The sequence below is a fragment of the Triticum urartu genome, chromosome 7A (genome assembly GCF_056163025.1).
Source record: "Triticum urartu cultivar PI428250 chromosome 7A, HENAU_Tu73, whole genome shotgun sequence".
Taxonomy (NCBI): domain Eukaryota; kingdom Viridiplantae; phylum Streptophyta; class Magnoliopsida; order Poales; family Poaceae; genus Triticum; species Triticum urartu.
The window spans coordinates 719,318,077-719,389,748 of record NC_141879.1 but is presented as its reverse complement, the minus strand read 5'-3'; the positions used below and the strand labels follow the sequence as shown (position 1 = coordinate 719,389,748).

The 71,672-nt window shown below is 46.9% G+C and overlaps 2 protein-coding genes and 1 pseudogene across 3 annotated transcripts; all 3 read left to right on the top strand.

Annotated features, from left to right (window-relative positions):
• The first annotated feature begins 57,742 nt into the window (after positions 1-57,742).
• Positions 57,743-62,956, top strand: SHD (Chaperone protein htpG family protein). The gene is made up of 15 exons (XM_048694077.2): positions 57,743-57,899; positions 58,644-58,764; positions 58,853-59,006; positions 59,094-59,174; positions 59,268-59,379; positions 59,544-59,670; positions 59,785-59,923; positions 60,152-60,266; positions 60,357-60,538; positions 60,641-60,856; positions 60,949-61,114; positions 61,195-61,333; positions 61,424-61,574; positions 62,007-62,411; positions 62,517-62,956. Exons 1-15 carry the CDS (start codon positions 57,833-57,835, stop codon positions 62,760-62,762), a joined length of 2,421 nt encoding a protein of 806 aa, XP_048550034.2. The 5' UTR covers positions 57,743-57,832; the 3' UTR covers positions 62,763-62,956.
• A 151-nt stretch (positions 62,957-63,107) lies between these two features.
• Positions 63,108-67,342, top strand: LOC125529658 (uncharacterized; annotated as a pseudogene). The gene is made up of 7 exons (XR_015611578.1): positions 63,108-63,389; positions 63,468-63,575; positions 64,084-64,103; positions 64,402-65,324; positions 65,429-65,593; positions 65,699-65,872; positions 66,129-67,342. The product of XR_015611578.1 is annotated as an uncharacterized LOC125529658 (transcript).
• Positions 67,343-67,487: 145 nt separating this feature from the next.
• LOC125529659 (F-box/LRR-repeat protein At5g38396-like) lies at positions 67,488-71,184 on the top strand. The gene is made up of 5 exons (XM_087536782.1): positions 67,488-67,625; positions 68,936-69,043; positions 69,356-70,219; positions 70,318-70,482; positions 70,616-71,184. The coding sequence occupies exons 1-5, from the start codon at positions 67,560-67,562 to the stop codon at positions 70,955-70,957; spliced, it is 1,545 nt and encodes a 514-aa protein (XP_087392908.1). The 5' UTR covers positions 67,488-67,559; the 3' UTR covers positions 70,958-71,184.
• The last annotated feature ends 488 nt before the right edge of the window (positions 71,185-71,672 follow it).

Genomic DNA, 71,672 nt, shown 5'->3' with positions numbered 1-71,672 from the left:
CAATGCCCCCATTGGTCCCTGTTCTGGATTGAACTGGGACTAATGGGCTGACCCGGCCTGGACCATTGCCCCCTTTTCTACTAGTGGACGTAAAATACATAACCACAGAGTGCTAGATGTAAAATACATCAGCCGCTCATCTCTGAACTTAACTGTCGAAACTGAACTTAACTGTCGAAACTGAACCTAACTGTCCAAACTGAATTTTGCTGTCAAAACTGAATTTTGCTGTCGAAACTGACCGCACTAACAAGGTGAGCTACATGTCGGTCAACTGACTTTTTCATCTCTAGTCAGTCAATTTTGCAGCCGTTGGATATGAAATAAAGGGCCTGCGGTTCATCTTCAACCTCCACCCCCCTGAGCCGCCAGCCACCGCCGGCCAAACAGCAGCCCCCCGCCGCCCGCGGCCGGCGGTGCGCCGCCCCGCCCGCCCCGAAAACACTCCCCACCGCCGGTCCTCCGCCGCCTCGGCCATCCCTCTTGGCCCCCCCGTGCCGAGCTTTTTCTCCGGCGATCCCCACGCCACCGCCCCGCCAACGCCCCGCCACCGCCGGCGACCACCGCCCCCATCCTGAACCCTAAGATAGATAGTGGGGTACCTCTCCGGCAAGCCCCCCTCCCCGCTGCGGCTGGTTCTTCCTTCACCCCGGTGAGCCCACCCCTTGGACTTCGACTGACCGAAAAGTCGATTCAGTCGACTGAAGTGTAGCCAAATCGGAGCAACATCGCAAGCAAGAGCAAGAGCGAGAGCAGCAGCGCGAGCAAGAGCAATAGCAAGAGCAGACCAGGCAGGGGACCGAGAGCAAGCGCAGAGCAGCAGCGCGAGCGAGAGCTAAAGCAGCAACAGCTCCTACTAATGTGGACGTCGCCGCCGAGGGAGCAACGCTGTGGAGGAAGTGACCGGCAACGCCGCCGTGGATGGAGCCGCGCCGTGTCGGCTCGGGACCGAGCGCCGGCAGCACCGTGAGATTGAATCAAGAAGAAAATGCGGCGATTAGTGTACAACCTCTTTGGTGGCGCCGATTAGGCCGCAGCTTCATCCGAGGAAACGGTGATGATGATGCTCTTCCGGTGGTGCAGGTGAAGACGGTGGTGTGGGAATGGAGGTGGCGCGAAAGACGAGGGGAACGTCGGGGCAGCTCCTTGGAGGTGGAGGACGGGGTGGCTAAACCGGCGGGACGATGAGATCGACGACAGATCCTCATCCGGTACGGTGAATGAGGGACGTCGAGGTGTTTCTATGGATGACGTCGTCGGGGAAGAAGCTCCGGCTGGGTGGTGGACGGAGCAGGGTGTGGGGTTTCGTCGTGGGTTTTTGCGGCCTCGGTGTACGAATGGGTGGTCGGATGGGATGGCAGTGGGGAACCATGGCTTAGAGACGCGCTTGTCCGAAATGTGGGGTAAGTTACGAAAGTACCCCCCACCGATTTGAGGCGGTTCTTTCGGTTCAAGGGTACCACGGGCATTTTGCGTGTCGGGATTTCACAAGAGGTGGGAGTTTTCGAGCGCGTTGTAATTTTGGAAAAGCAAGGCGCGGGTTGAGATGGAGGGAGTTGTCGGAGCACAACGAGACAAAGATATATCTTAAATATTTCGGGCTAACAAGGCGCGGGTTGAAATTTCTGGACAAGCCTAACGTGTATTGTACCAAATCAATGCACACTACAAATGTCATTCAAAACTTTGAATTCATGTTATGTTCAATTAAAATATTTCGCTACGTGTATAATGCATGCAACCTACTACTCAAATGAACGTTTTAGTGCATTCCAAACGTATATACTACCACTTTAATATGAACTAAATTTGAATAAGATCTACAGTAATGATTGTTGTGAAGTCAAAGCATTTGAATTCGTTTCTTTGTTTTAATAAGATCTACAATCATCATTATTGTCAAGTTAAACCATCGTTTGTGTATTATCTTCACAGCACACCACATGATCAGTATCGACTTACATATGAACTATGTGTACTATATGAACTCGAACTAGATTTTTTGAATCCACTTTATTTTGATTTCAAATCACATTACATTTCTAGCTCTAGCTAGATCTTCATAATGTAAACCATGTCTCATATGTATAATGTGTTTATCACATTATGTATGGTGCCCCGCCCCCTACGCCTACAAGTATTTAGATGTGAGTTGCAAACACCACACATTACCACAAATTCAAATAAAATGTGAGAATGTTCGATATATGGTATTGTTTAGATTGCTCGATATTTAGTTGTAAGCTGCAAATGTCGCACATTATCACAAATTCAAATAAAATGTGAGATTGTTTGATGTATAGTATGGTTTAGATTGTTCAGCATTTAGCTGTGAGTTGCAAACGCCATGCATTATCACATTATGGTATAACATGTGCACAGCACGTGTATCACCGCTATATTCATGCATGCAATGTTTAAAACACTATGATCTCCTATTCAAATATATGAATCCACTTTCATATCAAATTATGATCTTTGTTAGTCTCTTACACCCACACAGTCCTCTAACCTTTGTAGCTACCACTAACTTTCTCTCATGCATGCACACGCCCCCTCCTCGCCCTCCCCCTCCCTCGGCATTCTATCCACCGGGCACATTCATTTTTTCGTTTAGGTTGTTCTCCCAGAGTCTCCACAACTCCTTTCCGACACACACCGATCGATAAACCTCTCCAGCGATGCCTGCCTACAGCATACACACACAGCTTCAATCTCCTCCTTTATGTGTCCTTGCCTCGTGTCTCTCATATGGTCAGACACACGTGTAAACTCTCACCCCTCTTTTAATCGATCTCACAACCGCACACTCCTCCCCCTATCCAGCTAGTTGTTGGGCCTCTCACACCACCTCCTAGCTCCATTCTCTCTGTCTATCCGTCTCGCTGGGCCTTATTTGCCTCTAACAAATGGACGTACACCGACCGATCTGTCGCTATACATATAGCCAGCTAGGTCCTTATAACTCGTTTTTACCCACACATCGATCGATCTACCGCATTAGTTGTGTCTCTCCCTTCCTCCGACAAACAACAATTGATCTACCGATCTAGTTAGGTTTGCTTACCAAACACATGGTTCCCCTTCATCATCCATGGATGCGTCCCGACAGATCTATCATGCACAGGCACACACAGAAACACATCCCCACTCTTATTGATAACATTGCAGTTCCACCCTCAGTTTGTCTAGTAGGCCTCTCCCAACATCTCCGAGAAGCAACTCCATCACCCATCCAGCACTCTACCCCTCTCCCTCCCTCTCTCTCTCCTCTCTCTCTCTCTCTGTCCCATCATATTTTCCGTCCTTCAGTTATGTATGGATGTCGATCGATCTCCCTCATGACATAGCTGGGTCTCTCCTTCTCAACACATATACGAGTCGTTCTACCTCTATAGTTAGGCCTCTGCCTACCCCTCCCCCCACCCCCTCCCCCCACACACACACCAATACATCAAGCGCTCTAGTCATGTCTCCCTGCCACACACAAACTTGACATGTTCCCTCTAACGTTCTGGTAGGCCAGTCGCCCTATATCTTTGACTTGCACACACACACACACACAATTTCAATGGCTCTCTTCATCGATCTCACACCCACCCGTACTTGATCCTCTCTTTGACTCTATCGATAGCTATGACCCCTCCCTCTCTTCTCATGGATTGCCCGACCCTCTATGCATGATATGGATAGGCCTCCATTTCACACACATTGCATGCAAAATTTTGTTTGAGATGTCATCGACACATATTCCCACAAATAATTCACGAAATCAACCCCCCACCCCACCCCCACCCCCACCACAAAACAAAAAACACTCACGAACGCGGTTTGTATCTCTCACACACACCCACGTAGGTGGGGGACGTGCACGAAGAGAAGAGGTGCATGCACGGCGCACGTACTCCCGTCTCTTTCCCAACCACACCCGCGCGGGTACACGGTGGAGCTCATTTCTGTATGAAAAAGGCAGCCCACATGGTAATTTGGCACGTGTACTGGTTGTCCACTTGGTGGAGGGAGGATCGTCTACCACGGGTGAACAAACAAATTGCGACTTGACGCGTTATGTTAAATTAAAAAAAGAGGCAAACCATGTGGGGCCTACCTTAGAGGCAAGGCTCTATACACTGGAGTACTTTTGATGTGTCCCGTCAACTCGTAGAACGAGGAGAAGCTTGCTTAGTACGCCGTCTCCCCCGCCCACGGGCGCGGTGGCTCGCAGGATGAGGTGAAGCTTGCTCCTCCCTCGCCCATGCGCGCGGTGGCTCGCAGGACGAGGAGAAAAATTTACTACTCCCTCCGTTTACTACTCGTCCCTACTACCTTGGTTATAGAGATTATATCATATTGTTTGGAATATATATGTCCTTAGTAGATTTCAATATGAACTACTAGTACATACTCCAAACACTGATGTATATAGACGTATTTCAGAGTGTACATTCACTCATTTTGCTCCGTATGTAGTAGCACTCTCCCTCGCCCCTCAACCCTCGCCCACGTGGTGGACGTGCAGCAATTCATTCGGTCTCATATAGCCAGAACGATATATACTGCACTACCATTATTGCTCGACTTCCCGAAGAGGCGAAGAGCCAATCGCAAGGTTAATATTTTGGAGATGCCAAGCGCAAGGTTATAGGAGAACGAGTAGTAGGTGCCGCGTCATTTATAAATATATTTTTTTCTTCAGTGGCACGTATGCAATATGATAGGTTCATATGGAGAGAAAAGGAAACCGCTCCACTATATACATAGTCAGGACGGGCCAGCCTACACGGTTGCTTGCTGGGGTTGCTCTCTTCACACACTCTCGCACAAAACGACTGTGGCCACATCTCTAACATCCCGGCGGATCACGTCCGCTTGGGGAAGGGGTGGATGCTTAGTGTAGATGCGGTGTCCATCGCCGATGGCGAAAACCCACTGTCGGCATGTCCCGATCAGGGGTCCCCGCCGTTCTCTCTCACAAAGCCGGTGAGGTTGCCTTCGTCCCTTGCTCACTGCCGCGACGTGGGCAGTTCCGCCTCCCGCCGCCCTCCTCAAGGTCGAGCTACATCCCTCAGGTACAACTCCCTTTACAGCCGGCTTGCACCACTGCTCCAGCTGCCCACATCACTCCCTGTGGATATTTCTCTACTTCTTTGCTCCGCACATACCTGATACCTCTACTGGCTTCTACGTACTGTATTTTTGATGAGTTTATGTCTCATCAACTAGTCCTAGTAATCTTATTCTAATCATGCTTCTTCAATTTCTTTGCCACAGGGATGCTCATCTCGATTTTGGTGAAACTGCACAAAATGATTTGATGGTCAAAAGGTTGCAAACTTCATTTATTAGGAAGCTCGAACGTTGCCAGCAAATTGAAGCCTGGTCAGGGTTCATGGTTCAAGGGCTAGGGACTGCATGGATCTTTTTTTCTTTAGCTTCCTCTGTTCCAAAATAAGTGTCAACTTTAGTAGTAGTACAACTTTGTACTGAAGTTTGCACAAAGTTGAGACACTTATTTTGGAACAGAGGGAGTACATATTTGCTATGATCTGTCAATCATTGAGATGCAATAGCATGCATGTTAGTCTCCTTTGTATATGATGAAATGTTGCAACGGGCAACCTTGGACGCAAGATACATGTAACAGGAGCTGGAAGCTTCATAGCATTGTACAAATTTATCTTGCTGATAAATTACAGTACGTACTAGTACTATACTAGTACTTCCTCCGTTCCTAAATATAAGTCTTTGTAGAGATTTCACCATTAACCACATGCGGATGTATATAGATGCATTTTAAGTGTAGATTCATTCATTTTGTTCCATATGTAGTTCACCTAGTGGAATCTCTACAAAGACTTATCTACTAGTAATAGCTAGCCCCCACTACTAGGAATTCTCTATCCTCTTCTTGAGCCACATTGTCGGTGTCAAAACCGGCGGATCTCGGGTAGGGGGTCCCGAACTGTGCGTCTAGGCGGATGGTAACAGGAGATAAGGGACACGATGTTTTACCCAGGTTCGGGCCCTCTTGATGGAGGTAAAACCCTACGTCCTGCTCGATTGATATTGATGATATGGGTATTACAAGAGTAGATCTACCACGAGATCAAGGAGGCTAAACCCTAGAAGCTAGCCTATGGTATGATTGTTGTTCGTCCTATGGACTAAAGCCATCCGGTTTATATAGACACCGGAGAGGGCTAGGGTTACACAAAGCCGGTTACAATGGTAGGAGATCTACATATCCGTATCGCCAAGCTTGCCTTCCACGCCAAGGAAAGTCCCATCCGGACACGGGACGAAGTCTTCAATCTTGTATCTTCATAGTCTTGGAGTTCGGCCGATGATGATAGTTCGGCTATCCGGACACCCCCTAGTCCGGGACTCCCTCAGTAGCCCACGAACCAGGCTTCAATGACGACGAGTCCGGCGCGTATATTGTCTTCGGCGTTTGCAAGGCGGGTTCTCCTCCATGTTCCATGTGTTTGCCGAATAGTGTCCGGTTTCCTCATAAATGTTGCACTCCTCGGCTTCCACGTCCAATAATGGCCCTCTTCCACGTGTTGTATGAATGCGAAAAGCCAGGGTATTTTTACATTTCACCCCCCTAGCTGCGTGAATAAGCCGCCTATAAGAGAGGCGGGGACCCAAATCCGAATCACACCATCCTCCTTCCGCAAGCACTCATCAAAGCGCATCTGACAAAAATCCATTCCAACATGGACAGTCGACGCGGCTCCTCCTCTCATGCTCCCAGTCCTCAGCCAGGAGATTGGAGGAGATGTACAGTCCCGCATAGCGAGTTAGTGACGCTCCATGCTGAAGGATACCTTCCCCCAGCCTTTATGGTTCCGGTTCGAGCCGGACTGGCCACCTACAAGGGTGGGAAGCAGGCGGAGAGCGTCCCCAATCCCTCCAGAGGAGAGCGGGTATGCTTCGTCCCCTACTTAATAAGGGGACTCGGATTTCCCATACATCCGTTTCTCCGGGGGCTCCTGGAGTTCTATGGACTCCAACTTCACCACCTCACACCTGCCTCCATTTTGCATCGCGGGCTTTGTAGCTCTTTGCGAGCTGTTCTTGGGCATCCAGCCCCATTTTGCGCTGTGGAAGAGATTGTTTTGCCTCGTACCCCGTTCTCACGAGGGGTCGATATATCAAGTGGGCGGAGCCGAAATATGGCGCATCGCCGGGACCGGATATCTATCCGGAACCCCGAAGAAGGCGTCCGAAGACTGGCCTTCGGAGTGGTTCTATATGGAAGACGCCCCGCTGCCGGATCCAGTTCGGATCGGCCTCCCGGAGTTTAGCTACGCTCCTCTGAAGAAACGCCTGAGTTGGGCCCGCGGAGCCCTCAACGGGAAGATGATAGGAGCGTCCAATATCTGATGGGCCGGATAAGGTTATTGGCCCATTCTGGACTGACCATGATTGGAGTCATGGCCACATGCATTATGCGAGGGGTGCAGCCGCTTCAATATAGGGGCCACCCCATGTGGGATTTCAACGGGGAGAATGACGCCACCCGTCATGGCCGCAAGGGGCCGGGATCGGCCGTCGATCTGGTGAAGATCATGTCCGGCTTGTACAAGGGGGAGAAGGAGGACTTCCTCCACACGAGTGCATTGAATGGATTCTCCATGAATAACCCTCGGAGCTGGGTAAGCAAACGTTTATATATCCGATCCGTGCTTTCAAAGATAAGTGCCTTACTTTATGATTTCGACGCAGGAACTGCGCCGGGATGTGGAGGGCATAGAAAGCCCGACTCCACAACCCGAGGACCCGGGAAGATCCCTTGATCCGGCCTCCGGAGAGGATCCGGACATAATGGTGGAATTGATTGACGGGGTGTTCCACCAGCTCAGCATAGACAATGCTCTAGTCGCCATTACGGCTGACTACCCCGGTTTATCTCCGGCTTCCCAGGTGAGTACGACCGAAGTCCTGACACCGTTACTTTTTAAATGCTTATTTCTGACCACCGTGTACCAACGATGCTTCGCAGGAGGTGCCTTTACGGCGGGAAGCCGAGCCCGCGGCGACTGACCAACTAGGGTCAGTACGGCCCAGCAGGCGAAAGAGGAGTGCGGCGCGAACCGAAACGTCACCGCAAAGGTATGGCACACCATTGTCTTTTAAGGGAAAGATTCCTGGGAGGTATATTAATGCTCATGATTTTTCCAGGAGAAAGAGCGCTCGCCGGACTGAGCTCGGAGAGGTTGCCAACCAAGCCTCCGCCAGCCAGGCTCCAACGCCTGGTCCGGAGGGGGAGGCGAGCGCAAGGCGTGAGCCAGATGCTCCTCCAACGGAGGATGCCGACAGGTTGTCCGCCACCAGGTCTGAGGTGGAGAGCACCATGAATCACAGGCGCCGTCGGACAGTTCTTCGTGACGCGTGTTTCTCCCCAGAGGCGTTGAATGCCTTTAATACAGGAGACGCGCACCTCCGTGCTGCTCAAGATGGTTTAACCAGAGCCACGGAGCAGTATGTAAAAGACATACGGGTGAGGAATTTTAATAGTTATATATGCCAGTAGCCCCCGAGACTTAAAATAGTTAAACTAACTGATTTAAGGATCATTTGTTATGCAGGATCTTACAGAGAAGAGTACCCACCTGTCCCAGGAGCTTCAAGAATGCAAGGCCCAACTTGAGGCCGCACTAGCCGCTGCCGGGGGAGCCACAGAGACCCCTCTAGTAATTTAGATTTCGAAAAGAGAAGTAGTTTATGAAGTGCAGCGTGTGTGTATAGTCTAACAATAATATTGTAGAGGGTGCCGGACTAGATCCGGACAAGCAACATCTGCTGCGCCAGCTGAAGGCCGGCGAGAAGGTGCTTATGAGGGTGCAGCAGGAGAGGAACAAACTCCAAGATGCCAACACCCAGCTGGGCGAAGAACTAAAAGATGTTCGGGTCCAGCTTTCTAACTCCGTAAAGGAGAATCGGCGACTTCGTCGCGGCATTTACAGTAAGTGCTTGAGCAAACTCTTTTGAAAAGAAGAGTTCGGCGAGGAAGTCGATTGACAGAAATGTGTCTGTAGGTGTGCTCACGGGTCGTCCGGCGGAGGAAATGCCTGGTTCCACGGGTGACCTTCTTCCCGAGCTGCTGCAACTGCACGAACATGTCCGGCAGGCGATGAGCGGTGTCGTTCAGGCCTTATGGCCTTCCGTCTCCCTACCCGAGGGTCTTGGAGGGCTTGCTGAGAAGCTTCAGGGAGTAAGGCAGCGCTTCCGTCTGTGGAAGATATCGGCCTGTCGTCAAGGCACCAGGGAGGCCTGGGCCATGGTGAAGACGCGGTCCACGAAGGCTGATCCAAACCACATGGCCGAGGTCGGACCTGTGGGGCCCAATGGGAAGGAGATCCCCGTGAGCCTGATGTACGGCCAAGTAGAGTTGGCCGTGAAATATTCCCAACAGGACTGTAAACTAGACAGCCTGTTAGATGGGATTGAAGAGGAGTACAATCAGTCAGTTTGACGATGTAATTTAAAATGACATGTAAAATGCCTTCTAGCCGGATTGTAGATCGTTTGTCTTGGCCGACCTTTTTGCTTCAACCTCGGGACCCAACAGTCCGGAGTGTGTCCGAATACCCTCACGGTATACAAAAACCGGGGTATGCATGGAGACCAGGCGTAGGTGTCATAAGTGCTTTATCAGACAAGTGCCCGACTAGCTATGTTATATTACATGGTTAGTAAGAAACATCTTCCAGGGAGAATAGTTCCGTTAGGGGTTCCTTTCCCTGGGAGGCATGCCCTAAAGTGCATGTCCGGACTGCGAAAAGAGCAGAAAAAGCATCTGGGGGCAGATAAATAAATAAGTAATAAATCATCTTTCAAGTCACCGACCGAATATTCCCTTAAGAACGCTAGCTTTCGGCCTCACCCGGTCTGAGGTACACATCCGGCTGACCCGGCAGTAACAATCGCAGAGGTGCTCCCTTTACCTCCTAGCCGAACAATCGGGAACGTAGGGGTAAGCATAGGAGCCAGGCAACCCAGCTTGGCCAAAACTTAAGTCATATCGATGCATATAATGGTGAGTAAAAGGTACATGCGGAAGTATGACACATGTGTTGGGCATGAAGCCCGCATAAATAAGCTTCTGTTAAAGAAGCCCCCAGGTATAACGAGTGCGAGTGGCACATCGAGTGTGTGCGAACAATGCGCAGATCAGCCCTCAAAGGCCTTTACTGAAAGAGGGAGGAGAAAGGAGGGAAACAAAAGACAGCGAAAAAATATGAAAGGTGGACGGAGGAAGGAGACGAACTCTGAGTCCGGCGCTTAGGCATAGAATCTTCGGAGGCGGGCTGCGTTCCATGGGTTCGGCTCGAGTCGGTTGTTAGATGCGTTGCGCAGACGGTATGCACCGTCGGTAAGGACTTGGTCGATGATGAAGGGACCTTCCCATTTGGGCTTAAGTTTGTCCTTTTTCTTGTCCGGCAGGCGTAGAACTAGCTCGCCAACATTGTAAGTTTTGGCCCGTACTTCTCTGCTTTGATATCTTCGAGCCTGCTGCTGATAGAATGCGGAACGGGATTTTGCCACGTTGCGCTCCTCTTCTAAGGCGTTCAAAATGTCCTGCTGATCCAACTCGGCTTCCCTTTCTTCGTACATGCGCACGCGAGGTGAGTCATGAATTATATCGCAGGGCAAAACTGCCTCTGCGCCGTATACCATAAAAAATGGTGTGAATCCGGTAGTGCGGTTTGGCGTGGTCCGCAGCCCCCAGAGTATGGAGTCGAGCTCCTCTACCCAGTGCGTGTTAGATTCTGTGAGGGACCGCACTAATCTGGGTTTAATGCCGCTCATGATTAGACCATTTGCTCGTTCCACTTGACCGTTAGTTTGAGGGTGATAGACTGAAGCGTAGTCGAGCTTGATGCCCATGTTTTTGCACCAGAGTTTAACCTCGTCGGCCGTGAAATTCGTGCCGTTATCAGTGATGATGCTGTGGGGGACGCCAAAACGGTGTACTACCCCGGATATGAAGTCTATCACAGGTCCGGATTCTGCCGTTTTAACCGGCTTGGCCTCTATCCATTTGGTGAATTTGTCCACCATGACCAATAAGTATTTTTGCTTGTGGGTTCCCCCTTTAAGGGGTCCAACCATGTCAAACCCCCAGACCGCGAACGGCCAAGTGATGGGTATAGTTTTGAGGGTGGTGGGTGGCATGTGGCTTTGATTAGCAAAGAGCTGGCAACCGACGCATCGTTGGACTAAGTCCTGAGCATCTGCCCGGGCTGTCGGCCAATAAAATCCTGTACGGAAGGCCTTGCCTACAAGGGCCCGGGCTGCGGCGTGGTGCCCGCCGAGTCCGGCGTGAATTTCAGCCAGGAGATTTCGCCCTTCCTCTTCGGAGATACACCTTTGAAGGACTCCGCTTGTACTTTTCTTATAAAGTTCTCCCTCATGGACCTTGTAGGCTTTAGATCGCCGAACTATGCAGCGGGCCTCATTTTGGTCTTCGGGAAGTTCCTGCCTGATTAAGTAGGCTAGGAATGGTTCCGTCCACGGGGCAATTACTGCCATTATTTCGTGGGCTGAAGGTGTTATTTCATTGGCTGAGCCACCGATTGTGTCAGAATGTTCCGTGTTGGGTGGTGCAGTTGGTTCCGGGTTGTTATTTCCGGACTCCTCTTCCCATAATACGGATGGCTTAAAGAGCCGCTCCAGGAAGATGTTTGGAGGGACGGCGTCGCGTTTTGCGCCGATGCATGCCAACACGTCTGCTGCCTGGTTATTATCCCGGGCTACATGGTGGAATTCGAGTCCTTCGAACCGAGCTGACATTTTTATGACGGCGTTACGGTACGCTGCCATTTTCGGATCCTTGGCGTCAAAGTCTCCATTTACTTGGGATATTGCGAGGTTTGAATCCCCGCGCACCTCTAGGCATTGAATACCCATGGAGATTGCCATCCGGAGACCATGTAGAAGGGCCTCATATTCGGCTGCATTGTTGGAGTCCGTGTACATTATTTGAAGTACGTATTGGACTGTGTCTCCGGTTGGGGACGTCAAGATGACGCCAGCCCCCAAGCCAGCCAACATTTTGGAGCCGTCGAAATGCATGATCCAATTGGAGTCGGTGCCGTACTCTTTAGGGAGTTCGGCTTCGGTCCATTTGGCGATGAAATCGGCCAAAACTTGCGACTTTATAGCTCGCCGTGGTTTGTAGGTTATGTCAAATGGTAAGAGCTCAATGGCCCATTTTGCAATCCTGCCCGTCGCGTCGCGATTGCTTATAATATCGTTGAGAGGTATTTCGGAGGCCACCGTTATGGAACACTCTTGAAAGTAGTGTCGCAGCTTCTGGGATGCCATGAACACTGCATACGCTATCTTTTGATAATGTGGGTACCGGGACTTGCATGGAGTTAAGACAGTGGATACGTAGTACACTGGTTTTTGAAGAGGGAGTTTGTGCCCTTCTGTTTCTCGTTCGACGATGAGTACGGCGCTGACAACTTGATGTGTTGCCGCGATATATAATAACATAGGTTCGCCCAGGTTGGGCGCGGCCAGGACCGGATTTGTTGCCAATATGGCCTTAATTTCTTCGAGTCCGGTCGTGGCAGCATCCGTCCATTCAAAGTGTTCGGTGCGCCGGAGGAGGCGATAGAGGGGCAGTGCCTTTTCTCCTAAACGGGAGATGAAGCGGCTTAGAGCCGCCATGCATCCAGTTAGTTTTTGTATTTGTTTGAGGTCTTTTGGGATATCCAATTGTGACAGAGCTCGGATCTTGGCTGGGTTTGCTTCAATTCCTCTACCGGATACAATGAAGCCCAAGAGCTTTCCGGCTGGTACGCCGAAAACACATTTTTCCGGGTTGAGCTTAATGTCGTATGCTCGGAGGTTGTCGAATGTAAGCCTCAAATCGTCTACTAGAGTTTCGACGTGTTTGGTCTTAACGACCACATCGTCTACGTATGCCTCCACTGTTTTGCCTATCTGGGTAGCCAGACATGTCTGAATCATGCGCTGATATGTTGCGCCGGCGTTTTTGAGTCCGAAGGGCATTGTGTTGAAGCAGAATGGTCCGTATGGAGTAATGAATGCTGTTGCAGCCTGGTATTTTTCCGCCATCTTGATTTGATGGTATCCGGAGTATGCGTCGAGGAAGCACAATGAATTGTGCCTTGCGATAGCATCGATGATTTGGTCGATGCGAGGGAGAGGGAAAGGATCCTTTGGACAGGCCTTGTTAAGGTCTTTGAAATCGACACAAAGGCGCCAGGATTTGTCCTTTTTTGGTACCATTACCAGGTTTGCTAGCCAGTCCGAATGTTTTATATCTCTGATGAATCCGGCTTCTAAGAGTTTGGCTAGCTCCTCTCCCATTGCCTGTCTTTTGGGTTCGGAAAATCGCCGAAGAGCCTGTTTGACTGGCTTGAATCCTTTTAGGATATTTAGGCTGTGTTCTGCCAGCCTGCGTGGGATTCCTGGCATATCTGAAGGGTTCCAGGCAAAAATGTCCCAACTTTCCCGAAGGAATTCTCGTAGTGCGGCTTCTACATCAGGGTTTAATTGTGCCCCAATGGAGGCCGTCTCTGTGGGGTCCGTTGGATGGACCTGGAATTTGACTATTTCGTCTGCTGGTTTAAAAGAGGCGGACTTAGACCTCTTATCGAGTATCACATCGTCCCTATCCACCGTGGAGCGCAACGCAGTGAGTTCCTCTGCCGCTAGGGCTTCGGATAATGCCTCTAGGGCCAGTGCGGCTGTCTTATTTTCAGCGCGGAGTGCTATATCTGGATCACTGACAAGAGTGATGATTCCATTGGGCCTGGGCATTTTAAGCTTCATGTACCCGTAATGGGGTATAGCTTGGAAGATTGTGAATGCCTCTCGCCCTAACAAGGCGTGATATCCGCTGCCGAACGGGGCCACTTGGAACGTGACCTCCTCGGACCTGTAATTGTCCGGCAAGCCGAACACTACATCTAGTGTGATTTTTCCTGTGCAGCGTACTTCCCAACTAGGGATTATTCCTCTGAAGGTTGTGCTGCTTCGCTCAATGCAGCTCCAGTCAATTTCCATTTTTTGGAGGGTTTCCTCATAGATGAGGTTTAGTCTGCTGCCGCCATCCATGAGTACCTTGGTAACACGAAAGCCGTCCACTATCGGACTGAGGACCAGTGCGGCTGGTGCTCGGGCTGTTCGGAATTTAGGTTCGTTGCTGGCATTGAAGGTGATAGCCGTGTCGCTCCATGGATTTGTTGTTGCTACTTGGTAGACTTCGGCGAGGCTGCGGATTGTTCGTTTCCGCATATTATTTGATGCGAAAGTCTCGAAGACTGCTAATACCGTACTGGTATTGTTGGGCTGGTTACCCGGGGCTAGAAAGCCTTCGCCACTTTTGGCCACCTGCCGTAGTATCCAACATGCTCGAAGGCTATGTGTTGGAGTGGCGCCTTCTGTACTATGGATTTTACAGGGTCCGTTGAGCCATCCCTCCAGTACGATTCCGTGCCCTTTAGGGGGTTTTTGGTTTTTGGTTTTTAACCCAGGTGCTTGAGTATGACGCACCCTTTTATTTCGAACTAGGGTTGTGTTCAGGGCCGGGTTGTCCCAAAACCTGGTTTTGGTTTTCCAAGCACTCTCCATCGCACAATATTTTTGTACTATGGTCGCTAGGTCGGCGAAGCGTGTAACTTCGCGACGACTTATGGCGTTCATGATTCCCTTGTCCGTGCAATTGTTGCAGAAAATTGAGATTGCGCTTTCCTCACGGCGGTCCTTTATCCTATCCATAACCAGGAGGAATCTGGCCCAGTAATGATGTACTGTTTCGTCGGGCTCCTGCCATATTTGAGATAGATCGCTTATGTTTGGGTGGGCGGGCGGAATTAAATTCGGAACCTCGCCCCATCTGAGGCTCAAAGGCCGAGAAGTTTCCGGATTTGGAAGCTTGGATTGCTGGATGTTGTCCAACAAATCTGGTCCGATGCCTGACTTTAGGTTCAGTACTTGATTGACGTCCGTCCCTCCGCGGGAATCCGGCATGGAGGGATCGGGAATCCGGACATAACTGGTCTTTAACATAGAAGAAGAGTCGCCGCGTTGTTCTTCTACCACAACAACGTGGTGGGTAGCCTGGGGAGAGTTAATTTCTCTCTGATCGGTTTTAAGCCCAATCTGATCGTAGTCTGTGGCGACTCCCAGGGCGGCGATGCGATCCAAGAGCTCATTTACGGAGGAGAGCTCCATCGGGTCTAGCTGCTCGGCGAATTCCGAGTTGACGTGAAGATCGCTTTTGATGACCTGAGAGGTCATTGTCGGAGCAGTGGCCGAACAGGCGGTCATAAGAAAACCGCCTAGCCGGATAGTTTGGCCGGTGGCCAAAGCTCCCTTGACGACGGCGCCGTCTTTAAAGACAGGAAAAGGCATCCCTCCTGATTGCGACGGCACAGAGGAACTCTCAATGAAAGCACCAATGTCGGTGTCAAAACCGGCGGATCTCGGGTAGGGGGTCCCGAACTGTGCGTCTAGGCGGATGGTAACAGCAGACAAGGGACACGATGATTTACCCAGGTTCGGGCCCTCTTGATGGAGGTAAAACCCTACGTCCTGCTCGATTGATATTGATGATGTGGGTATTACAAGAGTAGATCTACCACGAGATCAAGGAGGCTAAACCCTAGAAGCTAGCCTATGGTATGATTGTTGTTCGTCCTATGGACTAAAGCCATCCGGTTTATATAGACACCGGAGAGGGCTAGGGTTACACAGAGTCGGTTACAATGGTAGGAGATCTACATATCCGTATCGCCAAGCTTGCCTTCCACGCCAAGGAAAGTCCCATCCGGACACGGGACGAAGTCTTCAATCTTGTATCTTCATAGTCTTGGAGTCCGGCCGATGATGATAGTTCGGCTATCCGGACACCCCCTAGTCCGGGACTCCCTCACACATCATCAAAATTGAGGTAGCCGTTAGATGAAGTAAATCAGTCATAATAGCCGTCTGATCTAGACGTTGAGAGGCTCAGCACTAAGCCACATGCAAGCATGCAGAAATACCGTGGCACATGCATGTGAGTGGGTTTTAAATCACATCAACATGTCTGCATGCAAGCATGCACCGGTAGCATGCATGTAAGTGAGCTTTTAAATCCCATTAACATGTCAAAAAGAAAAATATAATCCCATTATGTAGTAGGAGTTGGCTGATCTTTTTTCCTTATGTGGGATGATCTAAATGATGATGGGAGTTTATTTAGTTTGGCTACCACATTTGTCATGCGGTTACAGATTATTTTTTTAGTTCTATGAAATCGATAATTTTGCGCAGAGAGATATACCGTTGTTCCGCGGCAACGAGCGGGGACTCATCTAGTAATATTTAGGAACGGAGGGAGTACTATGTATAGAGTTAGGTGTCGCACGGTGATAGTGTGAGGTGGGCCATGTAATCACTGAGCCTGCGTGTTTTCACTGCTCTTGCACTCCTCCGGTGTAAGAATGGAGAAAATTGTAATCTACTACCTCCTTTTGCCAAAAGCGTGGGACATCCAGCAGTCCTACCACCTCAGTAATAAAGACCAATGAGCCGTCAAATCACATAGACCGAACAGTAAGTTGGACGGACGAAGCAACCATCACTCTTGCGCCAGTGAGAGGTCGCGTCTGCTCTGCCCGGGCATGAATGCGACACCGATTCTTTGGAGCGGTGCTGACAGTTTCGGGCAGGAAGCGCGTGCGGGCGGTGGAGGGGCTTTGGGTGGGCCAGGCTGGTCAGGAGCGGGCGTGGCAGCTGTTGGCATGTCCCTACCGGACACGCCCGGAAACGAGAGGATGCACCGACTCTCGTGGCTAAAATCGTACACTACACACCATATCTCTGTAGGAGTAGGTCGATCTGTCGCACTCTCTAACACACACATGCTGTTAAACACACACACGGACACGCACGCACCTTGGTCCAGTTGCACCTTCTAACGTGACTTATTACACCTAGACGGAGGGAGTAGTAAGTATACGAGATACGGTGGCACATTGACTTAAGTCGAATACAAGTGCCCAAAATTTGTGTGCATGTTATAATAAGGATTCACTTAAAATAGTACGTGAGTGAACAGAGGGATCAATTGGACAGTGTTCCCGAGCAGTAGCAAGATGTGTGAGGTAGTAATATACACCACTGGTGCTTTTAATTTTTCTTATTAATTTGTTTGTTTCACCCTCTGACTGGTGGGACCCAACGTACTACGTGGAGAGAGGTAAGGTGACCAAGGCTGCATTATTTCTGCACCACTGTGGATAGTCTTACCACCAAAGCCACATGACACGATTATGATTGAAATCCTAATGACTCCCACACACACACGCAAAAAAAAAACGGCATGCCTGTCACACGAATGCAGGAATGTATAAAAGGTTATTTTCCTCTCGTTGAACATAACGGGAGGGTTGTGTAGCTGGTTAGCCTGTTCGCTCATCAAACTTGAGGTCTCGGGTTCGATAACTACACTTGAGCATAATTTTTGCCAGGAGGATTCTTTGACTAGTCAAAATGTTTTCTAGGGTTTGCACGCTTCACACTCTCTCTCCAGTATATATATACACGCTGGAGCCTCAGCGCTTGTAGTTGCTCTCTTCACACTCTCTCGCCCTCTCTTGCTGGATCCTCAGCGCTTGTAGTTGCTCTCTTCACACTCTCTCGCCCTCTCCAGATCTAAACAAGACTTCGTTGGCCTCTCTCTCCCCTCACTGCTGCTCAAAGAGCCGGCAGGATTCGTCCGCCGGGAAGGGAAGGAGGCTTAACGCTGTCGCCGTCGGCGAGGGAGGGAATCCACTACCGGCGCTGCTGTTCACTTTCCACCCAGCGGCGGCGCGGGAGGGCCTCCGACCCTTCTTCTTCGCCGCTGTCCCGTCGCCCACCGAACCACACCCCAAGAACCTTAAGGTATATTTTACTTACTCCACATGCATTGCTCTAGCTACATGTATACCATGAATCTAGGACGTGGTTTAAAGAGGAAAGGAGTGGGGGAAAGTAGTGGGAAAAGTTGTATATAGCATGAATCTAGGATGTGGTTCAAAGAGGAAATGAAGGGGGAAAGTTGTATAGCATGAATCCAGGACGTGGTTCAAAGAGGAAAGGAATGGGGGAAAGTTGTGGGGAAAGTTGTATCGCATAAATCTAGGACGTGGTTCAAAGAGGAAAGGAAGGGAGAAAGTACTAGTTCAAAAAGGAAAGGAAGGGACAATGCTGTAGAGTTTGAGCAGGACTTGATTTGCTGCGCTCACATAGGAAAAGGTGTCTAAAGATAACAAAACTGGGACCAACACAAATATGCTCCTTGGTTGTTTGTTCTTTGTTGCAACAGACTGTGCATGACCACAGTACATCGGTAGATGCACATGGTGCTGGTGCGTCCACTGTCCCGTGCAACTCATTAGCTGTTGTTAATCTATGGCCATGTTTGGTTAAAAACTCCCTAGTCCCTACCTTGTTTTAAGAGTGTTTTGTGCAGTTCAACCAAAATGTCACACTAACAACGTTGCTTGATTGCTTGATCTTAGTGGAACTGTACAAGAGGAGATCTTACTTCCTATCCGTTAAGGCGAATTTGGTTCAGATCTTCTTCTTGTGAGTTGTTTGAATTCCGCATCATGAGAGGTCAGTACTAGCCTTCTTTCACATGATTCTGCAGTGTGCTTTCATATGTTGTGCTACTTGTACGATAATGTTGCTTGATTTTAGTGAACTGCACAAATGGAGACAAGACTTCCAATCTATATGTGCACCGTAATATCCCATTGAGGTAAGATAAGGATATTTCACAACTGTTGGCCTATATTTTGCCACTTTCATCAGAAAATTAGGTTTAGTACTATACTTGTGCTCGCTAATTGACATGCCAAATCTTACATTGAAGGTGAAGCTTGTCTGCTATTGAACCAAGTGATGAAGGGGAAGAACAAGCGGAAGAAAAACAAAAATCAACTCCCGGTGTTGTAATGAAGCACTGGAACTGTGATGACACAAGTAATGATATAGTTTTGCATCTTAATTTATTGCTATGGCTGGAACGAGCAATTGGTTTGCCACTGATTTGATGACATACGTAATTATCTCTACTTGTGCAAACAGGGATCTTCTTTGAAGATACCTGATACGTCTCCAACGTATCTATAATTTTTGATTGGTCCATGCTACTTTATCTATTGTTTTGGACTATAATGGGCTTTCTTTTCCACTTTTATATTATTTTTGGGACTAACCTATTAACCGGAGGCCCAGCCTAGAATTGTTGTTTTTGCCTATTTCAGTGTTTTAAAGAAACGGAATATCAAACGGAGTCCAAACAGAATGAAACCTTCAGAAACGTGATCTTCTCACCGAACGTGATCCAGGAGACTTGGACCCTACTCCAAGAAGTGCTAGAGGCGGTCACGAGGGTGGGGGGCGCGCCCTCCCCCCCTGGGCGCGCCCCCTGCCTCGTGGGCCCCCTGACGCTCCACCGACGTACTCCTTCCTCCTATCTATACCTACGTACCCCCAACAGATCGGGGATGGAACAAAAAACCTAATTCCACCGCCGCAACTTTCTGTATCCGCGAGATCCCATCTTGGGGCCTGTTCCGGAGCTCCGCCGGAGGGGGCATCTACCACGGAGGGCTTCTACATCATCACCATAGCCCCTCCGATGAAGTTTGAGTAGTTTACTTCAGACCTTCGAGTCCATAGTTAGTAGCTAGATGGCTTCTTCTCTCTTTTTGGATCTCAATACAATGTTCTCCCCCTCTCTCGTGGAGATCTATTCGATGTAATCTTCTTTTTGCGGTGTGTTTGTTGAGACCGATGAATTGTGGGTTTATGATCCAGCTTATCTATGGAAAATATTTGATTCTTCTCTAAATTCTTTTATGTATGAATGAGTTATCTTTGCAAGTCTCTTCGAATTATCCGTTTGGTTTGGCCAACTAGATTGGTAGTTCTTGCAATGGGAGAAGTGCTTAGCTTTGGGTTCAATCTTGCGGTGACCTTACCCAGTGACAGAAAGGGTTGCAAGGCACGTATTGTATTGTTGCCATCGAGGATAAAAAGATGGGGTATTTAACATATTGCATGAATTTATTCCTCTACATCATGTCATCTCACTTAAGGCGTTACTCTGTTTTTAACTTAATACTCTAGATGCATGCTGGATAGCGGTCGATGAGTGGAGTAATAGTAGTAGATGCAGAATCGTTTCGGTCTACTTGTCACGGACGTGATGCCTATATACATGATCATTGCCTGGATAACCTCATAACTATGCTCAATTCTGTCAATTGCTCAACAGTAATTTGTTCACCCGCCGTAGAATACTTATGCTCTTGAGAGAAGCCACTAGTGAAACCTATGGCCCCCGGGTCTATTCTCATCATATCAATCTCCATCACTTTATTTACTTGCTTTTGCTTTTACTTTTTACTTTGCATCTTTATACCAAAAATACCAAAAATATTATCTCTATCAGATCTCACCCTCGTAAGTGACCGTGAAGGGATTGATAACCCCTAAGCGTTGGTTGCGAGTAGCTATCGTTTTGTGCAGGTACGAGGGACTTGCGCATGGTCTCCTACTGGATTGATACCTTGGTTCTCAAAAACTGAGGGAAATACTTACGCTACTGTGCTGCATCATCCTCTCCTCTTTGTGGAAATCCAACGCAAGCTCGAGACGTAGCAATACCATATATTTTAGTGGAACTGCACAAAAAGATGTTGGAAACATTAAACTAATCGAGGAGTATATAGTAAGCATGGCCACCATAGTAGATAGCAACAGATGGTTCCGAAGAAGTGCTTCATCTGTATGCTCTACATAATCAGCCTCCTGACAAAGGTTGCTACTCGCCCACTAATTCATCCATATGATTGAGCTTTGTCATCTCTATTAGCGTTGTGCTACTGTTTAGATACTGTCATGAAAAAGTGGTATTTTCCTTGAGAAGTGCTTCATCTGTGCTGTTTTAAATATTTCCTTTCCTTTTTTCGAGCAAATAGGGATGCTAGCATTTAGTTGTCCTCTTGTATTTGCACAATAGGATCATCTTCCTCTGAAGAAGAATATGGAGTACGTGAAGTGACTAGTTCCGATTATGCCAGGATGAAGAAGCACTGTCTATCTTCTCATCAGAAGGAGCAGTTGAAGGATGGTTACATTACTCCCCACAAGGCCAAACTAACTTCAGCTCAGAAGGACTGACAAATCTCCATTTTTTTGCTGTGATGCGCGAGTACAATGTTGTTCTAGGATTCTCATCAGAAGGAGCAGTTGAAGGATGGTTACATTACTCCCCACAAGACTAAACTAACTTCAGCTCAGAAGGACTGACAAATCTCCATTTTTTTGCTGTGATGCGGGAGTACAATGTTGTTCTAGGATTCTTTCCGGCGAGTTCCATTTTTCTAAAAGTGTGCTGTACATGGACCATATAGGTGCCTATTTAAACTGTCAATTCATAGTACATTTTGCTTTATACTAATCACTTTTTTTGTATTTGTGCAAACAAGGGTGATCAGCTTGATTTCAATGGGAACTGCACAAAATGTTCATGAATACATTGAATCATTCATTTCCACCACAAGAAAGGAGGTGCCGATAGGTTCAAGGCGTTGCAACATATAAGGGCGAAATCATACAAGCTACGCGTGAATTTGGTTGATTTTGGTGGAACTGCACAAAAAGAACAGTTGGTTTATTTAGCACGAGGTGCCATGTCAATGTCCGAACTGATGGCAAACCCTGCCCATTCCACAATCGTAGGCATTTGATATTTTGGAATGGGACAACCTTGTCAAATTTTTCTCATTGATTTTAAGACATGCGTTTGATATTTTTGAATGGGATGCCCTTGCTGTCAGCAGCGTCGATCAATTTTTTCTTTATTCTTTAGTTGTGAAGTAAATATTGCCTCTAACATGTGAGTCGCTGAGATGCATAATCATCGATTGTTTTGAATGTTCTCTATGAATTGCCAGCCCTGTGTGTTTGATTGCAATGTACAGAAACGCTAAAAAGTTGCTCAAACTCTTTGTACTCCTTCTATTCCTTTTTACTTTGCACATTGTGAAAGTCCATACTTTTTTGTATAAGATTGGTCAAAGTAGAGATACTTTGACTACAGACAAAACTTGTATAGAAAGGACCGGAGGGAGTACATGTGAAACTTCTGCAAACGAGGTGATCACCCTAGGAATAATGCTAGTACATATTGTTTTGCATGTTCATCCAATGCCAGTGATACAGGAATTCGAACTAATCGAAATAAATTCATTCATACACGGTCAGATTTCATATAAACATGCCAGATTTAATTACATTGCATACATTCTTCAACTAAAAATGGGTGTTTGTGGCCGCATGCATCTCCCAGATGCAGAGGCCGGGGGTCATCCTCCTTTTCTAAAAAAACTAAAAAGGGGTGCGCTGGAGGTATAATTAATTAACCGAAGCTACCCACATGTGTCCCGCTGAGCCGAACAATAGCTTCAGTGACTTAACTGCAGGTGCAGTTGCATAACTGACATGTGGCCTGTTGGGCCCACGTGTTAGTCAGCCAACTGCACCAGCAGTTAATAGAAGCAGCGTTCTTCTCCAGCGCAGCTCTCCGACTCCATGTCGCCGCCAAGAAGCTAACCAGCCGTCAACGGTCAACCCGCCTAGCTTGGCTTCAACCGGAGGGTAGCAGCGGTGGCCTTACTTGGACCCGAGCGACGGCGACCTACCGTGTTCTACTCTTCCTCATTTTCTGTGTGGCGCGGCCTAGTTGGCAGCGGGGCGGGTCCTCAACGAAGCCGGCGATGCCTCTGTCTCGTTGCCGGCGGGCGGCGCCTCAGCGGAGCGGTGGAAATCCTCCCCCACGTTGCCGGCACGGTGGGGCCTCGGCTGAGCCGGCGATGTCCTCTGCCTCGTTGTTGGCGGGGCGGGGCCTCGGCAGAGCCGGCAGTGTCCTCTGCCTCGTTGTTGGCGCCGCGGGGCCTCGGCGGAGCCGGCGGTGTCCTCTGCCTCGTTGTTGGCGCCGCGGGGCATCGTCAACACCAGCGGAGCGAGGACTCATCGGAGCCGGCATTGTCCTCTGCCTCGTCCTCGGTCTCGCCAAACAGCGCCTCGCCCGCTTCATCGCCCTCTTTGCTAGCCTCTTTGTAGGCGGCCGCAGCCTCCGCCACCCGCATGTGGTACCGCCAGTGCTCGAGGCGGCCCTTGCGGGCGGAGCGGTACGAGTCGAGCAGCGCCTCCAGCTCCGCCCGCTCCGCGGCGATCTGCTCCTCTGCCTGCAGGTGCTCCTGGAGGAGATGGTGGTTGTAGGCGGCGTCGGCCAGCGCCTCCCGGAACTGTTCCTCATGCATCTGCCTCACCCTGTCCATATATTGGGCACGGGCCTCGCCGATGGTCATGGTGCAATGCACCGGCAAGGATGGCGCGGAGGAGGGGGTTGGCGCCGGATCGTCGACTACCATGTTCTCCATTGGGACGTCGTCGTCCTCCGGCTGCCTGCCGGCCAGCCGGTCGGCAGCAATGGCTGCTATCTCCTTGTGGTTCATCGTCCGCCCGTCCCGAAGAGCGTTGGAGCGCGAGGAAGCCATGGTGGGCAGTAGTGGTGTGGACAGGATAAAGGCAACGGATGCGGATGACTGTGGCTATGGCTGGCGCATCAGTTTATATAGCAATGGTGGGCGGGCGGAGGGACGGACGTGTGACGCTGGAGTAGCCGCCTCGGCAACCGCGTATCATTCATGTGTGCGGCAGATGGACGGACGGACGACACTTGTGTCGTTTGAAGGCGGAGCAATCGCCTGCACCGGGAAGCGGGGCGGCCAGCGCTGACTGTTTCGGGCGGAAAGCGCGCGCGGGCGAGGAGATCACTTTACTTGGATAGGATGACAATGGGGACCCACCAGGTCCATAGCCTCATGTACGCAAGTGCCTCCTTATTATATATATATATATATATATAAAAACTATAATTTATTTTGCTTCCTCCTGGTTTCCTGACTTCACGGTCCCACACCATTGTCTACCTATGTACTCCCTCCTTTCCGGTTTATAGGGCTTATCTCAAAATTTTAGTTTTTCCATTTTATAAGGCTCAATTTGGTTGTTTTCAATCACATGTTCAGATTCCAAGGTGCATTAAATCATTGCATGCAAGTATTAAGAGAAAATTAACCAATGCATGTACTTTATGCATGCATGCATTGCAATTAATGCATTGATAAACATAATTTTTTGAGGATAACAAGAGCATTAATTAGGTGCTTTTGCAAAACTAGAAAAAGTATTCCACCACTCGCCATCTACCTTGATTGGTGAGATTTTTGAATTGAGCATTATAAACCGGAAAGGAGGGAGTAGTCAATAAACGAGAGAATTACACAAGAAGCGGCCGACAGCTGGGACCAAGCAGCTCGAGCAGTATTTGTGTTTTTGAGGTGTGAGCACTACAGAGTTTTTCGATGTTTACCCCAGATATTAATTTTTCTCCTCTGAACAACAACGAAAACATCGCTGCAGGTATTAACTGGGCGGGCTGTGGCCCGTCTAGCCCAGGCCAGATATCCAGCCCAGATATTAATTTTTTTAAGCTGAAAATGGCTAGCCCAGCTATACTTTTTTTAGGAATACCCAGGCAAGGTCAAGTTGTTATTCTCCGCCCCGCTGGGCTGCAAATCTTTCCTAGGAGGGATGCATTAGGCTTAACAAGAAAATGGGCTTTAAGAAAAAATAAATGGGATGTAATTATAAAAACTAGGTATTAACTATAAAAAAATGCACCAAACAGTGATTACTTTATAAAATATTATTTTTGGAATATTGAAAATTTTAATTTCATTAATTGTTGCGAGCGGAATGTTTCGTTGGATTTTTACGCAATATAATTTATATTGAAATTGTATTTAATCTGACTAAAATTTCAGGATAAAAATATTCGGATCCCATCAAAATGTGGGAAATTTTATTGAATTCTGTTTTGAACGGTTGGTTGAAATGGGTTGTACTTTTAACAAACTGTAAATGAGCTGTAGTAAATTCCATTAGAATTCAAAAATGGGCTACACATTCTTACAAATCTCAAATGGGCTATAAGTTCTCTGCCACACACTTCTGGCCTTACTAAGTTGACGCGTCCCCTAAAAAAACAGAGTTGACGGGTATGCAAGGCTTTGTCAACTTATAGTCAACACACGGTTCTAGCAGCAGTGGCCGTTGGATGTCCATCCAACGGATGCCGTGCTTCTTCTTCAATCTCGGATATTATAGCTTCACCCGCCCAAAAAATGATTCATCCCCCTGACATCTGGGGCGCACTGTTTCGGAAGCTGACCTGTGGGCCTACTAAGTTGATGTACCAAGGGCTTTGTCAACTTAGTCAATATAAACGATTCTAGCTGCAGTGACCATACGATGTCCATCCAACGGCCGCCGTGCTTCTTCAACCTCTGGTCTTCTTGCTCCAGCCGCCCAAAGCAGCGCCGGTCGTGCCGCCTGCTCCTGCCTCCTGTGGCCGGCTGTGCTGTCGCGGAGGCCTCACCGCCCCCTACTACTCCCACCGCTGGCCAGGCCATCCCTCCACTCACCCACGGACCCACACCCCCTATTATTCTGCGGCGACGGCAGCGCAGCCGAACCAGTGAACCCTCGTACTCCTCTCCGCGTGTTCATCCACTGTCGCGTCTTCCCCGGCTCCGCGTCATCCCCTTCCTAGGCCTCGCCGTCGTCCATCGCTGTGGTGCTCTCGGCGCGGCGTGGTCAACATGGTCAAGGAACGACTTCCATCAGACGTGGACTGTACGTGGAGAGGCTGACAGCTGGGTCCACGGCAGCCGCAAGGAAGTGCCTCCTTATTACGCGCAAAATAATTATTCCTCCACATGACAGCGGGGACCCACCGGACGGGCCACCGTATTTCGCGAAAAAAATGATTTGCCCCCTGACTGCTGGGACCCACGAGCTACATCTTCGCACGCAAGGAAGTGCGTCCGGGAAAAAACGATTCGCCCCCATAACTGCTGGGACCCACCAGCTACATCTTCGCACGAAAGGAAGTGCGTCCGGAAAAAAAACGATTCGCCCCCCCCCCCCAACTGCTGGGACCCACCAGCTACACCTTCGCATGCAAGGAAGTGCGTCCGGGCAAAAAAACAATTCGCCCCCCTGACTGCTGGGACCCAGCAGCTACACCTTCGCACGCAAGGAAGTGCGTCCGGGCAAAAAAAAACAATGCGCCCCCCTGACTGCTGGGACCCACCAGCTACATCTTCGCAGGCAAGGAAGTGCCTGATAGTCGGGACCCACCTGGTCGAAGCGTACGTAGCGTTGTCATCCTGGTCGCGAACGTGTACGTACATACTGGTCGATGTAGAGGCGTGCACGTGTCGTAGTAGAGGCGCGCACGTGTCGTAGTAGAGGCGCGCACGTAGCATGTACACGTACGTACAGCAGCCAGGGTGCAAGAAAGAAAATACGGTCACGTATGTGTACATACGGGCGGGGTCTCGAACGCCTAGTCGTGCATACCGCAAAACGGAGGAAACGGGCCTCCTACAGTCGAAAAGGGGGTCCTGTTGATCGGGAGGGGTGTCGCGTACCGCAAAACGGAGGAAACGGACCTCCTACGGTCGAAACGGGGGTCCTGTTGATCGGGAGGGGTGTGGCGTACCGCAAAACGGACAAAACGGACCTCCTACGGTCGAAACGGGGGTCCTGTTGATCGGGAGGGGTGTGGCGTACCGCAAAATGGACGAAACGGACTTGTGTTGGAGCGCTACGGTCGAAACGGGGGGGAGGGGTGTGGCGTACCGCAAAATGGGACTCTACGGGATACTGTTCATCTCCACCGTCGACCTCCTCCAGCCTCCACGGGCTACCCTCGACCTCCTCCAGCCTCCATGGGCTCCTGTTCATCCAGCCTCCACCGCGCGCTACTCCACCGGCTACTGTTCAACCACCCCTCCACGGGCACCCCTCCACCGTCTACTGTTCATCCAGCCCTCCACACCACGGGGTCCTGTTCAACCACCCCTCCACGGCCACCCCTCCATCGTCTACTGTTCATCCAGCCCTCCACACCACGGGTTCCTGTTCATCCAGAGGCAACGCCACCGCTCACTGTTCATCCAACCCCCCCCCCCCCCGCAACGCTCACTGTTCATCCCAGAGGCAGCATCGATCGGCTTCAGTTAGCAGCAGTAGCGAAGGAATCGCTCCATCAGGTTCAGTTAACAGCCATCGATCGATCGCTCGGGTTCAGTAACGTGTAGCCTGCAGTGCAATCACTCGGGTTCAGTTAGAGCCCAACGCCTCGCTCGGCTTCAGTTAGAGCCAACGCCTCGCACACACACGCGCGTATGTACGAGAGAAACGTGCATCGCTCGGCCCCCGACCTCCCACCGTAACCGGCAACTCCCCGAAATTTTCCTCTCCCTCGCTTCTACCATGGTTTTTTCCATCATGGACGGTCCAAAGAATGTCATGCAGCTGCATCTCCGGCCCGCCCAGGACGAAAAGCCCATTTTCTATCATGATTTTTTGTCATAGAAGTAGGAGCCCACCACATCTATGATGATACCGGGTTTTGTCACAATTATCGTCATAGAAGTGTCATATGTATGACAGAAAAAAAATTCGTTCCGCCAAAAATGTCACGGATGCGTCTTTTTTTGTAGTGCTTGGAGCTATATTTTTATTCACCACATGATATGTGTTTTTCTTGGAGCGTCATTTTATTTTCATTAGATCCGCTTGCTGTTTGAATAAAATACCAAGATCTGAAATTATTAAATGGGAGAGTCTTCACATAGTTGCATAATTATCCGACTACTCATTGATCTTCACTTATATCTTTCGGAGTAGTTTTTGTTATTGCTCTAGTATTTCACTTATATCTTTTAGAGCATGGTGGTAGTCATTTTGGAGAAATATATGAACTCTCATGTTTCACTTATATTATTTTGAGATTCTTAAATAGCATGGTAATTTGCTTAAATAATCCTAATATGCTTGGTATTCAAGATTTGTAAAACTTTCTTTTGAGTGCGTTGAATACTAAGAAAAGTTTGATGCTTGATAATTGTTTTGAGATATGAAGATGGTGATATTAGAGTCATGCTAGTTGAGTAGTTGTGAATTTGAGAAATACTTGTGTTAAAGTTTGTGATTCCCGTAGCATGCACGTATGGTGAACCGTTATGTGATGAAGTCGGAGCATGATTTATTTATTGATTGTCTTCCTTATGAGTGGCGGTCGGGGACAAGCGATGGTCTTTTCCTACCAATCTATCCCCCTAGGAGCATGCACGTAATACATTGCTTTGATAACTTCTAGATTTTTGCAATAAGTATATGAGTTCTTTATGACTAATGTTGAGTCCATGGATTATACGCACTCTTCTTCCTTCCACCTTTGCTAGCCTCTCTAATACCGCGCACTTTTCGCCGGTATCATACACCCACCATATACCTTCCTCAAAACAGCCACCATACCTACCTATCATGGCATTTCCATAGCCATTCCGAGATATATTGCCATGCAACTTTCCACCGTTTCGTTTATTATGACACGCTTCATCATTGTCATATTTCTTAGCATGATCATGTAGTTGACATCGTATTTGTGGCAAAGCCACCGTTCATAATTCTTTCATACATGTCACTCATGAGTCATTGCACATCCCGGTACACCGCCGGAGGCATTAATATAGAGTCATATCTTGTTCTAAGTATCGAGTTGTAATTGTTGGGTTGTAAGTAAATAAAAGTGTGATGATCATCATTTTTAGAGCATTGTCCCAAGTGAGGAAAGGATGATGGAGACTATGATTCCCCCATAAGTCGGGATGAGACTCCGGACAAAAAATAAATAAAAAAGGGAAAAAAGAAAAGAGGCCATAAAAAAAGAGAAAGGCCCAAATAAAAAAATAAAAAAATAAAAAAATGATGAGAGAAAAAGAGAGAAGGGACAATGTTACTATCCTTTTACCACACTTGTGCTTCAAAGTAGCACCATGATCTTCATGATAGAGAGTCTCTCATTTTGTCACCTTCATATACTAGTGGGAATCTTTCACTATAGAACTTGGCTTGTATATCCCAATGATGGGCTTCCTCAAAATGCCCTAGGTATTCATGAGCAAGCGAGTTGGATGCACACCCATTAGTTTCTTTTGTTGAGCTTTCATATGCTTATAGCTCTAGTGCATCTGTTGCATGCCAATCCCTACTCACTCACATTGATATATATTGATGGGCATCTCCATAGCCCGTTGATACGCCTAGTTGATGAGAGTATATCTTCTCCTTTTTGTCTTCTCCACAACCACCATTCTATTCCACATATAGTGCTATATCCATGGCTCACGCTCATGTATTGCGTGAAGATTGAAAAAGTTTGAGAATGTCAAAAGTATGAAACAATTGCTTGGCTTGTCATCGGGGTTGTGCATGATTTAAATACTTTGTGGTATGAAGATAGAGCATAGCCAGACTATATGATTTTGTAGGGATAACTTTCTTTGGCCATGTTATTTTGAGAAGACATAATTGCTTTGTTAGTATGCTTGAAGTATTATTACTTTTATGTCAATATTAAACTTTTGTATTGAATCTTTCGAATCTGAATATTCATACCACAATTAAGAAGAATTACATTGAAATTATGCCAAGTAGCACTCCGCATCAAAAATTCTCTTTTTATCATTTACCTACTCGAGGACGAGCAGGAATTAAGCTTGGGGATGCTTGATACGTCTCCAACGTATCTATAATTTTTGATTGCTCCATGCTATGTTATCTACTGTTTTGGGCAATATTGGACTTTATTATCCACTTTTATATTACTTTTGGGACTAACATATTAACCGGCGGCCCAGCCCAGATTTGTTGTTTTTTGCCTATTTCAGTATTTCGAAGAAAAGTAATATCAAACGGAGTCAAAACGGAATGAAATCAACTAGAGAAGTTATTTTTGGAAGGAAAGCTACCGGATGGACTTGGACCCCACGTTAGGAGAGAAGGGAGGTCCCCACGAGGGTGGGGGGCGCGCCCACCCCCCTAGGGCGTGCCCCCTGCCTCGTGGGGCCACCGAAGCTACACCGACGTACTTCCTACACCCATATATACCTGCGTACCCTAAAACTTCCAGAACGGAGAATAGATCGGGAGTTCCGCCACCGCAAGCCTCTGTAGCCACCAAAAACCAATCGGGACCCTGTTCCGGCACCCTTCCGGAGGGGGGAACCCTCACCGGTGGCCATCTTCATCATCCCGGCGCTCTCCATGACGAGGAGGGAGTAGTTCGCCCTCAGGGCTGAGGGTATGTACCAGTAGCTATGTGTTTGATCTCTCTCTCTCTCTCGTGTTCTTGATTTGGCACGATCTTGATGTATCGCGAGCCTTGCTATTATAGTTGAATCTTATGTTTCTTCACCCCCTCTACTCTTTTGTAATGGATTGAGTTTTCCCTTTGAAGTAATCTTATTGGATTGAGTCTTTAATGACTTGAGAACACTTGATGTATGTCTTGCCGTGCGTATTTGTGGTGATAATGGGATATCACGTGATTCACTTGATATATGTTTTGGTGATCAACTTGCGGGTTCCGCCCATGAACCTATGCATAGGGGTTGGCACACGTTTTCGTCTTGATTCTTCGGTAGAAACTTTGGGGCACTCTTTGAGGTTCTATGTGTTGGTTGAATAGATGAATCTGAGATTGTGTGATGCATATCGTATAATCATACCCATGGATACTTGAGGTGACATTGGAGTATCTACGTGACATTAGGGTTTTGGTTGATTTGTGTCTTAAGGTGTTATTCTAGTACGAACTCTAGGGTTGTTTGTGACACTTATAGGAATAGCCCAACGGATTGATTGGAAAGAATAACTTTGAGGTGGTTTCGTATCCTACCGTAATCTCTTTGTTTGTTCTCCGCTATTAGTGACTTTGGAGTGATTCTTTGTTGCATGTTGAGGGATAGTTATATGATCCAATTATGCTATTATTGTTGAGAGAACTTGCACTAGTGAAAGTATGAACCCTAGGCCTTGTTTCCTAGCATTGCAATACCGTTTACGCTCACTTTTACCACTTGTTACCTTGCTATTTTTATATTTTCAGATTACAAAAACCTATATCTACCATCCATATTGCACTTGTATCACCATCTCTTCGCTGAACTAGTGCACCTATACAATTTACAATTGTATTGGGTGTGTTGGGGACACAAGAGACTCTTTGTTATTTGGTTGCAGGGTTGCTTGAGAGAGACCATCTTCATCCTACGCCTCCCACGGATTGATAAACCTTAGGTCATCCACTTGAGGGAAATTTGCTACTGTCCTACAAACCTCTGCACTTGGAGGCCCAACAACGTCTACAAGAAGAAGGTTGCGTAGTAGACATCAAGCTCTTTTCTGGCGTCGTTGCCGGGGAGGCTAGGTAAGCGGCACTCACACCCCGTCAACTAAGCTCTTTTCTGGCGCCGTTGCCGGGGAGGTTAGTGCTTGAAGATATATCTTTAGATCTTGCAATCTAATCTTTTAGTTTCTTGTTTTAGCACTAGTTTAGTTTATAAAAGAAAATTACAAAAAAATGGAATCGAGTTTACCTCATAGGCTTCATCTTTTTAATATCTTTTGTGAGTATGATGGGAAGGAAAATTGTGCCAAAGTGTTAGAAGAAGAATGCATTAAAATGTTTGGCACTAAATATTTGAATGATGAGCATGATTGCAATATTGTTGGTATGAATTCCTTGAATATCCATGATGCTAATGATATGCAAAGCCACAAGCTTGGGGAAGCTATGTTTGATGAAGATGATATTTTTTGTTCCCCAAGCTTTGATGAGCAAATTTACTATGATGAAAATGCCTCCTATAAACATGTCAATTTTTGTGGAGTGCATTGGGTTTGTAAGTACACACCAAATAGGTAAGATAGGTATTGCAAGAGCCATAAGTACTTAGAAACCAAATTGTTGCAAGAAAGGCTAGATGCTTGTGCTGAAAATTTATTTTTTCTTAGCCATACTTGTGAACTTTGCAATGAACGTGATCATTTCAGTACCAAATGCCAATTGTTTCATGATCGTATCGTGTCCAAAAATTGTGATGACTTTATTTCTCTTGCACATCATAATGAACTTAGTTTGCTCTTGGGTTATGAAGAACTAAAACCTATAATTAAGGATATTCCAAAATTTTCCCTTGATAAAGTTCTTCATTTTAATCTAGAAGAAATTTATATGTATTGTGCGGTGAATTGCATTGAAAATCCTTATATTGCCAATTACATAAAGAAAAGAAAACAAATAGATCATGAAGAGACTACTAATGAAAGGGAAGAGACTTCCCAATATCCTCCTATTATTTCTTGTGATGAATCAGGTAACGAGGAGGAGCCTTCTACTCAACCAATCTCATTAATAAGGAGCTCCAAAAAGAGGATTGAACCCACACATGATGTGGTGAAGAACAAGAAAAGAAAAAGGAAGAGAGGTAAAAAGGTATCTCTCCCAAATAAAGTTGCTCCTATTATTGTTGTGCCTCATGAAAATGAATCAAAAATAATTGTGGAAGATGATGCACTTGATGATGATCTTGTTATGCCTATTGCTTGTTGTGATGATTATGATTGGGAAGATAATGATACTTCTTATGATCTTGAAAATCTTTTTGGTACTTTCTTGGAATATGCAATTGTTATACTATTGGTGCTATCCATACTATTAATGATGAGAGTGATTATGCTTATGATATGAAAAGGCCCAAGCTTGGGGAAGCTATGTTTAATGACGATGACATATTTGAGAATATATTTGCTGCAATTAATGTTTGTCCCAAGCTTGGGGATGCTATGTTTAATAATGATGATATTTTTAGCCTCTCAAGTTTCGATATGCAAAGTTGTTATTATGATAGCATGCCATTTACCTATGATGATTATATTGATGAAAGTGGGTTTGGAAGAGTGTCAACTTTAGGAAGTAGTGATCCCACAATTTTGGAGGATGTTGAATCTTATAATATTTATTGAAGTGGATTTGGAGAGGTCATGACTTTACTTAGTAATGATTCCACTATCTTGGAAGAGGTTTCAATCGATTATGATGAGAACAAAGTTGCTACTTATGATGATTATTGTGATAAAACTTATGCTATAAAAAGTAGTGATGATTATATTTATAAAACTTGTCATGATTATGATTACCCTTTTTCTGAATATTACTCTTTTAATGTGGAAACAATTTATAGTATTCAAGTCTCTTATGATACTCCCACTATTCCGAATGAGAAGAATTTTGCTTATATGGAGAGTAGTAAAATTTCTATACTTGTAGATCATGAAAAGAATGCTTTAGGTGCTGGTTATATTGTTGAATTCATTCATGATGCTACCAAAAATTATTATGAGGGAGTAACATATACTTGTAGGAATTGCAATAATATCAAGTTTCCTCTCTATGTTCTTAAAGTTTTAAAGTTATCCTTGTTTTACCTTCCTATGCAAGCTGATTCTTGTTTCCATAAGTTGTTTGCTCACAAAATCCCTATGCATAGGAAGTGGGTTAGACTTAAATGTGCTAGTCATATTCTTCATGATGCTCTCTTTATGTTTCAATTCTTATCTTTCATGTGAGCATCATTGAAATCATCATGCCTAGCTAGGGGCGTTAAACGATAGTGCTTGTTGGGAGGCAACCCAATTTTACTTTAGTTTATTGCTTTTTGGTTCTGTTTAGGAATAAATAATCCATCTAGCTTCTGTTTCGATGTGGTTTTGTGTTTTAATTAGTGTTTGTGCCAAGTAGAACCTTTGGGAAGACTTGGGTGAAGTCTTTATGATAATGCTGCAAAAAACAGAAACTTTAGCTTTCACGAGATTAGCTGTAACTTTTTACTGGAAAGTGCTATTTAGTTGATTCTTTTTGAAGATGATTACTAGGAAAACTCCTCAGGTTCACCAATTTATTTTAGAATTTTTGGAGTTCCATAAGTTTGCGTTAGTTACAGATTACTACAGACTGTTCTGTTTTTGACAGATTCTGTTTTCATTGTGTTGTTTGCTTATTTTGATGAATCTATGGCTAGTAAAATAGTTTATAAACCATTGAGAAGTTGGAATACAGTAGGTTTAACACCAATATAAATAAAGAATGAGTTCATTGCAGTACCTTGAAGTGGTGTTTTGTTTTCTTTCGCTAACGGAGCTTATGAGTTTTCTGTTAAGTTTTGTGTTGTGAAGTCTTCAAGTTTTGGGTAAAGATTCGATGGACTATGGAATAAGGAGTGGCAAGAGCCTAAGCTTGGGGATGCCCAAGGCACCCCAAGGTAATATTCAAGGATAACCAAGAGCCTAAGCTTGGGGATGTCCCCGATGGCATCCCCTCTTTCATCTTCGTTCATCGGTAACTTTACTTCACTACAAAAAAAATACACTTCCGTGATGATACATGTTTGTCACAGTAGGTCGCGTTTTTGTCATGCATGTACATCCATGACAAATTTATGAAAGAATCAAGATAGTCATACTTGTGCTGTCGTAGAAGTGTTCGATGACATTACCAAAATTATCATCACGGAAGTGTCCACTTCCATGACGATAAATCGCGCGTCACAGAACTGATTTCGTCAAGGGTGACCGACACGTGGCATCCACCATAAAGGAACACCGTTAAGCTATCTGGTCGGGTTTTGGATCCGATAACCCGTTAACAGCCCCGACCAATGGGGATTTTCCACGTGTAAAATCATCATTGGCTGGAGGAAACACGTGTCGGCTCACCGTTGGGACAGATGTCATCCACTCATTGGACAGAAGGCGCCTATGAAATGTCGACACATGGCACGGCCCAACAGAATCCCATTCCTATGAAAAGACTGGCCCGTTTGACTTGGTCAAAAGGTGGCGGGCCGGCCCATGGAAAGCCTATTAACGGCCTGTTCGCATATAGCCCATTTACAGCCCACTAACCCAAGGCCCGTTACGCCCTATCCAAATTAGGCCCAGTAGCGTCATCTGGGCCATCCAATATGATTCCAGCCCATTTTCACTTCTGGCCCATGTATGGCCCATGACGTCTTTCAACCCATATGAGGCCCTATGTAACTCTTGGCTTATTAACGGCCCATGGTGAAACTGGCCCGCAATGAACAGTGTATCACTTTACACCCACTAACGGCCCGTGGTGAAACTGGCCCGTAATGAACAGTATATCACTTTATACCCATTAAGGGCCCGTTATTCAGTTGGGCCGTTTCCAGCAAATGTTATCTTTCGGCCTTCTCAGAGCCCATTTATTCTTGGGCTCATTTCCATCATTCGTTTACTTACGGCCCGTTACTGTCATTTTCTGCTTGTGGGCCAAATTCAGCCCGTGGTTACATCAGCCCGTTTGCGGTCCGTTAATACGTTGGGCCGTTTTCATAGCGTCATCAAATACGGCCTATTAACGATGGCCCTTTATGGTCATGCGGCCCGTATAAGTCCCATTGATGATACGGCCCATAGAAGGCCCATTGTTTCTACGGCCCGTAGAAGGCCCATTGTTTCTACGGCCCGTAGAAGGCCCATTGTTTCTACGGCCCGTAGAAGGCCTACTGTTTCTACGGCCCGTAGAAGGCCCACTGTTTCTACGGCCCGTAGGAGGCCCAGTGTCACTATAGTAAATATTAGCCCATGGTTATTGTGGCCTAGTTTTAAAAAGAACTGCACTGACTACAAGCAAACAAATAAACAAGACAACAAGGAAATAAATAAGCAAGCAACTTATGCTAGGCTATCACGGCTGTTACACATATTACATCCACTGGGCATCAAAGTTCGCCACCAGTGCAAATATAGGGAACAAAGCAGCATAGCATATACACTGGGCAATATTGGGCTTTATTATCCTCTTTTATATTACTTTTGGGACTAACATATTAACCGAAGGCCCAGCCCAGATTTGTTGTTTTTTGCCTATTTCAGTATTTAGAAGAAAAGGAATATCAAACGGAGTCAAAACGGAATGAAATCAACTAGAGAAGTTATTTTTGGAAGGAAAGCTACCGGATGGACTTGGACCCCATGTCAGGAGAGAAGGGAGGTGCCCACGAGGGTGGGGGGCGCGCCCACCCCCCTAGGGCGCGCCCCCCTGCCTCGTGGGGCCCCCGAAGCTCCACCGACATACTTCCTGCACCCATATATACCTACGTATCCTAAAACTTCCAGAATGGAGAATAGATCGGGAGTTCCGCCGCCGCAAGCCTTTGTAGCCACCAAAAACCAATCGGGAACCTGTTCCGGCACCCTGCCGGAGGGGGGAACCCTCACCGGTGGCCATCTTCATCATCCCGGCGCTCTCCATGACGAGGAGGGAGTAGTTCACCCTCGGGGCTGAGGGTATGTACCAGTAGCTATGTGTTTGATCTCTCTCTCTCTCGTGTTCTTGATTTGGCACGATCTTGATGTATCACGAGCCTTGCTATTATAGTTGGATCTTATGTTTCTTCTCCCCCTCTACTCTTTTGTAATGGATTGAGTTTTCCCTTTGAAGTAATCTTATCAGATTGAGTATTTAATGACTTGAGAACACTTGATGTATGTCTTGCCATGCGTATCTGTGGTGACAATGGGATATCACGTGATTCACTTGATATATGTTTTGGTGATCAACTTGCGGGTTCCGCCCATGAACCTATGCATAGGGGTTGGCACACGTTTTCGTCTTGATTCTTCGGTAGAAACTTTGGGGCACTCTTTGAGGTTCTATGTGTTGGTTGAATAGATGAATCTGAGATTGTGTGATGCATATCATATAATCATACCCACGGATACTTGAGGTGACATTGGAGTATCTAGGTGACATTAGGGTTTTGGTTGATTTGTGTCTTAAGGTGTTATTCTAGTACGAACTCTAGGGCTGTTTGTGACACTTATAGGAATAGCCCAACGGATTGATTGGAAAGAATAACTTTGAGCTGGTTTCGTATCCTACCATAATCTCTTCGTTTGTTCTCCGCTATTAGTGACTTTGGAGTGATTCTTTGTTGCATGTTGAGGGATAGTTATATGATCCAATTATGTTATTATTGTTGAGAGAACTTGCACTAGTGAAAGTATGAACCCTAGGCCTTGTTTCCTAGCATTGCAATACCGTTTACGCTCACTTTTACCACTTGTTACCTTGCTGTTTTTATATTTTCATATTACAAAAACCTATATCTACCATCCATATTGCACTTGTATCACCATCTCTTCGCCGAACTAGTGCACCTATACAATTTACCATAGTATTGGGTGTGTTGGGGACACAAGAGACTCTTTGTTATTTGGTTACAGGGTTGCTTGAGAGAGACCATCTTCATCCTACGCCTCTCACGGATTGATAAACCTTAGGTCATCCACTTGAGGGAAATTTGCTACTGTCCTACAAACCTCTGCACTTGGAGGCCCAACAACGTCTACAAGAAGAAGGTTGCGTAGTAGACATCAATGACTCCCACGAAGGCACGCTTCATGATAGGCTTGACCCGGGAAGGTCTCGCACGCTGAGCCATTTTGACGAGGTCAGTGCAAATGTCTGGCTCAGGGCCCGGTTTGCCGATCTTGCCAATGAAAACGTGTATGCCACCGAAGGGGACCCGGTACCTGTACTCGATTGAGCCGGCCTCGGCGCCCCAGCCTGCATCGTCGATGTAGAGCTTGCCGCGACGACTCTTGGTCATCCGGCCCACAGCGTAGCCCTTGAGTCCTTCGAAGCTACCCTGTAAGAACTCGAAACCATCGTGCGTAGCCCTTGAGCCCTTGAGCCAACTATCGTGGTTTTGTCACGGCAGATGTCCTAGAAAAAGGACTTAGTCATGGAGCCGTCGCTACGGGTTAACTTAAAGGGGTTAAAGCGGACCAGGGACGCAAAGAGTTTATACTGGTTCGGCCCCTTGCGGTGAAGGTAAAAGCCTACGATCGAGTTGTTGTGGGATTGCTTGGGTTTTGATAACCAGGGAGCGAATACGCTTTGCCTGAGTCTCGAGTTGTCGTGTGTTGTCCTGAACCGCCGCCGGGTCATCCCCTTATATACACGGGTTGACGCCTGTTGGTTTATAGAATCCCGAGGCCGGCTCATAAACGTGTCCAGCTCGGCCTCTGCTCTTTCTATCTTACAGCACAAGTTTACATATCCATACCGATTTATGTCTATAAGCCTTAAACCGGCTTTGGGCCCTGGGCCTTCATAAAGCGTCACCGTCTTTATCTTCATGGGCTTCCGGTATAGTGAACCACTATGGGGTTAACCCGGCCTCTCCTGGCCGGTTTACACCCAGTGGTAATATCCCCAACAGGCCCCGATATGGGATCTCACGGGTACAGAAGGTTGCGGCGGTGGAAAAGTGGTTTCGTGGCTCCCTCTAATCGATCTAGGGTATAAGAGTATATATAGGCGAAAGAAGTACGTCAATGGAGCTACAAGGGGCCCACGAGGGTGGGGGCGCGCCTACCCCCCTGGGCGTGCCCTCCTGCCTCGTGGCCGCCTTGTAGAGTCCCAGACTTCAACTCCAAGTCTTCTGGATTGCTTTCGGTCCAAGAAAGATCATCGCGAAGGTTTCATTCCGTTTGGACTCTATTTGGTATTCCTTTTCTGCAAAACTCTAAAATAGGCAAAAGAAACAGAAACTGGCACTGGGCCTCCGGTTAATAGGTTAGTCCCAAAAATAATATAAAAGAGCATATTAAAGCCCATTAAACATCCAAAACAGATAATATAATAGCATGGAACAATAAAAAATTATAGATACGTTGGAGACGTATCAGCCGACGATGCGAGGCGACGGGGGGCAGCGACGGGCTGGGGCGGTGACGGGGACGGGGCGGCGACGTACGGGGACGGGCCAGGGGTGGCGTGCGCGATCGACGATGGGGACGGGCGCGCGCGGCGACGAGGGCGGGGACGGGTGCGTGCGACGGGGACGGCGATGCCGACGGGGATGGGCGCGCGGAACGGGGGCGGCGACGGGGACGGGTGCGACGATGAAGCAGATGAAGAAGAAACTAACTGAAATTTCCGTAAGTGCTATATATATTGGAGGGGCCTTTGGTACTGGTTGGAGCCACCAATCGGTACTAAAGGTCTGTTTTGGCCAGGCCAAGCGGCAGGAAACGCAGGGCTTTAGTACCGGTTGGTGGCTTCAACCGGTACTAAAGGCCCACCCTTTAGTACCGGTTGGAGCCACCAACCGGTACTAAAGGTGGTGCGCTGCCACTCGCGGTGCACAAAGTTTAGTCCCACCTCGCTAGCGGAGGAGCATCCGCACTAGTTTATAAGCCCTCTCTCGAGCTCCTCTCTATAGCAGGTTTCTGGGCCTAATTTTGCGGCGCTGCCCTGTGGGCCTGCTAGGCCTTACGGGCCTGCATCCTCGTCCCAGGGCCTAGCAGGTCCACTGGGCAGCGCGCAAAGTTGTTTTTTTCTTTTCTGCTTTATTTATTTTCTTTTATTTATTTCTGAGTTGTATTTTGTTGTATTTAGAGTTTTTTTGTGAATATTTTTGCTTTAGGTACAAAAAATTACAACCTTTCTGTTAGTGCCAGTAGTTTTCAAATTTGTGTGAATCACTAGTTTGTGGATAACTTAACTTTAAAAATAGATTTCTAAGTGATTCTTTTTTCTTATGTTTAATATTAGTGTGTTTTATCATTATATACAAACTGGTAATAAGTTTAAAAAATGAAGTGCCATTGTAACAGATGAGTTTTTGTCCAAAACCCTGATACTTCGAAATAGATTGTCCAGTTTGTACATGAAGTGCATCCAGTTTTCGCCGTAACCCTCTCTACATTTTTGCACCTACTATCTAGGTGAAATGATGATACTATGCCAACTTTCAGCCTTTTCGGAGTTCATTTGTAGTGCTTTTCAATTTCAGGGTCATTTAGCTCAAAACAAATCAGTAAATGCATGAAAATAGCAAATGAAAGGCAGAAAGGGTTGAAAGTTGATGATGTGGCTTTGAATGGTGCATATTGAACACACAAAAAGTCTGGAGTTGTAATAAGTTTAAAAAGATGAAATGCCTTTGTAACAGACGAGTTTTTGTCTGAAACGCTTATATTTCAAAAAAGATTGTCCATTTTATACACGAAGTGCATCCAGTTTTTGCTGTAATCGTCTCTAATTTTTTGCACATGCTATGTGGGTGAAATGATGATACCATGCCAAATTTCAACCTTTTCAGAGTTCATTTGTAGTACTTTTCAATTTCAGGGTCATTTAGCTCAAAATAAATCAGTAAATGCATAAAAATAGCAAATGAAGGCAGAAAGGGTTGAAAGTTGATGACGTGGCTTTGAATGGTGCATACTGAACGCACAAAAAGTCTGGAGTTGTAACAAGTTTAAAAAAATGAAATGCCTTTGTAACAGATGAGTTTTCGTCTAAAACCCTGATACTTCGAAAGAGATTGTCCATTTTGTACACGAAGTGCATCCAGTTTTTGCCGTAACCCTCTTTACTTTTTTGCACGTGCTATGTGGGTGAAATGATGATACCGTGCCAACTTTTAGCCTTTTCAGAGTTCATTTACAGTGCTTTTCAATTTCAGGGTCATTTAGCTCAAAACAAATCAGTAAATGCATGAGAAATAGCAAATGAAGGCAGAAAGGGTTGAAAGTTGATGACGTGGCTTTGAATGGTGCATACTGAACACACAAAAAGTCTGGAGTTGTAATAAGTTTAAAAAAATGAAATGCCTTTATAACAGATGAGTTTTCGTCCGAAACCCTGATACTTCGAAAGAGATTGTCCATTTTGTACACGAAGTGCATCCAGTTTTTGCCGTAGCCCTCTCTCTTTTTTTGCACATGCTATGTGGGTGGAATGATGATACCATGCCAACTTTCAGCCTTTTCAGAGTTCATTTGTAGTGCTTTTCAATTTCATGGTCATTTAGCTCAAAACAAATCACTAAAATGCATAAAAAAATAGCAAATGAAGGCAGAAAGGGTTGAAAGTTGATGACGTGGCTTTGAATGGTGCATACTGAACATACAAAAAGTCTGGAGTTGTAATAAGTAAAAAAAATGAAATGCCTTTGTAACAGATGAGTTTTCGTTTGAAATCCTGATATTTCGAAAGAGATTGTCCATTTTGTACACGAAGTGCATCTAGTTTTTTTCGTAACCCTCTCTACTTTTTTGCACATGCTATGTGGGTGAAATGATGATACCATGTCAAGTTTCAACCTTTTTAGAGTTCATTTGTAGTGCTTTTCAATTTCAGGGTCATTTAGCTCAAAATAAATCAATAAATGCATGAAAAATAGCAAATGAAGGCAAGAAGGGCTGAACATTGATGACGTGGCTTTGAGTGGTGCATACTGAACGCAAAACAAGTCTGGAGTTGTAATAAATTATTAAAAATGAAATAGAGGCGCAATGCTCACCTGCATGTTGCTTACCTTCAGGCCTTGAGAAACTACACATAGCTCCGTGCAGTCTACTTCATCGTCTCTGTACTCAGGGCTTATAAACTGTTGCGAGTCCCTCTCGCTTGGCGAGGTGGGATTAAAAAACCGCTGCAAAAAGAATCAACTAAAAAACTTCAGTACCGCTTTGTGGCATGAACCGGTACTAAAGGTGCTGGTGGGGCCCCAGCATGACAACAGCCTGCCACCACATCTTTAGTACCGGTTCGTGGCATGAACCGGTACTAAAGGTTTGCCACGAACCGGTACTAATGAGCGCCTCCCGCCTAGCCGTTGGAACCGGCACTAATGGTCACATTAGTGCCGGTTCGGTTACAAACCGGGACTAATGTGCTTCACATTAGGCCCTTTTTCTACTAGTGGAAAGCACCAATGTCGGTGTCAAAATCGGCGGATCTTGGGTAGGGGGTTCCGAGCTGTAGATCTTGGATCAATGGGGAACAAGGGACGAAGGAGACGATGTTTAGCCAGTTTGAGCCCTCTCGGAGAGGTAAAACCTACGTCCTGCTTGATTATATTGAAGTGTATATGATGATTACAGAGTCGATCTACCACGAGATCAGATGAACTAAACCCTAGGTAAGTAGGATGATGGTCTTTTTCTAGCCTCTACGGACTAAGTAGGATGGTCGGTTACAAATGAAGGAATAAGCACGCCGATTTTCCTATCTTGACTTGGAGGACACACCAAGGCTTCAAAGGTTTCCTACCCAGATGCGGAGTTGCCCCATAGCTCGGCCTTCTAGCAGTCGCAGAGCGGCCCACTTGTCCGGCCCATAAGAGATATGCTGGCTGCCCGATGACCCCTTAGTGCAGGGCTCCCTCACCTAGGGAACAAAGGTGTTTTATGATCGCATGCCCTAGCCACGCGAAAGGCTTTTAGTGGGGACAAGGAAATAAGGAGCGGAGGATCGGAGCACTAGCGTCATGTCGGGACCTATTTCGGTTGGATGTGGGGGATATGGGATCACGCCGGCGCCCTGGAAATCCTAGATCTTTTTGCGAGAAAACTTTCAATCTATTCATCTTCAATCATGGTAGTACAACAACCAGTAGAAATAATAAAAATTACATCTAGATCTGTAGACCACCTAGCGACGACTAGAAACACTAAAGCGAGGCGAAGGTGCGCAGCTGTCATCGTCCCTCCCTCGCAAAATTTATTGTAATAGACAGTCGGGAAGTCATCGTGTTACGGCCTGCAGGACCAACGCAAAAGAACAACAATCACCGTCGATGAAGATAGCTTTGACCAAAAGGGTCCGATCTGAAGACACAGTCATGCCACTACAATTGTTCGAATTGCTCAAGTTGCAGGAAAACAAGGACCGACCACTAAACTAGCACACGAAAGCGACCTGGAGGGAGAAAAGAAAGTTCTGGGACGAAAGAGTGGTCAAGTTTTCTGGAAAAATATCTCGGCCTCCCCTTCCAGATTAGAAGACTCTGGTAAGTTGACGCCGAGGAGGTTGCCAGCAGGAACTTGCCATTGTTCTACAAAAGTACGTTTTTCTTTTTCATATATATGAAAAAGGCAACGCCCATTCTGAAATCTTGGAAAGAAACGAGTACTTAGAGTGTCTACTTTTTAGTGAATATATAGTTTTTACTTTACATTTAAATTATTTCTCTTCTTCCCCGTAAAAATAAAATTATGTCTCTTCTGTATATGATCGAGAGAGGGAGAGAGATATTTGAAGCCTTGGGCTAAACACACGGTCTCTTCTTTAGAAACGAAGGTGCGGTTATTTTTGATGCGACTCATGTGCTCTTTAATTGTGCTGATGCTTTGGAAGTTGAGATGGATGCGGTGGATGAAGGACTCCGGCTGGCTCTTCACTGGTCGAACTTGCCACTGACTGTGGAAATTGATTGTGCCAAACTGCTGCAACTGATTACGTAGAGGGATGTTGGTAGATCACGGTACGCATATCAAGTTAGTGAGATCAGAATGATTCTGGCCCAAGAAAGGAACATTAGTTTAGCTAAGATTAGTCGGCATGCTAATGCTGCTAGCCACACCCTTACTTGTATGGGATGGGTGCAACAGCAAACAGCTTGTTGGCTTCGAAACTTCCCTAATGAGATAGCTAGCATAGTCAAGTCTGAATGTAAGCATCTCTCTTGCTTAATGAAAGTTCCTTCTCCCGCAAAAAAATAAAATAAAAGTTCCTTCTCCCGCAAAAAAATAAAATGAAAGTTCCTTCTCCCGCAAAAAAAAAGTAGTCCAGTCATTATCGTACTGAACTGACAAAGCGCCCGACGAAATACGCGTCGTCTCGAGACAGGGACGCGACGACTCAAAATCAAAGGCGATTCAGTGTGGCCAAAGCGGGATGCCTTTGCTTAGTCAGTCGCAGCGGTTTGCCTCAACTACTCCCGTGGCCTTTAACGTTGTTTGGACACATGTACCTATATATATATATATATATATATACTACTCTACATCGAACGTACGCTTTACTTAAAGGTTGTTGGTGGTGCTGCCGGGCGAAGCTCTCGTCGCCGGGGAGCAGACAACTCGTGGGGAATCGATCATCGCCTCCCACGTCGACCGCCGGATTTAGTCAAAGGGTTAGCACATACATACACAATCTTTTTTTTCTTTCGCGAAATACACAATCTTGTTTAGTTGTGCCTACGGTATGTACTCCCTCTTTAAGCTAATATATGAGTGTTTAAATTGTCTAAACGCTCATATATTAGCTTTCGGAGGGAGTACTATTTTCTCCTAGGAACAGATCCTGTGACTCGTTTCTGTCTAGGGTACACGTGACTAGAAACCTACCTGTCGTCAGGTTCTCCGCCACCTTTTTCTGACGGGCTCCTACACCGACGACATTGGTCGTCGGTGGTGATGGGATCGATGAATCTATGTGTGTGAATCATGTAGTTTTAGGTTAGGCCCTTGTAGCTTAGTGTTTTTTTTGTCGTTCGTTGTCTTGACTTTGACGGTGACAATGGCGGCGTTGAATAAAGAATCTTCAGATTATTTCTCACTGAGGCGGCCGGTCCTATTGTTGGTGGTTGATTTGAAACCAGTATGTCCATACAAGGATGGTGTGGCGGTGGCGGCATCCTCGTAGTGGACTTGTGTCCTCGAACTCCGCTGTTGCGATGACAATTGCACCAGCGCTGGCGTGGAGCATGAGAGGTAGTCCACGAGCGAGTGCAGATTGTGGTATGCATCGACTGCACCTGAAAGATAGTGGATCGTATGCTAGGTTCATGGTTCGTGGGTCACAGATATGGTTTCCACCTCCGACGTCCTAGTCGTGCAGTGGTGTCAGATCTAGAGTTTGATAACGTGTTCGGGGTGTTGGCCCTGTCTGATTTGTTCAACAACAATGGTTTCGCCTTTGGTGTTGCACCAGTCTTGATTGTAATTTTTTTTCTTGCAAAGGCTAGCATTCGGTTGTCTTTTCATTCTTGCCAGGCATGTCTTTACGAGGCATGTACTATGATCCTTATGATATATAAATGATACACGTATTACCATTCAAAAAAGAACTATTTTGTCCATCAATTAATAAATCATATGCATGAGGATCGAACATTCTTATTTTGCTTTTTCAAAATAATAAGTTTCTTTCTACATGGGATTCAAAATACTAGGTTAATATATACTACTACCTACGTGTGTCAAGGTGCGTGCTCCAAGCCTATGTTGTTGCTGCATTCCGGGCTGCATATGCATGCATACGCTGGAGGTTAATTATTCTGTGCATTTTCAAACTGAACTGATAAATCATACTGAAATAAACCAAACATAATTAATTGTATGATTTTTATGGTTTCTAAAATAGTATGTGTTTCGAGTCATAAATTTGCAAATTATTACTTCATTTTTAAAAATTCACGTCAACTTTGGTTATTATGGTATATACAGAAATAATTTGATATATACCGAAATTGAACCGTATTTTAATTTTATACCATATTTACTGAAGTATTAATAATGTACAAACCATAAAACCATATAAATCGAACCATGCAAACCGAACGCACATAGTTAGATGTAGGATCCGGCTTACCTGCTCCCTCTCCATGCTCCCATCCGTGCTCCCACTTTATCCTACGGCTGTTCTTTTCCTTTTTTTTTCTAATCTAATCATCTCCCCCCCCCCCCCCCCCCGATTTTCAGGGGATGGGGCCGGGTCTTATTTTCTTTCAATCAAATCAAGCCACGTATGCGGGAGCACGGATGGGAGCATGGGAAGGGAGCATGCAAGTCTCGTCCTTAGATGTAGGGCTACAACATCCAGTTTCCATACATGTATTGAACAGAGGAGAAAGGCTTCGTCAAGCTTATTTCTTTGGCGAAATAGAACCCCGAGCAGTTATAAATGCTCATAAAAAATACAAAGCATCTAAACATAATAAAAGTTACATTAACCTTTAGCATATATACTAATTAAAGGTCTATTTTGTTATATAACGGCTCAAGTACATTACCTTGTGATTTATCTGCCCACATTAATACGATTTGTGTAAATAAATGTTTGTCAAATTTTGTCCAACACCTTATATTTTGGTAAGTAAATTAAAGTAGAATTGGTTCTAAAAGTAAGAAAATCTAAGGTGATTGATTATCGTACGAGTAAGCTTGGACGAAGGGTTCGTGGGAAGAAAAGTGAAACATGAAACCTTAGGGCATCTCCAACACCGACTCGCAAATTTCCTCCCGCATCCGTTCGCGGACACGAGGGATAGGTCCGGGGACACTGACGCGGGAGCCGGCCATCCAATGCTGCTCACATACATTTAAACACTCTTTCAACAAACCAGATGAATTCAATGTAAACACATCGGCTTCTCATATAAACAGGACGAGATTCATGCAAACACAGCAGATATCATATAAACCCAATGAAATTCATTATATTTCGGGAATACTTCACCTAAAAGTGAAACTTGTCCGACTCTCGAGTTATAATTTCCCAATCTCAATGATAGTCGGCGCCCATTTCCCACCGGACTGCCATGAGCCCCGAGAATTGAAGCTCTGGCACTTGCCTTTGCTTTCTCCAGTTCCGCCTCGGCGCTCTTCAGCTCTGCCTCCTTAGCCTCCGCCACCGCAGCTTGAGCGGCTAATCGGCCGGCGATTATCAGCCCACCAAGCTTGGCTTCGGGCGGAAGGGAAGAGCGGTGGCCTTCCTGGTACCCGAGCAGCAGCGACCTACCATGCACTACTCTTCCTTGCTGCCGACGGTGCCACTGGACATGTCGGCTTCATGGCCGTGGCGACGGGGAGCGGCCTTGGCAGAGCCGGCGATGACCTTCTCCTCGTCGCTCTTGCCCCCACACCTCGTCCTCCAACTCGTCAAACTCCTTGTAGGCGGCCTCAAGTTCCGCCTGACGCTGGAAGTACCGCCAGCAGGCGAGGCAGGTCTCGGGGGCAGAACGGTAGGACTCGAGTAGCATCGCCTGCTCCACCATGTTCGCATCCTGCCGGCATCGAGCTGCTCCTCCGTCTGCCGGTGCTCCTCGAGGAGCTGGAGGTTGTAGGCCGCGTCGGCAAGCGCCTCCCGAAAACTGATTCTCCCGCTCATTCCGCACCATGTCCATGTAATGGGCATGGGCCTCGCTGATAGTCATGTTGTAATTCACCGAAGAGGGTGGAGACGGCAAGGAGGGTGGCGCTGGCTCATCCTCGGTCATGTCCGCCATTGGGACGTCGTTGGCCTCCGGTTGTTTGCCGACCGGTAGCAATGGCGGCCATCTCCTTCTCCTGCTCAGACGATAGTCCGTCCCAGAGAGCTTTGGAGCGTGAGGAGGCCATGGTGGGAATGATGCGGAGGGAGAAAGGGACCGGAGGAGGATGACTACCGACTATGGACGGGGCTGGAGTTTATATAGCGGGGCGAATTGCAGTGGTGGGCGGCAGACGGATGGACGAGTGGCCGTGGGACGTTTAAACGTAGAGCAGACACGTGCACCGGTAAGCAGTGCAAGCGGCGCTCTCTCGGCCGACGCGCCACTTCAATGCCGGCGCCAGTGAGAGGTCGCGTCCGCTTTGGCTGGGCATGAATGCGGCACTGACATTGTGGAGCAGCGCTGACCGTTTCGGGTGGGAAGTGCATGCTAGCGAGTGAGGAGGGTTTTGGCTGGGCTAGGGTTGTCAGACGCGGGCGTGGCTGCTGTCCGGACGCCTGCAAAGCCCCCCTCCCCCACATTTATCTCCGTTTTGCGGGAGAAAGTGTGTCTGGACTTCCCTGCGAACCGACGCAGGACTGCGTTGGATGGCAAACCGCGTCCGGACCGCGCGATTCAGACGGTTGCAAGCGGTTTGAAGGTTAGCGTTGGAGATGCCCTTACATTCTTTGTAAGTAGTATAGATTTTTAACTACTAGTGGAGATAGTGCATACTCCCTCCGTTCCGTTCGTTGAAGAGTGTACATTTGACTTTAAATTATGTTCACAAAAGAGTGTACTTCTATATTTCCAATGCACTTTCAAGTAAAAATTGTTTCTCTCTCATCACACGGTAATCAAGACTACTAACATTCTACACATGGTCTCTTTAATTTGTACATGCACTTAGCTCATTGGGGGTTGGGTAATTAAAGAGGAGAGATATGGTGGCTTGCATCTTTCTAATGCATTTTTTACTCTATTCCATAGTTTCTCCGAAAATTTCTATATGTATACTTTTCACTGGATGGAGGGAGTAACAAAGATAGTGTTCCAGTTATACGTTGATTCTGCTATAGTTTTGGTTTTGGTTTTTCTTCATATGAAAAGGCCAAAGACCACATATTAAGTAGTACAAATAGTTAAAAAAAGTAGTACAAATAGTTAAAAAAATACTTACACTAGTAGAAAACATGGCTTTGGTCACAGCTCAATATACACATTAGTCCCGGTTGCATTACGAACCGGGACTAATATGAGCATTAGTCTCGGTTCGAGCGGCTAAAGGGATTAGTCCCAGTTCAAATGAGACCTTTAGTCCCGGTTTGAGACACAAACCAGGACTAAAGGGTGTGATGCCCTTTAGTCCCGGTTCGTATCTCAAACCGGGACTAAAGATTAGACCTTTAGTCCCGGTTCGTGTCTCAAACCGGGACTAAAGGGGTTCGTGTCTCAAACTCTACCCCCCCCCCCCCCCGTGTATCACCATTTGAGTTTTGAAAAAAAAATGATAAAAACTTGAAAAAAATAAAATCCTTCGAGATGTAGTTACATTACTACATCTACTAGTTAGGAAAATTAAAAAAACTTAAATTTGGACATGTTTTGGAAAAAAATATTATAAAAAAGTAAAATGGCTATAACTTTTGCATACGATGTCGGAAAAAAGTATAATATATCCGATTTTGACAGCTGTAGGCCGTTTTGCAAGTTTTTAGAATCCTAAAATTCCAAAAGGAAAAAAGTTAGGCTCAAATTTCAGTTTTTTTGAATTTTGGTTAAATCTGGTCAAACTATGGTCAAACTAGTTATTCAATAAGTATTAGTGTTACTAAATAATTATTCAAGAATATTAGTGTTACTAAATAGTTATTTTAGTTTTTTTTGAATTTTGGTCAAACTATGGTCAAACTACTTATTCAAGAAATATTAGTGTTACTAAATAATTATTGTTTTTTAGAAGAATAGTTTCAAACTCAAAAAGTGAAACGTGTGACTTCATGCTCAAGCTAAACCCCTGAGGGTTAATAGGATTGACATCTTACTATTGTCAGGAAAACAACAAGTGCAGACTTGGAAACTAGGGGGAATAGAACTCGAAAATTAGGCGTGCTCAGGCTGGAGTAGTGATAGGACGGGTGACCGGCCGGGAAGTTAGATGATTTGGAATGATAAGGGTGATTAGAGAATAGAGATTATAGATTAAATTGAGCAATGATGAGGAATGATTAGAGATTAAATTGTAAAATAATTCAGAAATTGAAAAATCGAGAAAAAAATCCAAAAAAATCGTAAAATTCCAGAGGCCACGTGGAGGGCCTTTAGTCCGGATTCGTAACAGAACCGGGACTAAAGGGGGGGCTTTAGTCCCGGTTCCAGAACTGCGACTAAAGGCCCTGGAACCGGGACTAAAGGCCCGTTTTCTACTAGTGTTAAAAAATTCAACGAAACGTTCAAATTCTTGAGGGAGCCAAAGTTTTTCTTCCTGATGCTATTCACCGAGGCTTGTGTGCTATTTCCTCTTTTCTATACTACTATTAAACAATCAAACAAAAACTTCTTTAAGCACACCCCATAAAGCGTACACAGATCCAATACGACCGCACGATTAGGCCCACTAAAATCAATCTAACGGTTAGCCTTAACCTAAACCATTTTCTGTGTGCACTTAGCAATTTACATTGACTGACCGTACTCCACCGTGGAGGAAAATATGAAACTCCACGCCTGAGCAATTAGGAAACTAATAATCACGGGTGCATCCTATTCTAGAAAACTAAATCAGTGTGCATCCATCCTATTAGGAAACTAATCTCAGACAAATCCATCCTATTAAAAAACTTATCTCGGACGCATTCATCCTATTAGGAAGCTAATCGCGAGCCGCGAGCCGCCATCATGCACGCTAGCCACATGGGGGAAGCTTGAGGAGCTTCGTCTTCCTCCGGGAACACACGTGCTGTCACCACCATCGTCTTCTGCCTGGAGGCCAAGCGCTCTTCTGCCGCTACTGCGACGACTCCATCCACGTCCAGGGCATGCTCTACAGCAACCATCGGCATCCGCGTCGACTTTAGCTCCGTTCGCAACACCCACGCTGACAACCACCCACCACTGACGTCCTCCAAGTCCAAGCCGCCAACTGCCGTCGTCCCTAGGGCGGCACCAGTCTCGGTCGTGGCGCAGTAGGTGCCGTCATCGCCGTTCCTGTCGTTGTCCTACTGGGCCGTCGAGGACCTCCTGCAGTTCTTCCTACATGCACAGTCGAGGGCACCGAAGGTCTATCACAAATCAATCAGGTGAACCTTTAATTCGATTTGGGAGTATTCTGCAATTTGCACGACTAATACTGCACTTTTGGCAGTTGGAGGTGGGTCATAAATTTTTGATCTGCAATTTTATCTATCAACCAATCTTCCTCTGATGCATTCTAGAAATAAAAAATTGGGACATGAAGAAATTGCTATTCCAGAGTTTAATTAATCATTTGATAATTCCTTTGGAAAATAAATGTGATCTGGAGCATGAAAACATTGTGTATCCATTTGATTTATATTTTTAAAAACAATTTTTTTATATTATGTGAATCTCACCTGATTTACGTTTGAGACGTGCGTTGCGCGTGCATGCTTACTAGTTACATTAATATATGCACATATTAACAAATGGCAATAGTTAGTTCTATGAATCAAAGATTCCTTTTCGCACTAGTCATTCTGGTTAATTACATGAACGCACAAAATAGCACGATCCAGTTGTTTGCATTTATTCCTTTTCATTGGAAACTAAACCTTTGTCTGCGTATCAGAAGCTGATTTGATCGAGTGAGCAAAACCATGGGTTCGTCAAGCTCCACCTGCAAACGCCACCCGGCCCATCCGGAACACAAGCTGACGCTGGAGACCCCCGAGAGGAGGAAGTTCACGTGTGATGGCTGCCATAAGAAGGGCGGGGGCGAGAGGTACAGGTGCCAGAGTTGCAACTTCAACCTGCACAAGCAGTGCGCCTTGCGCGAAGGGACCAAGATTGTGCACCCGTCGCTCAAGAACATCACGATAAAGCTCCGGTTCCAAGTCCCCAGCTCCGAGGGCGCCAGGCTTGTATGTGACGCCTGCCGTCGCAACGTGCGGGGGTTCCACTACCACAGCAGCAAGCTCTGCCTCCACCCATGCTGCGTGTATCCACCGGAGGAGAATGATGGTGGCGCCGAGGGCCAACTCAGGCAGATATGCCAGACCATTGCGCCTGCCGTATTGTCTCTCATCCTCACTGCGGCTACTGGAGATCCGTCGCCGATAATTGGTTTGTTCCCTTGCTTTGGAGGCTCTGGGTAGCTGCTTGCTCATTGTGCATACCTATGTACTAGAAGTAAACACGCGCTTTCATGTGCCGTTTTGTCTTTATTATTATGATTGTGTATGGAGCTCTCTCTATTGTGAGATTCAATATGGCCCACTATATATTCCAATAAATTTAGGCAAACGTTTACTGTCTGACGGACCGGCCAACTCTTTGCGCCGGTCGAACGCGCACTCACCACGTCGTGCCCACGTGTGTGGAGCCACGTCCCTGTACGTGGGGCCCTTGCACCGCCGCGTCGGTCTTATCCAGCCAGGGACGATCTCCTTTTCTCCACCAATTCCTCAATGCACACCATCCCACTCGTTCCTCTGCTCACCAACGCCATGGTTGCCCCTCTCCTCCTCTGCTCACCAATGCGGCTGCCCCTCTCCTCCTTCTCCCTTGCGGCCGGCAGTAGCATGCTCGTCGTTCCCTATCATAATTTTTCCCGCTTGGGATCCCTGTCTGCTGGCGCCGCCGCCGACAGGATGTTGGAATCGGCGGTGGCAGATGCGACAACCGCTGGTCGCCGGAGCTGCAACGACCTCGACCGACGACACAGTGGTGGCACCACCCATGCTGAAGAAGATGCACGGGCACCGCGGTGCTACATTAGGCACCAGCAGATGCTGGAACGGCGGCACCAATTTGTTGGAACTGACCATGTAGGGTGCTGGGACGAGCGGTGGCAGTTTGCTACAGGCGACCATGGTTGATTCTGGAACCGGCCACAGCAATGCTGGAACCGGCATCTGTGGATGCTATAACCAGCCATCGAATTGCTGGCACCGTTTGCGACGGGATGCTGGAACGGGCGATGGCGGATCCTACAACCATTGGTCACCGAAGCTACAACCGGTGCCGCACGATCCTACGTCCGTGACGCCGCGGTGCTATATCCACGCTGGTGATTTTGTTGGAACCATCAGGCATTTTTATTTTTGCTTCAACCAGCCATTGTTTTTTTTTGAATTGGAACACCTTGCATTCCAAGAAATCACCGTGGACCAGCCATATCGTCGGTCACCGCATCGGTTACAACTTTTGGGAGGTTTACCGACCACACATGGAAGCCGGCATTGTCGTCCCGTCTACCAATAGCCGCAAGTTCATGGGCAGGAACATTACACAAGCGAGGGCAGAAAGTGACATTCCACTCAATAAAACCAAGTTGGAGGAGGTATTTGATCTCATGAAAGAGAGTGCCCAGGGTGGAACGATCCAGTGTAGTTGTCGTGACAGCCTGCTGGATCCCGGTACAGTCAGTTTCAAAAACAACCCGTCCCATTCCATGGTCTTCTGCTAGCTTCATTGCATTCATCAGGGCACACGCCTCGGCATGTAGGGCTTCGCACATGTGTGTTAGTTTACCCGCCGCCGCGAAGATCATCTCTCTCGTATGATCACGAGCGATGCAGCCCCAGCCAGCGTGCCAGGACTCCGGGTCGAAAGACCCATCAATATTAATCTTGACAACATCCGTGGCCGGGCAAGTCCATCTGGGCTTTGGTTTTGCGTTGCTGCTTCCTTTCTTCCCAAAAAACAGACGCCATTCCGCAATGTGTTTTGCCAGCGTGAGACCAAACTCCTGGATCGAGGCTCTCTGAGTGTTGTGGTTCGCTTTGTTTCGCTCCGTCCACCACATCCATAGAAGACAGATCGTATGTAGCTTCTCATCCTCGGGCAGGGAAACAATGAGGCTAAGGAGTTGGCGCGGCGACTGGCATGATAGTAGCTTCTGCCTAGTCTGCTCCAGCCCGCACGCCCTCCACATCTTCTTCACCTCCTTACAACGAAGAAAAAGGTGTCCTCCATCTTCCTGTAATCTGTGGCATATCACACAGTTCGTCACCAGCTGTAACCAGCCATTGTTTTTGCTGGAACCATCAGCTATTTTTGCTGTAACATGCGATTTCCATGGATGCGAGTATGGAAACATTTTTTCTTCATCAGGATAGACACGCAATTTTTGATACAATCGACGAGCAGGTTTGCTTCAACCAGCATCTTTTTTTGCTGGAGTCGTGTTTTCCAGAGATGTTAGCATTTTTCTTCTTCTTTGCTGGTATCAGTGAGTCAATTTTTTATGCAGCCGACGAGAATTTTTGCTTCAAACATCATCTTGTTTTGCTGGAACCAGCAATTCCAAATCTGCGGCAACGGAAGGTTTTTTAGAGCCGTGATGGGTCACCGCTACAGCTGCAACAGCCACGGCAGCGAGACACACTGGAAGGTCATCGGGGTTGCTGGAACGGCGGTCCCGGGGGTAGGGGGAGGGGGTGGGGAGGAGGTTTGATGCAAGCCGGCGAGCAGTGGCGACCCAGCCAGCAACGCGACCATGGCGACTGCGAGCTGGAAGCGCGGTGCTGCCGCTGGCGAGGAGCGACGTCATGGTGTGGACCGATCCATAGATTTGGTCAAAGGCCGTGAGATTCAGGAGGTACAAGAAGGGCGCAGGGTGAGCTGGGCGAATCGTTTTTTCAGGTGAAATCTGACAGCCGCGCAGCTCTCATCGTACGGCTGGGATGCGAACGGCCCAAAGTTTGGGCCGGCGCGCCGCCGCCTATCACCCCCCCATAAATTTATTATCCCTCCGATCCAAAAAGAGTGTTGCGCCCGGTATCTTTGCAGAAAAGCCCTTGAGTTTCTCCCAATGAACCCACACCCTCGCTGCTCTCTCTATCTACTCCGTCTCGGCTCCAGCACGCCGCTCCCTCTCTGCTCCGGCTCACCGCGGCCGCAGCGCTACGCTCATATCCTGCGCCTCCACCTTCCCTCGCCTCACCGCGCTCCTCGGTTCGGCAATCGTGGCTTTCGAAAAGGCCATCAGGACGGAGTGGATATTGGGCTCATAGGTTCAGCGGCTTCGACGAGAGTGAGCAGCTCGATTGGAACATGAGTTCTGACTTGTAGAAGAGTGTGCTTATCTGGCATATGGCAACAAGCACCTTCCTCAATAACTATGTTGTCAAATCAAAGCTGGTCGACAAGGACATGGCTGAAGCAATCAATGCTCTCTATCTCATATTCTTATTACATGATGTACCTTCTCGTTGAGCACCCTGACATTCTTTTTAGAGAAAAGGCATGCACCTGACTTTATAAATAAAGCCATAAGGCAAAGTAGCAACACACAGTAGCATCCAAACACATAAACAACATGACCCCAAACATGGACCAGCCGAAGGAAAGTCAGAAGGATACATGGCTCCCTAGCCAGCACACGGCACACAGGCTGGAACAGTTCACAACCCAAGAGAAACTAGCCAAGCAAGGCGCATAAACAGCTAAGCATCTTGCTCCTGTCTGCAGAGAGAAGACGCCGAGGCCCGAACTTTAGAGATCAACAAATTCAACGCTTCCTGGTCCTCCTCCTTAGTCAATGATTTCCACTGCTGCAAGAGAGCACATGATTTAAATAAGCAATCAGCCAGTTTAGCGGGAAACACATGCTCAATGGTAAACTTGTTCCTAGTCGTCCAAAGGGACCAGCAAATCCCTCCCAGGCCAACCCAAAAGACTCCTCTGGTTACGCCCGTCAAAGTGCTGGCAAGAGCCCGGAGCACAGAAGAGGAAGCAGGGTCCCAGGTCACCTGGAGCCACTCTCTAACACAACTCCAAATCAGCTTAGCCAGGACACAATGGAAGAAGATATGAGCTGTATCCTCCATGTCACCACACAAGGCACATAACTCTGATCCCGATCCATTCCTTTTACGAATATGGTATGCCGCTGGCAGCCGACCTAAAAGCTTGCCATAAGAAAATCTTAACTTTGGGAGGAATCCTAGCCTTCCAGACCTGAGAGAATCTGCTAGTAGGGGAGCCACCAATAAGCTTAGAATATAACGGTTTAACCTTGAAGCGGCCGGACGCCGAATGTGGCCAGATCACCGAATCCATATTCTCCGAGAGCATGGGGAAAAAGGTAGTAAGACGTTGCCAATCTTCAAAGTCTTCAGGTGAAAGAGATCGGCGAAAGGCCAGATTCCAACCATTAGCAGCCACCTCCACGATGGAGATACCCGGGTTAGGACAGTACGAAAACAGGGAGGGGAAGGTCACAGAGAGCGGTGAGTCTCCACACCACCAATCAAGTCAAAACCTAATGGAGGAGCCATCTCCCACTACGAACTTAACGTGGGACTGGAAAAGGGGTTTCACTTTCACCAGGGCCTTCCAAAATTGAGAGCCACCACGCGATATGGCAAACAGCGTGCTAGAAAGGGGGAAATACTTGGCCTTGAGAATGGAGAACCATAAAGACTGGCTCCCAACAGTCATAATCTTCTACCACCACTTGATCATGAGACATTGATTCATGATGGCAGTGTTAATAATACCCAACCCTCCAAGGTTTTTGGGTCGACACATCAACTTCCATTTGACAAAACGATATTTGCGACGATTATCAGCAGAGTTCCAATAAAAAGCTCCTCGGTGCTTATCAAATCCCGCATGAGTACCACCAGAAAGTAAATAGAAGCCCATGATGAACATGGGAAGGGAGGATAGGCAGGCATTAATCAACGCAACTTTTCCCGCATTGGTATTATAACGGCCACGCCAGGGCAGGACCCTATTACCAACCTTGGTCACAACCGGGGCGAATTCCTTTGCATGAAGCAAGTCAGGGGAGATGGGGAGGCCCAAATATTTAAAGGGGAAAGATCCATGCTTACAGTTAAGAAGATGGGCCACCCACAAGGCTTCAGTGTCATCCACACCGGTGACAATGACCTCACTCTTTGAAAAGTTAATTTTAAGGCTCGACATGGCTTCAAAGCAAAGGAGGATAAACTTGAGATTAGCGAGGCAAGAGCCATTTAGATCAACCATAATAATGGTGTCATCCGCATATTGCAAGTGAGTAACCCCTTCAGGAATAAGATGAGAGGTGACCGGGGATATATGACCGTGGTTAGCAGCTCTGGATAAGATACATGATAGGGCGTCCGCTACAAATTGAACAGGATGGGGAAGCGGGGTCACCCTGCCGCAGTCTCCTGCCATTGGCAAAAAACTTACTGACCTGGCCATTCACAGAGATCACAGTGTGGCCCTCCGAGACCATCTGCACGATCTTGTGCACAAACGACCCATCAAATTCTTTAGCCAGAAGGACCTTTCTCAAGAAAGGCCAGCTGACCGAGTCATAGGCCTTCTCAAAATCAAGCTTCAGGATCATAGCTTTAGAGTTACGAATTTTGAGGTCATGAACGATTTCATGGAGACAAAGGATCCCATCCAGGATGAAACAGCCTTTAATAAAAGCAGATTGAAACGGGTTAATGGTACGGTGTGCAATGGGAGAGAGGTGAGTAGCAAACCCCTTAGCAGGGAACTTAGTGAAGTTGTTAATGAGAGCAATAGGTCTAAATTGAAAGATCAAGTTCGCTCCTTTGACTTTATGGATGAGGGTGATGACAGCATAATTAAGTCGAGAGATGTCCATCGTACCCAGACAAAAGCCTTGGATGATCTGACGGATGGAATGATCGACTCTTTTTCTCAAAAACAGAAAGGAAAAAGGAAACTGCACCAGTGTTGAAAATGTAAACCGGCCGTACAAAGTGTCACTACTTATCTGTAACAATAATAATCAGGTTTTGCCAAAACTTTTGGCTGCTTGTTGGTTCTTGCATGATCTCATCCGGATTCAATCACCTGTTGGATGTTTCGTTAAATCGATTATTGAATACATAAATGTGCCATAAACACACTGCATCCTCTGAAACTAGTAGCTCTCTGTCAGTATCACTGCAGGTGTTTTTTTTATTTGAGGATCGTATCACTGGAGGAGTTGTGCTTCTCGTTGGGCTGAACCGGTGCTAATGGCCCAGCCAGCCCGAAAGCCCAGCAAAATTTTCCCTCTGACGTCCATCGCACGGCGACGAGTCAAGCACCCCGTTGACTGACTGACCAGGCCGGCCCGGACGCACCCATCACGGCCTCTGGCCCACCACGAGTCCACCCCGCGAACGAATTATATCCACTCCACTGAGCCGCGGCGAACTTTCTAGCGCATCGCGTGTCGTCGACGTCGACGACCCATCCGGCACCAATCCCGCCCCTCCACGTGTCAAACCCTTCACTACACCCACGAGACCCCCGCCGTCCGATCCTCCAGCTCGCCCCGACGGACGGCCGGGGCACGCGCTCCACGTCGAGCTCCCGCGCGCCATCCACTGGCGGCCCGCCGCGTGGCCGGAGCCACATCGCGGCCGTCCGCTCGTCCGCGTGGCGCCATCCCGCCCGCGCGGACCGGGCGTGCGGGGTCTCCTCCTCGCCCGTTTAAATGGGTCGCGCATCTCGCCGGCCCCGAGCCAAGACGAACGCGACGAGCTCACCCAGTTTTGGTTGGCAGAGTGAAGCGGCGGCCGGCGACGATGCGCAAGTGGGCGCTCTCCTGCGCGCTCCTCCTCGTCCTTCTCCTCACCACGCTCCCCGATCCAGGCAAGCCCCCCTGCCCCTCCTCCCTGCCCAGCCCGCCGCCGCTAGAGCTCTTCCCCTCCTGATTTTCTCGGCGATCTCTGCGGGTGGGCAGCGAATTTAGGTGGTAGTTTGTGATCTGTTCGGTTAGGAGGCAGCGCGCCTAGATACGGTGCCAGGAGGTAGCTTATCAGTTCTCCAGCTCGCGTAGCCGCTTGATTTTCGCGGCGGCACTCCCCTCTGTTGTCTGAATCCCGCGCCGTGCGATGAATTCATGGTGGGGAATCCAGACGGAATTGCTTCCGGTTGTTTGATCCGTTCGTGTAGAGGCTAGTGCTACTGGGCGCCATCTCTGATGGCAAATTTCGGTCCAGTTTCCGCTGTAGATCTCGCATCTGAATTACTGGCTCTGTCGCGATGCGCGCTCGCGGCCACCCCGATCTGATGTGATGGCAGGGCCGCTGGGGTTTGTTCGGTGTTCGACATTACTGGCTTACTTGGTTCTTAGATCCGTTGTGGGTTATTAAATTTTCAGCCAAATTATGCTGCTAATTAAGTCGCGGGGTTTAAATAGGGTTTAGTCCAGTTACTCGATAGATTTATACACCAATCTAGTGTTTCCTTAGCGGAAATCTAGTGCTGCTTGCTACTGATCTAGCGCGCTACTATACATACTCCTAGTGAATTCAAACAATTGTACCTATCTGCTGTAATCCACATCAACACACCATATTCGAGTCGTTTGTCTGATCCTTGATGCTTCTGCAGCTAAGAAGCTCCAAGTCAATGCCGAGGAGAGCAGTGACGAGGTGGGCGACTTTCCCAAGGTAGAGGAGAAGCTTGGGGCCGTCCCCCATGGCTTGTCCACCGACTCTGAGGTTGTCCAGAGGTGCGCACTAATGCCTGATCGACGCTGATGGTTCCCATGTCATGCTGCTGTCATTCTGTACTGATACCATGACTTCTGATGTGCGAAGGGAGTCCGAGTCGATCTCGAGGAAGACCCTCAGGAACTCGGCCGAGAAGTTTGAGTTCCAGGCTGAGGTGTCCAGGCTCATGGACATCATCATCAACTCACTCTACAGCAACAAGGACATCTTCCTGAGGGAGCTCATTTCCAATGCATCTGATGTATGTATTGCATTTGATTCTGACCCCCTGTATTTATGTTGCATTGTGGGACCTGGAAACTAAAGGGTGGTGCCTTTATGTTTGCAGGCTTTGGATAAGATCAGGTTCCTTGCCCTCACTGATAAGGAGGTTATGGGCGAAGGCGACACTGCTAAGCTTGAAATCCAGGTATGGTTACCTGCAGAGCTATTAGCCTTTTTTTATTGCCATGTCATTCCTCTTTGAATTGGTTGGTAAGGCATTTGCCCTGTCCACATGCAGATTAAGTTGGACAAGGAGAACAAGATTCTCTCTATTCGGGATAGGGGTGTTGGTATGACCAAGGAAGATCTCATTAAGAACCTTGGAACCATTGCCAAGTCTGGTACTTCAGGTACTGCTGTTTTCTACCGATTGCTCTGCTCTAAGATATTTGAATTCTCCAGTGCAAAATCAGCATTATTTATTTCTGGAATATTGCACCAAATACCATCCAGTGTATAATCTAATCATTGAATTTATCTTGTAAATAAAATTAATTGCTTGCACTTTTTGCAGCTTTCGTGGAAAAGATGCAGACTGGTGGTGACCTGAATCTCATTGGGCAGTTTGGTGTTGGTTTCTACTCAGTATACTTGGTTGCTGACTATGTAGAAGTGGTCAGCAAGCACAACGATGACAAACAGTAAGACACCGACCAATCCCCTTGTCTTTTGATGCCTTCTACTTTTGATGCATTCCTTGCCTTTCTCTATGCAATTTTCTTGTTGCTGTTGTGACGTTGTATCCTCTCTGGTAGATACGTGTGGGAGTCCAAGGCTGATGGATCATTCGCTATTTCGGAGGATACATGGAATGAACCCCTGGGCCGTGGAACTGAGATCAAACTGCATCTCCGCGATGAGGCTAAGGAGTACTTGGAAGAAGGCAAGCTGAAGGTATCACCATATTACCATGTCTTCTTGTTGTTAGTGCAGTTTACTTTTGTTAAATTCTTGCTGTATTTGTACTTAAGACCCAGTGGATCTGAATTATACCTGAAGGTATCCATCCATAGGTCTTTCTGTCCCATAGTTGTATTTCAAACATTATATGACGAAACACATCTGCCACTTTGAGGCATTTTTTATGTTATAATTTGTTTAATATGGTTGCTGTTTTTGCAGGACTTGGTAAAGAAGTACTCCGAGTTCATCAACTTCCCCATTTACTTGTGGGCAACCAAGGAGGTTGATGTTGAAGTGCCAGCTGATGAGGAATCAAGTGAAGAAGAGGAATCAAGTAAGTTTTAGACTCTATGTTATCCATTCTTTCTAGATCATATTGTCCTGTGTGCATGCAGTCACTAACGCATTATCCATTATTTTGTAGCCACAGAGACGACAGAGGAAGAAGAGACAGAAGATGATGAAGAGAAGAAGCCAAAGACAAAGACTGTGAAGGAAACTACTACTGACTGGGAGCTTCTGAATGATATGAAGGCCGTGTGGCTTCGTAGCCCCAAGGAGGTTACTGAAGAAGAGTATGCAAAGTTTTACCACTCACTAGCTAAGGTACATACTGTGGTTATATGATTATAATTTATTGGAGAAATGCCTAGCTTTCTGACTTGAGAAGAAAATAAGGAACGTCTTCTAACTTTAATTTTTCTGTAGGACTTCGGTGACGACAAGCCTATGACTTGGAGCCACTTCAGTGCTGAGGGAGATGTTGAGTTCAAAGCTTTGCTCTTTGTTCCCCCGAAGGCTCCACATGATCTGTACGAGAGCTACTACAATGCTAACAAGTCAAACCTCAAGTTGTATGTTAGAAGGGTTTTCATCTCTGATGAATTCGATGATCTTCTTCCGAAGTACCTCAGCTTTTTGATGGTACTGCATATTGGCTTCTACAGATTTTTTTTCTTTGTGATGCTTGACATGCACAGATTAACTTATAACTTGCTATCTCTCTCTCTCTCTAGGGCATTGTTGACTCAGACACATTGCCCCTCAATGTATCGCGAGAAATGCTTCAACAACATAGCAGTCTGAAGACCATCAAGAAGAAACTGATCCGCAAGGCTCTTGACATGATTAGGAAACTTGCTGAGGAGGATCCTGATGAGTACAGCAACAAAGAAAAGACAGGTAACTAGGGTTTCTGGGAAGTTTAAGTCACTTGCTATAATTTATGACGATAGTCCTTATAGATTGCCTTCTGTAAGCAGATGATGAGAAGAGTGCAATGGAGGAGAAGAAGGGCCAGTACGCCAAGTTCTGGAATGAGTTTGGCAAATCAGTCAAGCTGGGAATCATTGAAGATGCAACAAACAGGAACCGTCTTGCGAAGCTTCTGAGATTTGAGAGGTTTGTCCTACATTCTGTATTCCAGTATTATTCATGCTGGTAGTTCTTTCCATAAACTGGGGCACAGAATTGATCTTTTGTCTGTTTCAGTTCCAAGTCAGATGGCAAACTTGTCTCCCTTGATGAGTATATTTCAAGGATGAAGTCAGGGCAGAAGGACATCTTCTACCTTACAGGAAGCAGCAAGGAGCAGCTAGAGAAATCTCCATTCCTTGAGCAGCTAACCAAGAAAAACTATGAGGTATGTTACTGTGGTTTCCCCTTTTCATTCCAGTCAGGTTTAGTAGTACCTATGCAACTGCGTTACCACTGCACTTGCTATTTGTCCCGCTTACTTGCATATGCACTTTTGAAAGAAATTAAATTCACAATGATGATTTCATCTATTCAGTGTATTCAGAAACCAGTTTTTACTGAAGATCACAACACATATTATGTTGCCATACAGCATTTTAGGAGATTTAGGACTCAAATTCTGTGTTGAACGCACAGATTGAATTTCAGTATCTATAGTTACAGTAATGTCAATTCCAATGCTGGCAGAGAGTAACTTAATACCTGTCAGAGTGTCAAGAGCTTGATACTTTGTGCTATGCTTGGCATTTGCAGCAGGTTTAAATGGTAATCTGTATGAAGCTTGTGAAGTAACATGGCACCCGATCTTTTCTTGCAGGTTATCTACTTCACCGACCCTGTGGACGAGTACCTGATGCAATACCTCATGGACTACGAGGACAAGAAGTTCCAGAACGTGTCCAAGGAGGGCCTGAAGCTTGGAAAGGACTCGAAGCTCAAGGACCTCAAGGAGTCGTTCAAGGAGCTGACCGACTGGTGGAAGAAGGCCCTGGACACCGAGGGCATCGACTCTGTGAAGATCAGCAACCGGCTGCACAACACTCCCTGCGTGGTGGTCACCTCCAAGTACGGGTGGAGCTCCAACATGGAGAAGATCATGCAGGCGCAGACCCTGTCGGACGCGAGCAAGCAGGCATACATGCGTGGCAAGAGGGTCCTGGAGATCAACCCCCGGCACCCCATCATCAAGGAGCTCCGCGATAAGGTTGCCCAGGACAGCGATGTAAGTACAGTCTTCCCTGTATACCATGATTTTTGCTCTCTGAATGCTGCAAGAGGCAACGGTGTCTTATGATTTGCTAACTTGATGGTGTCTGTGTGTGTGCAGAGCGAGGGCCTGAAGCAGACGGCGAGGCTGGTGTACCAGACGGCGCTGATGGAGAGCGGGTTCAACCTGCCGGACCCCAAGGACTTCGCCTCGAGCATCTACCGGTCGGTGCAGAAGAGCCTGGACCTGAGCCCCGACGCGGCCGTGGAGGACGAAGATGAGGTTGAAGAGCCGGAGGTGGAGGAGAAGGAGTCGGGCAAGGCGGAGGAGCCGGAGCACGAGCAGTACGACAAGGATGAGCTGTAGTTGCTGATGGTCTTGTCATCGCCCATTTAGCTCTCAGTAGAAGTGTTGGACTGGAAATGTGATGGTTTCGAGGGACGTCCATTTTTACCGTGCGAAAACGCAAATCATCGTGATACGAGGTTTTTGTCAGTGTAATGTACTGTACCTAGTTTTGTTTTTAAAAAGTTAAATGATACCCTAGCTAGTTCAAATTAGCATGCCTGCTTCCTTTTGTATGCTTGCTCTTTTGGTTTCTTGACGGCGCTGTAGTTACAGAAATGAATAATGGGGTTATGAAGTTAGTCTGGTGGTACTGAGTTTTACCAATGCAATGCAGGGTTATTAGGGTAGCTCCAAGGTTGAGTTAGCCGCTATATCTGAAAGCAGGAGGTGCTGCCGGAATCGATTTTAGATTGGAGCATAAATGCATTATTCGACGGGAGTTGGACCCATTTTAGATCAGAACTGCCTATGTGATGTGTGCACTGAAGAAATGAAATCGTCCCAACGCCTTTGGATTGCTGGGACCAAAAAGCGAAGAGCGTTCCGTTGGCACCAACAAGGAAAGCGGACTGAGCTCCGCCAATCTTGATTCTTGCAGTGGCAGCAATGGCCGCTCCTCCGCCTCCCCCTCCTCTAGATCCGCAGGTAAACATGATCCTCTCCCCTCCTCTTGGTGTTCCTGATTAGTCTGTTTCTCCGTCAACACCCCACCTCTCCGTGCAGCTGCAGCCAATGGCCGAAGGGTCGGCGGCGAGCAAGCTGAGCAGGCTGGAGCACCACCACCACGGCGCCGGCGACGAGCCGTCCTTCCGGATGGAGGACCTTCCCGTGGTAACTTCCCTCCCGCCACCTCCTCCTTTTTCACTTAAAAAAGTAGCCCTTGATGTGATGTGATGCCCTCTCTTGTGGTGTTCTCCATGGATCTGCACCTCCGGGGTGAAAAAAAATGGTGTTTTGTTGCCTCACTAGTTTTTTTATTTCTTGAAGTGAGGCTTTGTGTGTAGGGTCAAGCTGTTTGGTAGACGAAACAGAGCACCGGCTTGCTTGATTTGTTAGAGAGGAAAAAAAATGGCGAATCACTTCTGCTGAATCTAGTCCCGTTTCACATTTTTCCAACTAAATTGTGTTCCGAAACAGGAAACTGCGAAAACCAACATGTACATGACTGATAAGTAAAAACAGTACTAGTAGCAGAATTGCGCCGAACTGAACACTAGATTACACGACAGTTACTTGGCTGCAGGACAGTGCATAGAGATGGTCACCAGTTTCAGGGGAACCGGAGAACATGTTTTCCATGCCATCAGTCAAAATTATTTTCCTCATAACTACCAAAAAGGAAAACCTCTCTCTTATTTTGTAGCTTCGCATTCCGTCCAAATTTGAAGGAGAAATTAGTTCCTTGTCTTCAGAGCAAAATGGCCTGAAAACTGTCCATTCTCTCTAGGAGCCACACAGGCTGACACAACTATCTTTTAACGCTCCCACAGACGTCGCCTCCACACACCTGTAACGGCATCCGGGAGTACATGCAAGATTGTTACAAATAAGATCGTAAAACACCCAATAAAAACTCTCTAAAAAGATGCGATTTGCATCTCGTCAGATTTCTCTTTCCAATGCATACAGTTTCAGCATTGTGCATTTTGGATTTCAGTAAATTAGTGCCTATTCCGCTTGTCTACCAGTTTAACACACTTAAAGAGGCTGTGAGGACCAGCATTGTTTCAACAAGTTGGAAAATGCTCTGGACATTTCACTGTAATCTGTGTTTTTATGGTCCCAATGAACTGGACGATGACCCTTCAGTGCCCCCTTTGGAATCTGACGAGGAGGCCGCCGTTGATGAATATGTCAAAACATCACAAGCTAAGTTGAAAATAAAACGAGATAAGTTCATTGAGGCTGTGAATTGTGTTATTCAACGGCATAGCGGGGTAGGAGTCAGTAAGTTCAGCATCAGGTGTGCCCTGCACAACGAGGACTTTGATCATCTTGACAGGTGGATTGGCTTTGCCGCTTCATTAAAGGCGAAGATCATGTCTTTTGACCTGAAGAAAATTGTTTGCCCGTCCAAAGAAGTCCACAAGTTCCCTCTTGAGGCCTTAGTTGTTCAAGGCAGCTCTTGTGTGCAGTCCTTGTATCTCGCTGATGCTTCTATAAAAGCCACACCCAGGCATATGTGGCTTCACACTACTCAGAAGGCTTGTTCTGGAATTTGTTGAGATATTCGGAGACTTTCCAGGCTTTTTAGCAAACTGTTTAGCACTCGAGGACCTAGAGCTGATTGAGTGCTCTGGTGTAACCAATTTAAGCATACCGCACCAACTTGATAAACTTCAACATTTGCTAATTGACAGAATGGCTGTCGAGACGGTTGAGTCTCAGGCTGCCGATCTTGCTCATTTTGAGTACAAAGGAAAAGAGATCCCTATAGTACTTCATGGTCGCTCAAAGTTAGAGAAGGCTACAATAATGTTTGGAGGCAGCAATGGACTGGCCCGTGTATTCACTGCAGTTCCAATCATTTTGTGTGTGAAGGTGCTAAATGTGCAGGCTCAAATATCTGCTTATGAACAGGTTACCTGGTCTATATTTACATATCCATGTTTTCTTACCTTGTACTAGTTTCTTGAAACTGGGTTTTAATTAATGTCATCTTATTTGTCCTTGTCATGTCTCAGCTGCAGAAGCTGGCACCAAGACCATGTGGCATGTTTATGCATTTGAGGCATATGACTTGTGGATTAACTGTCTTGTCTCTTAAGAAACCAAATTCCGATAATGGAGTTCTTCAACTGATTCACTGTCTGAATGTTGCACCCCAACTGCAGACCTTGCACTTGGATGTGAGTGCCATATTATTGGTATTGGTAGACAAATAGATGGTTTCCAGGAAAGACATGTGTACTCGGACGGGTTTTGACCGACTAACTGTTAACTTTGAAATGCAGATGATATATTCATACTTCAAGGCTTCAGCGCCTGATGAGGTGGCGGAGGACGAAGGCCCCCACATGCATCACCATGATCATCTTAAGACTGTCCACTTCAGTGGGTTCCGGTGCTACAAGGCTCAGGCTGAACTGGCGTGTTGTATCCTGGAAAATGCCCGTGTTCTTGAGCACATGGAAGTACAACCAAGGGTTGCAGCTGCAATATGCTGACCTGAAGAATTTCACTGTCGAAAGAAAAATTTTACCGGGGGCTCGGCTTGCTTCGGAACGCTTTGGTAAGGCGATCACCGTCTTAGATGCCCCTTCAGAGTGAGCAAGCCTATTTCCGTGTACCATCAAACGATCAGCGGGTTCCGGTGCTACACGACTCAGACCACGCTGGCGTGCTGTATCCTGGTTCCTGGAAAATGCTCGTGTTCTTGAGCACATGACAGTACAGCCCTGGATCACGACCGGGATATGCCGTTATGCTAACCTGGTGAATATCGGCGTCCAGAGAAGATTTCTACCAAGGGTTCGCAAGTGGGCATGACTCGCTTCGGTAAGGTGATCACCGTCTTAGACGGCCCTTCAGAGTGAGCGAGCCTATGTCATTTTCCCATCTGTGTTCTATAAAACGATCTTATCATGCCTTTTCAAAGTTAATGTTGGCTGGTGCTGCGCCTGTGCGTGCGCTTGTTTTCTATGTGTTCTTCAGGCTATGGCTGGTGTATTATGTTGAATTGGCTACTCCAGTATGCGCTAAGTCATCTTGAGCCATATGGTCTTTTCTCTTATAAAAAGCTTGAACGACAACTCTTGTGAAAGAAGTAAAACTATACCCGAGTAAAAAATGAACTGTATCTTCAAAGTATGCACTAAATCATCTTGAGTCATACAGAACATGTACACAGAATTTGCTGCATGTTATTTCACTTGGCTGGCACTGAACACCATGGCGCCCAACCTCAAATGAGCATGGTTTTTATAGCATGTTTCAGGGGCGAAAAAAGCCTGTTTTTCTCTCTGTATCCACACAGGCATTAATTTGCGGTTTGTTTGGGCACAAAATTTCGCTGAAAGTTAGATATGGCCTATTCACCGCATCACCATCACCAGAAAAGATGGTCAGGAGAAGGGTTATGTATGCACATGCACGAACAGAGGAAGATAGAAAGTGTCTTGTCAGCGAACCGTAATAAGAACGTAAACGCGTGATCCAACAAAGACGGCCAAAATACATTTTTGTTTGGTTACTGCAACCAAGATCCAAAACAAAGGATGAACAGACCACCCTTCTCCCTGGAAGAGATTCAGATAAAAGAAGGACGCTGAAGAACGGATCCAAAACATGGCTAATAAACTGAATAACCTGCAAATGGAAGATGAGGAATTCGCTTGCAAGCGCTACCGCCTGATCGTTGCCCAGTTGTGGAACACAATGTGACCCATGGAATTTGGGAGAGACGATGTCATAAACCAAGCCAGATTGTGCCTGGATGTGGCTGGATGAAAGCACGAGCCCAGACCAGATCGTCTTCCTCGCTGGCCATGACCATCTTCATGTTCGTGGTGTTGTCAGCTAACGTGCTTGCCATGAAAATTCATCATCTTCTCACCGTCCAGGTAATCTGAAACCAGCCATGGATTGCGGCAAAGAAATCTGGGATCCCGAGAGCTAGGGTTCATCTAATGCGGGCACCAGGGACATTTCAGTCATTCACTTTCTAGTGTAAACTTGGAAATGGGCCCAAATCGGATAAAAAAGGGTAAGTTATCAATGTGCCAGCATAGATGTGTGTGGCAAAAGATCAAATCTCGGCATAAAAGGGTAACCAGACTAAACTCGTTCCGGCTTTGGACGGCAGGGAGGATAGCGATGGCCAGAACCGGAGAAGATGAAGTAGCTCCTCCTCCTCCTCCTCCTCCTCCTCTAGATACACGAGTAAGTGATACAATCATCCTCTACCTTATCCTCCCTCGTATGTGTTTCCATTCAATAGATCGATTTAGATTCCCTTTCTCCATTAACCTATGGTTTGCCCGACCCCTCCCCCTCCCGATCCCCTCGCGCCGCAACCCTAGGGCAGCGTCAGGGGGATCAGATCCCAGCGCCGCTAGCCCCATGACCCATAGCGAAAGATCCTACCGCCGCTGCCGCCAGCGTTGGCCGCGGTGGTGCGGCGCCTGATGCCAAGGCGTTGAGGCAAGAGGAGGTAGTGGCAACCCGTCGAGATGGCTGGGGCACCTCGGGCTGGGGGCTTCGCGCTGCGGCCAGGGCGGCTCCCTGGCCGTGCGGCGACAACCGATGACCCGATGGCTGGTGGTGCTGGCGATGGTGGGCATGGCGGCGACTGTGGATTTGGATCCCACCCAGATCCGTCGTCGATTCTTCACGTGGATGGTTGGTGGCGTGATGAGGGCTCCAGTGAAGGGATGGAGGATCTCTGCCGGAGTACCGACGACGGCATTGGTTCCAGCCAGCCACGAGACCGGGACAACGCGGCTTTCGGTGAAAACCACGCTTCACTGCGGTCTTGGCGGACGATGGCGGCGTCTTTGACATCGTTTCCTTCTTGAGGCATCGTCGTTGCAGGTCATGTCAACTCGATCGGGATGTCATGGGAGAAACCCTAAATCTGGAACCGGATCAGGTGATGATGGCGCCTTCGGTGTCGTTCTCCCTCCCCGGGGCATCATTTTGTAGTAAGTGCTGGCTGGGGAGGACAAGAGGAGGAGCGGTGTTACGTCAACCTCAAGGCCGGCGACGGATCCTGGCGGCATGGCGCCGCGGAGTCTCGATGACGGGCGCGTGTGAATGGATACGTGCATGATGGTGGCGTTGTCTGATGCCTTGGTGGCATTGACGGCATGCCTGGCAAGGTCAGTGCGTCAGTACCTCCTCTGGAGATGGATCGGCGAAAGACGGCGGCAGCAGGCTTTGAGAGTGCGGCAGACCGGTGTATGACCCAGTCCCGGCATTGTGGCTTGGCTGGGGCATCCGGCTTTAGATGAGGCTTTGGTGTGATGTCTGTTTGATATTCGGCTCGGACATTTGGCACCCCTTCATCAAGTGGATAGGAGTAGCGACAGGTGTTGCTAAGATGGTGACTTTACTTTTATTGATGTATTACTTTGTGAGGTCTTTGTGAATGATAATAAAATGGCTGCATGCATCATCCAGACGCAGAGGCTGGGAGTATATGCTCGTTTTCTAAAAAAAATTAACCTATGGTTTCTTAATACGTGCAACAGCCCATGGAAGAGGCGGCGGTGGTCAAGATGGGTAGGTCTGAGCATCATGACGACATCGCCGACGCGCGCAGCTCGCCACCATCATTTAGGATGCAGGACCTTCCTACGGTAACTTCCATTCCACCAGGCTATTTTGTTTTTCTCTCCATAAATTACATAAAGGGAAATTGAATATTTACTAAAGTGTTTTTTTTATATTACTTCATGCTATTTTCCAAGTGATGTGAAAGTTTGGGGCATCTTGCATAACTTGTTTTATGTGCGATTGCATATCAAATTGCTATAATAGATCATCAAACAAAACATGTTTGCATCTGCGTATATTTCTCTTTCAAATATATGCACATTTAGCTCATTATGCCAATCAGTGGCTGTTAGTTCTAGTCAATATGCCTAAAAATTGATACTTTCTTGTCACAGGAAGTTCAAGCTATTATAATTTCACTGCTGCCACTGAAAGAGGTTGTTAGGTCACGCGTTGTTTCCACAAGTTGGAGAAGGGTCTGGAGATTCCACTGCAATCTTTGTTTTGATGGCCTCGCTACTCTGGATTGGGACACAAATGACGAGTTCAAGGGTACTACCAAAATAAGAAAAGAAAAGTTCATTGAGACTATAAATTGGGTTATTCAACAACATAGTGGGATAGGAATCAATAAGTTCAGCATCAGGTGTGGAGTACACAAAGAGGACTCTGAAAATCTTGACAAGTGGATTGAGTTTGCCGCTACATCGAAGGCAAAGATAATAGCTTTTTCTCTGGTAATAATTGATTATCCATTTGAATTTCACCACTTCCCGCTTGAGGTTTTAGGCACTCAAGGTAGCTCATTTGTGCGATCCTTGTTTCTCACCGGCGTTTCTATAAAGCCACACTCGGGAATATGTGGCTTTACAGTACTCAGAAAGCTTGTTCTGAAATGTGTTCAGATATTTGGAGACATTCCAGGCTTTTTAGCAAACTGTCGGGCACTTGAGGACTTAGAGATGATCAAGTGCTCTCGGGTAACCAATTTAAGCATACCGCACCAACTTGATAAACTTCAGCATTTGCTAGTTAAGAAGATGGATGTCGAGACGATTGAGTCTCAAGCTGCTGATCTTGCTCATTTTGAGTACAAAGGAAAAGAGATTCCTATAGTAATTAATGGTGGCTCAAAGTTAGAGAAGGCTACAATAATGTTTGAAGGCAGAAATGGACTGGCCCGTGTATTCACTATGGTTCCAATCATTTTGCGAGTGAAGATGCTAAATGTGCAAGCTCGTATATCTGTTTATGATCAGGTTACCCCCAGTGTCTATTTATCTATTCTTGTTTTTTACCTCATGGTTATAGAAGAATGGGCTCTAATGCCATTCATTTTGTCTTCGCAAATTTCCAGTTGCAGAAGCTGACACCAAGGCCAGACCACAAGTTTATACATTTGAGGCATATGAGTTGTAAATTAACTGTCATTTACCATAACCTACCAAATTGCGACAATGGTGTTCTTCAACTGGCCCACTGTTTGGATGTTGCACCCCGACTGGAGACTCTGCACTTGGATGTGAGTGTCATTTTATTCGTGTAGTTAGATAAATAGACAGACCTCTAGTATATTTATGCATGCCTGTATCCATTATTCTTAGGGAAAGATCTGCACTTGGATTGTTTCTGACCGACTGTCTGCTAACTTCCAGATGCAGATGAAGTACGTACACAACATGGTCGGGGTGCATGATGATTCGATGGAGGAGGAAGGCCCCCATATGCGCCGCCATGACCACCTTAAGACCATCTACATCAGTGGGTTCCGGTGCTACATGGCTCAGACTAAGCTTGCGTGTTGTATCCTGGAAAATGCTTGTGTTCTTGAGCATATGAGAATACAGCCATGGGTCTTGACCAGGATATGGCCTTGTGCTATCCTGTTGAATATGGGCGTCAGAGGAAGATTTTTACTAGAGGTTCACGAATGGGCACGACTCACCTCAGAGCGCTCCGGTAAGGCGATCACCGTCTTAGACGACCCTTCAGAGTGATCATCTCATCATCCATGCATCTTCAAACTTATTATGAGAGGTTATTTTGTTTGTCCTCGGTGTAATAGCATAAAGCTCGAACGGAGTTACAACTCTCTTTCTTTTCATTTACCTTTGCCTACTCCTGTGAAAGAAGTAAAAAAATATGTATCTCTTGGTTGGTCTCCGGGCAGAAAATGGAATATATTCTCATAGTATCTTCCACCCAGATGCAATAAACTTTGCTGAAAGCCTCTTTACTTCACATGCACAAACCGGGGCATAAAACAAACATGTATTTGTACTAGCTCGTGCACGTACGTTTTACTTCACATGTATGCAGTGTGATCAGATGTGACATCAAAAACAACAGAATTCATGCACAAACTGGCATTAAACGAACATGTATTTGGTGCAATAAGTCGCCCTCCTTCTTCTTCCTCTAAACTTTCTTGGCAGGGAGCTCACCGCGGCAGTCAAGATGCCATTGTCCAGCCACCAGTGCAGTGTAAAATTCAGACACATTCAATACATATTCAGACAAATTCAGTACAGTGCCTAAATGATGAAAAACTCAGTACACTGCCTAAATGCTTCAGACACTGCAGTGCAGTGCCAAATGCAGTCCAAGCACAAATGGAAGTTTCTTATCAAGCAGTTAATTAGCTCACCATATGACTAGAAGTTGGGTTCCTAGATCCAATGCTTAGACTCACTTTTGCTACTAACAAGTGTT

What these genes read in the sequence shown, in the direction of transcription:
- SHD (XM_048694077.2), top strand. Translation starts at nt 57,833, where the DNA reads ATGCGCAAGTGGGCGCTCTCCTGCGCGCTCCTCCTCGTCCTTCTCCTC. An exon ending in TTTACCACTCACTAGCTAAG is followed by an intron (nt 60,539 to 60,640) that starts GTACATACTGTG and finishes ATTTTTCTGTAG; the next exon opens with GACTTCGGTGACGACAAGCC. An exon ending in CAGCAACAAAGAAAAGACAG is followed by an intron (nt 61,115 to 61,194) that starts GTAACTAGGGTT and finishes TTCTGTAAGCAG; the next exon opens with ATGATGAGAAGAGTGCAATG.
- LOC125529659 (XM_087536782.1), top strand. Translation starts at nt 67,560, where the DNA reads ATGGCCAGAACCGGAGAAGATGAAGTAGCTCCTCCTCCTCCTCCTCCT. An exon ending in GGATGCAGGACCTTCCTACG is followed by an intron (nt 69,044 to 69,355) that starts GTAACTTCCATT and finishes TTCTTGTCACAG; the next exon opens with GAAGTTCAAGCTATTATAAT. An exon ending in TGGAGACTCTGCACTTGGAT is followed by an intron (nt 70,483 to 70,615) that starts GTGAGTGTCATT and finishes GCTAACTTCCAG; the next exon opens with ATGCAGATGAAGTACGTACA.